General features: G+C 38.3%; 1 protein-coding gene across 1 annotated transcript; it reads left to right on the plus strand.

Moving 5' to 3' along the window:
• The first annotated feature begins 40450 nt into the window (after positions 1–40450).
• Positions 40451–58127, plus strand: LOC105437464. The gene is made up of 5 exons (XM_011664066.2): positions 40451–41449; positions 42439–42697; positions 44748–44963; positions 56057–56218; positions 57602–58127. The coding sequence occupies exons 2-5, from the start codon at positions 42458–42460 to the stop codon at positions 57896–57898; spliced, it is 915 nt and encodes a 304-aa protein (XP_011662368.1). The 5' UTR covers positions 40451–41449; positions 42439–42457; the 3' UTR covers positions 57899–58127.
• Positions 58128–65462: the final 7335 nt, after the last annotated feature.

The following is a 65462-nucleotide window of genomic DNA, read 5'->3' on the forward strand; positions in this document are numbered from 1 at the left end:
CTCTGTGACACTGAACCTCCATTACACTACTGGAGGGCACACGCACACCCCACCCCACTCATGCCCTTGTGTCCTAATCCCTGTCACCACTCTGTGGCACTGAACCTCCATTACACTACTGGAGGGCACACGCACACCCCACCCCACTCATGCCCTTGTGTCCTAACCCCTGTCACCACTCTGTGGCACTGAACCTCCATTACACTACTGGAGGGCACACGCACACCCTAACCCACTCATGCCCTTGTGTCCTAATCCCTGTCACCACTCTGTGGCACTGAACCTCCATTACACTACTGGAGGGCACATGCACACCCCACCCCACTCATGCCCTTGTGTCCTAACCCCTGTCACCACTCTGTGACACTGAACCTCCGTTACCAAGGCATGTCTAGCTGCAGGGAAGCTCTCTTACTCTGAGAGTGAAATTGTATATGTTAATCGTGACGTTAATCCATGATCATCCTTGCTTTAATCTTAGTTCAGATTTCCTTCTCGACATAAACACGAAAGATGTCCCCAAAATAAACACGTACGACTGACATTTATATCGTTGCACTTGCTCGCGTAGAATATTACACCGCATTTTGATCACTGAAACTATTCGTGTTGTAATATGTTGGTCATGTCCGTCTATTTATTCTGTTGGTATAGGACTATATATAGGTGGACACTTTGCTTATTTATGCTGTAGCTTTCACTGCGTAGACTCTTCCGGACCTTCATCGGTCATTGATAGTATAATGCTGGTCCATTTTTACAATGTCCCTGTACAATAAGTACAACTATTGGAATTCGAAAAGAAAACTTATTTCTTTAATTTATTTATTAATTTATTTATATATTTCTACATGGTTCTACAGTTTACATAGTATGATCATGACCATCACGTTGGTAAACACTAGATTATGACCATTATACAATTGTAAATAGTACAGAAGCATACAAAGGTATCATAATATATTAAAGCGTAATGCTATTGAGAGATTGACACACGTTATTATCTAACGATATATTTGTTTAAAGTGGCAGAAGAAGAAGATATAACCTGATACACTAAATCAGAGACAAAGTACATGGAAACAAAAGTTCATCCTTCCACCGTTAGATAATGGCCCTCAAAGTCTATTATCAGATAAAACTATCGCAAGTGCAATCACATAAATATCATTAACAGTACTGTCACACAGCATTCTTAAAGTTATATTATTCCCCCGCTAAATTAGTCGGGGACAGTTTAGGAAAGCTGACATGACTTCAAACGTTGCCGATTCACTTGCCATTGCATGATAGATCAGGCTCTTCAGAGAGATCACTTTATATTTGCAAGATGCCAGGCTACATACTCTGCATGTTAATTGCTGTTATCCCAAGGGCGTAGCAAAAGGGGGTCGTACATGGGTGAGTGTGTGACACCCCCTCCCGACTCTACTCATAATTCTGTCGCCAAACTCAAATTGATGTCGGCCAATGCTCTTTTATTTAAATTTATGTTGAAAAATGAAGTATAAAAACTGTGAATTTGATTAATATTTGTTGGCATGTTTTTCTCCTGCAGTGTTTTTTAAAGGTAAAGACCAGTATTGGAAACGCCCCAGTTTCAAAAAATGAAATGGAAGCTCTCATTACCAATCATGTGAAAGAATATGTTTTGAAAAATACATGATGATACAAAATTTGCCGAGAAACCGCCTACTAATTCATATATTTGGTAAATTTGTTTCTCTCATGGTCTGTGAGAGATATAGGGTAGTCCCATATACATTTTTCTGTGTATAGTGCTTGTAACTTTACGAAGAATGGGCCAAATTTCTTACCATTTTAATGATTCCAGAACCTTGCAGATGCTAGATGCTAGATGATCAACCTTTTCTGATCGATTCCACAACGTTTCTTTCACAATGCAATCGCATGACCATAACTGTTCTTTACCTTTATCATGTTGTCTTTTATGGATTTCTAGCTTTTTATAATGTGGTTCATTTTATCCTCTTTGCTTGTTGGTTTTTTCCGTTGGTAATATATGCTTAAATAATCCACGATACCAATTTTTCACCCCGCCCCTCCCATTCAAAGCCGTCTTGCGACACCCCTTTACTATACCACTTCCAACAACAGCAATTCTTAAAGTCTTTCCAAATCTGTTAGCGAGCCCATTTGACAGCTTACGCCTTTTACTGTCAAACGATTGTTGCCTTAAGGGATCGCATCAAAGAAAATCAATGTTAATATTGCGACAAAGGTAATGTCCCCTGAAGTCAACGATATATGTCGTAGAAACGTGGGAATAATTTACAAAAAGAAACCGCGGGTTATGAGTAATTAAACGTATTGAACTGAACTCTAAGTGCAGATCTTACTCATTTCGTTTCGTTTTTATTTCTAAGATTTTTTCTTTCTTTTTTAAATTCAGATCAGACGTGCCCCGATACCTTTGTAGTCTGCATATAATTGCGGCTCGTGGAGGGACTAGCACTGCCGCATGGACATCAATAACGTGATCATAACTTTTTCAGTTTGATGTTAGAAAGCCATGTTTTTTCTTCTACTACACGTCAAATGCATATAGAATCTTCAAGTGACAATTTACCGCCATCCAAGTTTTTACTTAAAATTTCACTGAAAATCGTCTTTGTTGATCCCGTTAGACATTTAAAGATTACAAGCAACTATTAATATCATTGGAAGTGACATATCTATAATCTATATGAGTAAAAAGAGATGACTTGACATTAAAAAGCATAACATTAAGACCAAGAGCTGCCATCGATCGCTCCTGGGCGTGAAGTTTGAGACCGAATCTGAATCTGCCTACAGTAGCATCGCTGAGAAATGCTAAATTATTAAGAGGAAATTAATATAGCATCTGGTGCTGAATCATGTTATCAAACTGCTCTTTCCCCCTAAAGGCGAATATATATGTCACTTGTTTTCTCAATCAGGAGGCAGATGTTTGGGTTTAATAATTTGGATTTAGGTAATATTACCTGTATCGCCTAAAGGTCACGTGACTATGTAACCATTAATATTAAAGGTACAAGCACTTCATTATGACGACGATGTGATACGGTTCTTTGGCGGATTCACACAATTCTACTGACGATTCGGTTGTTGAAAATAAAATGTCGATACCTTTGATGCTGAATGATAACATTTTGTGTTTAATATTAAATATCACAGAGGTTCTTTCTTCAAAGTGGAAGGGGGAGGGGTCAGAAATATGTTGGAAATTACGTTGAACGCAACAACGTCACATGCATACATACCAGAGATATTTCAAAATACCGCTCTCCTAAAAATTGCGTAGTCTGTATAGATCATCGCGGGGGGGGGGGGGGGGGTAAAAGATCTGAGCAAAAGGCTGATTTCGTAATGCAACCAAATCTAATGCAGGTGTCTTTTTGAAGTGCCTAGATACGAATTGTGTCATTGAACTGTTGCAAATAATACGTTTATTTTGATGTTATCAAAATAAACCCAATTGTAATAGAATGCAATAGTGTAGGCCGGAAATATGCGGCAAGCCGGTGACTACACACGATAGCGCGCCTCTTTTGTAAAATGATTTTGAGGTCAATAACCGAATGTTTCCCAGCAGGTCGGCAAATATCAAACATAGGCGCATCTCTTTGTAACCTACATTGAGGTCACAAAGCCGAATCTTTACCACGCGTGTTTTGTAAATATCAATGATAGGCGCGCTTTTGTAATACATATCGGGGTCGCAAGGCAAGTGTTTCCCACGACGTGTATTTTTACTAATCAATGGGTCATTCTCAGCTAATACTTCGTTTGAGTTGGTCGTGTTTTATTGGACTCAGAATTATACATGCTAATTGTACACAGGTTGTCGCTGTTGAACTGACTGCACTGGTTAGTTTCTATTATCACTGGGTTTCACACCAATACGCTGGATATTCGGAATTGAACAGAGAGACAGCTACACGGGATATAAGGATTAAACGGTAGAAAAGTTACACTGGATATCTGGAATTAAACAGAGGAAGAGTTACACTGGATAATTGGATCTAAAAAGAGAAAATGTTACACTAGATATTTGGAATTGAACAGAGGAGTAATTGTATTGGATAGCTGGAATTAAATATTGGAGGAAGTTACATCGGAGCTCGGATTGCGGCATAGTCGTCTAACTAGCTCGTCTGTATTGTGTGGACGACAAGATGGGGAAGTCTAAGGCGTCTACGGGACGAAAGGGCAAAGGAAAGCGGAGAGAGCCAGCGCTTCAAAACAGTGACCCGATCAGGGGGACAACGCCAGCTCCACATTCTCGAGTGACGAGACGCGGCTCGAGGAGTAACCCAGCCGCTTCGGCAGGGCGGGAGCGCCAAGGAGACCAGACTCCGACGGGGGGGGGGGGGGGGGGGGGGGGCAACATCACAGAATCCCTAGAAACGGCGAATCAACCGTCTATTGTCCATCCTCCACCCGGTGAGTTACCTAGCCACAGGCTAGTCTCATCTTCTAATTCCGCAAACATATCATTCCCTAAGGAGATGGGGGAGATGGCGCAGTGAGACATATAAACTTTATGTCCGTTAATAGGTTGGACAAGGTCGGGTTGATTGTAGGCAAAGGAGATAGGGGCCTACATATAAGGTGTGGATATAATTATGGAGAGTTAGTACGATTGCTTACTGTGTTTTCAATAATTTTAACCAGCTCAGTGGGATGTTATTCATTTTCGTATAACCACGCACTTATTTGGGGTTAGTCGTGTTTCGACAAGTGATGTTGTACAATATTTAGTATGTTAAACAAGTTCGGTACGATACTAGAAATGCAATCGTGTCAGAACGATGTGCGTGCAATGACGCCTTGTTTTTGCATGTCAAACGAAAGAGCATCTCTCGGACTAGTTACGCAGAGTATGAAGTAGCATTTAATGTCATGCTTGACCGATTTAAAAAAAAAAAAAAAAAAAAAGTCCGGCTTCTTGATGCTCTGCACTTGGCCACTTAGAATGTGCCTGTAAAATTTCAAGAAAAATAAAGATCGTTCTGGGGTCCAGAAGCGTGAACCCGATTTGCCCCATAGACAATGCGTGTAATGCATGGGCGGAAAACGTACAGGATCTGTATTATGACCGGACTTTAATTGTTTTTTTTTTTTCTCTCTTTATGTCACTTTATCTGACGTATTTGGTATCATGGGAAAGAGAATTTCATGGTTGTTATTGTAAACAATTTTTTTTTGTTCTATGGTAATCCTATCGAAACACGTGATGTAAAATAGATTTATAGGACAAAATTGCGTCTTCAATGACCCCCTTGACCAATTTTAAAAATCCGGCCAAGAGGTGCCCTGCGTATTGCAACTCGGAATGTCACTGCAAAATTTCAAGAAAAAAAAGGGACGTTTAGGGGGTGAAAAGCAGTCTGAAAAAATGACGCCATAGCCGATACGTGTTATATTATTGGGCGGAAACTCGGCGGAATTCGTATAATGACCCTTGTTCAAATGTGATTTACTCAAAATTTTCTGTGTGAACATATACCATACTTGGTATCATTCGAAAGGGCACTTCATTGCGGTCAGTTTGACACCGTTGTCATCTGCGCGCAGTGTACTGCACGCATTAAAGGCGCTATTACGTAACGCATAGTAAATTCATCATTTTTGGCGATAACTTTGCGCTGACGTATTCGAATTTTACCAAACTTGGCAGGCAGTTGTCACGTATATGGATACATGTGTCTGCCAAGTTTCATTGATGTAGGTATAAAGATCGTTATTTTAGAGTAAGTTGAAGTTATTTCGGAATTTTCTCGAAAATGGCGAATTTGGAAGGCAATTTTTCTCAAATTTGGTCAGTGTTAGGGTATATAATTTTGTATATGGCTGGAAAGGACATATCTTCAAGTATCTAAATCCAAAAAAGGGTACGGGTTTGCCAAGCCATTATGAAGATACGGCCACAGAGAGAAAGCCAATTCCTAAAACTTTAGAGGGCGCTAATTATGTTGTGCAAAGCCATTGGAGCGTGAAATTTGGCACGGCTATGTGCAATTATGAGATAAAGATACTGTGAGATTTAAAAACAAAACGGAATTTATATGAGAAAGTTATGGCAGTTTTAGATTGTTTAGGGGTCCATTTTTCAAGAACTTGAGATTTATTGGAGGAGTCGGTTTTAGATTTGAAATTCGAGTATGAAGATGGCATTGTGAAGGTCAAGTCATCCGTCGCAGATGAAAGGACATCTCTCAGACTATCTAGAGGAATTTGTTAAAAGTTTGTAGGATCTAGGATAGTGGGGATGGGAAGGAAGATATAACGGCCTTAAAATGGACCAGAAACGGACAAAATGGCGCCTGGACGGTCATGCATGGGTGATTTCCAAAATCGAAGAAAGTAGTGACCTTGATGAGATGTTAGAGACTATGCCTATGAAATTTGAAAGGAAAAAGACATGAGGAAAGCACCTAACTAGGAATCACAAACACTACGTGCAAAACGTATGCGATTTCCTGACGATAAGGATAAGGGAAAGGAGAATATTAATGGGGCAGAATGTGAGCGAAAACAAGGCAATGACGAAGGTCGTCATTGCGATAATATGCTATATAGAATTGAATTTGCTTCGCTTATGTAATTATGTTAGAAACCTTTGGTTCTATAAGCCCATAAAAGGTACGCCATACTCGGAAGGAATTTGGTTTTTATCTTTCTCCAAATAGGTGCCCAGGCTCACCGGGTTTGGGTGTGCGGAGACATTCTCGTGAGGCGAGCTGGTGAGCGGGCGTTTACCAGAGGCTGTCGAGACCTGGGAATCGCTGGTTGTGAGGTGGCATGGCACGGGCGAGGAGGGGCGTCGCTATACGCGATTTCCCGCGTCAATTACAGGGCCAAGTGAGGTTCGGTCCTTCTCCATCGGAGCTAATCATCCATGCGGGCTCGAACGACTTGGGGCGTTATTTTGCAAAGGACTGTCGACAAGCGGTGGATGAAGCACTGAATACAGCGCGGTCATTGTTGCCGCAATGCTACATTTCATTTTCAAGCATCTTACTCGCCTGTATTACTATGGTCATGATGTACACGTCACGTCGCAGGTCGTCATCAATGATGTGCGGAAAGGTGTCAACAAGTATGCCAGACGGAGGGTCCGGCGTATGTGTAGTGGATCATTCATAGGCCACAATTTCAATGTCCAAGAACACTGGTATTTTCACAGAGATGGCGTGCATCTGTCTGATGAGGGATGTTATCTTCTCATGGAGAACTTTGCGTCAGCGGTTCGATTTGCTCTTAATCTTTGAAACTTTATTTTGTGCATGCCCTTTGTTTTATTGCGGGCAATCAGGAGTATATTGAAATTTAAAGAGTAGATTACGATTTAAAAATGGTTTATTGACAGGCTGACAAAATGTAGGTCAAGAGGTTGTTTACATTTTTGAGGGAAATTCACGCGCTAGGAAATGTAATACTTTGTATTACATTGGAAGGAAATGTACAAGCGTATGTACGCTTATCAAGCAAGCGCGGAAAATACCGCCAGCAAATTACAAATAGCACGAAGGGGCTTTCATTCTAGTTATGGCTTTCATTTGAATGGACAAGAAGAAAAATGTACGGAGTCTGAAACATTCCCACCACCTCCCCATTATCTCCACCAATAAAAGTATTTTTAGTATATTAGTGGCATAAATTAAATATTGCTTGGTGGTTCGAAGTAGCCAAGGTATACGTATTAGTACGGAAAGGATTTAGGGTTTCAGGTATGAAAGGTACGGATAGGGTTTATGTAATAAATTGGCCAGTGATTTATGAAGTTAATGCAGAGCCGGGGGCATTTGGCCTGGTCGCACATCAAGCGTCGTGCACAAAGACAGTGGGCCGTAGGGGAATTTTCCCATTGGGTTTCGCCCCTACCCGGTTTTGTATGGGTAAATCACTAATCACATGGTACTGATAAGTTTATTGATCAATAATTGTCATCCAATAATTTTCGACCCCACTCAATTTTTACATGCGAGGGGGTTGCCAATGTATATTCAGTCGAATTTGTTCGCATGTCAATTCTTAGTTTTCCGGCCCCCATTCGATTTGAATGCGGGGGGACCTAGTTGTACCTACACATTTTCAAACTCAGGGTGTCACGCTTTAATCTTAGGCATCATCCGATCTTACAGGCGGAGAGGCTGGTATATATATACATCTATTTTCTATAACTTTAGGCATCACTCGATTTTATAGGCGGGGGGCTGATATAATGACTTAATGTATATAAGTTTAGCCTTGGCATCGCTCGATTTCATAGACGGGGGGCCTAGCATTTGTAAGCATTTTTTATGATTCAATATATCTGTGTTATTTTGTTATGACACCCAGAAAATCAAAATGTGCAAAATAAGCGTCCATCTCAAAATGTTAATAGAGCCACAAAAATAACGCAAAGTTGATTGTTTGTTATTTTTGTTAGCCGTGCATAAATTTTGCCACATGCCCAGGTTCTATTTCGCTAGGCAAAAAAAAAAAAAAAAAAAAAAAAAAAAAAAAAAAAAAAAAAAAAAAAAAAAAAATTGGGTTGTTGGGATTTGGAGTTTGTTCTTTTGTTTCGTTCCTGAACTATAATCATTTCCAGTATGCCTCAAGGAGAGGAATGGCCAAGAGCGCCATGAACCGACGGTGGGGACAGGCTGCGATTACCAGATCTTGTGTAGGGAACCAATGGCCCAGGAAACTGGGCCTGCTGGGTAGAGCACCGTCTTCCCAGCTGGTCACGTGACCCGTGACCCTCGGGTTCCCATATTTGTGGAATCGCAGTCTGTCGCCTTCCGCCATTGCAAACAAATAATTATGGAAATGGTTTTATATGATTTCATATCTATGTTATGTAATAATATGTCAAGTTGGAAATATGCTACCGCAAAAACTCGAACGGAAATATGTAAATGGTTTTTGTATGATTTTATATCTATGTTAATAGTATGTCAAGTTGGAAATATGCTACCGCTAAAACTCGAACGGAATTATAGAAATGTTTCTATATGATTTCTTATCTATGTTGATAATATGTCAAGTTGGAAATAAGCCAACTCAAACGGAAGAATTAAAAGTTGAGAAAAAGGCAATAACAGCATTTTCATTGTATTTCTTATTGCAATACGTTTATTTTGATGTTATCAAAATAAACCCAATTGTAATAGAATGCAATAGTGTAGGCCGGAAATATGCGGCAAGCCGGTGACTACACACGATAGCGCGCCTCTTTTGTAAAATGATTTTGAGGTCAATAACCGAATGTTTCCCAGCAGGTCGGCAAATATCAAACATAGGCGCATCTCTTTGTAACCTACATTGAGGTCACAAAGCCGAATCTTTACCACGCGTGTTTTGTAAATATCAATGATAGGCGCGCTTTTGTAATACATATCGGGGTCGCAAGGCAAGTGTTTCCCACGACGTGTATTTTTACTAATCAATGGGTCATTCTCAGCTAATACTTCGTTTGAGTTGGTCGTGTTTTTCCCTCCCTCCCTCCCCTCAATTCCTTGCTGACTTGTGGACGGGCAGGATTAGGCTCATGATTATTGGGTAGGAGGTTGTCAGGGGGAGGGGGCGGTCCTTTATTGAGAAAGTGTATATAGGGAGACCGGAGTGGTACTTGCCCGGACTGGTAGTTCTGCGTATGTCATTGCCTTAGAGTTTGGGCTTGAATAAGTGACACGATGGGGCTGTAGTAGTGGACAAGGTTGATGGTTAATTGGGCTTGTTTTATGATATTGACATCATGTTTGTTTGTTTGTTTTTTTTTTTTTTTTTTTTTTTTTTTTTTTTTTTTTGGTTTTTTTTCCTTCGGTTTCTACATCAGATTTGCTAGGTTGCTTTTTGTTGTTTTGTTTTTCTTTTTTTTTGGGGGGGGGGGGGATTGTCAAATTGATTATGTTTCATTATTGTTCTTTTAATGGTACACAATCTGTTAATCACTGTGTGATTTTGTTCTTTTAAGGCTACAACATTCATGGAAATCAATGCAGATTGTGGAAAGAAAAAAAAAAAAAAGAAAGAAAGAAATTGGGCTTGTTGTATTGACATGGTTGGTTGGTTGGGCTTGATTATTGACATGGATGGTTGGTTGGGCTTGTTATTGACTTGGATGGTTGGTTGGGCTTGCTTATTGACATGGATGGTTGGTTGGGCTTGCTTATTGACATGGATGTTGGTTGGGCTTGCTTATTGACATGGATGGTTGGTTGGGCTTGATGGTTGACATGGTTGGTTGGTTGGGCTTGTTATTGACATGGATGGTTGGTTGGGCTTGCTTATTGACATGGATGGTTGGTTGGGCTTGCTTATTGACATGGATGGTTGGTTGGGCTCGTTTATTGACATGGATGGTTTGTTGGGCTTGATTATTGTGATGGTTGGTTGGACTACATTATTGACAGGGTCGGCCGGTTTTGGCTTATTGGCTGGAGCTTCTGTTCCGGAAGTCTTAGTATTCCGAAATGAGAGGGTTTTGTTCTTTTGTTTCGTTCCTGAACTATAATCATTTCCAGTATGCCTCAAGGAGAGGAATGGCCAAGAGCGCCATGAACCGACGGTGGGGACAGGCTGCGATTACCAGATCTTGTGTAGGGAACCAATGGCCCAGGAAACTGGGCCTGCTGGGTAGAGCACCGTCTTCCCAGCTGGTCACGTGACCCGTGACCCTCGGGTTCCCATATTTGTGGAATCGCAGTCTGTCGCCTTCCGCCATTGCAAACAAATAATTATGGAAATGGTTTTATATGATTTCATATCTATGTTATGTAATAATATGTCAAGTTGGAAATATGCTACCGCAAAAACTCGAACGGAAATATGTAAATGGTTTTTGTATGATTTTATATCTATGTTAATAGTATGTCAAGTTGGAAATATGCTACCGCTAAAACTCGAACGGAATTATAGAAATGTTTCTATATGATTTCTTATCTATGTTGATAATATGTCAAGTTGGAAATAAGCCAACTCAAACGGAAGAATTAAAAGTTGAGAAAAAGGCAATAACAGCATTTTCATTGTATTTCTTATTGCAATAGTTTTTTCGATAGTCAGAATGCCAATTGTATACGTTCCGTGTTGTAAGTGTTGTGGTGTAATGAGAATTATTTTCATTTTGACCATGAAATAACATTATTTGTATTAGGTGAATGAAATATTTTGTAGCATGGCACATTAAATTTGGATTACATTACAAAATGGTATATTGGTGATCAAGATTTTTAGGGTTATGGTTTGCGTGGGTGGTGGATTAGGGCGACGGATGTTCCTTTAAAATCAATCTCCCCAATCTTCGTCAATTATGATCTTAATAATTTCACTCATCGTTTGTATTTAATATGGGATCATTAGCAATAGCTCAATTTTGTGTAGGTATTTGTGAAAGAGATAAGCGGCTGAGCCAAATGAAACATTTGATTGAAAGTTTTCGAACACGTTCATTCTATGTACATCTGTTGTTATGTATCTGCTCCCCCCCCCCCCATCTTTCTGCGTTGCTCTTACTCTCAACCATTCTCGCTCCCTTGTTACGACTGTCATCGTATATTGAGCTCAGTATGATGCATTACCAGTTTATCATAAACGAGGTTAAATTCGTCCCATGAAGATATTACGTCTGCAACCCGAACGACCTGTCAAGCCACCGGCCATGGCTTCCTCTCTAGTTCATCATACATCATAGCTCATCGCTCATTTTGACATATTGGAATCCCAGCATAGCACCTACAACATCCACTAATCTAGTTTCTCATCTATCTTTTTCATGGATCTGACTGTCGGTATATTTCCCGTGTCTTAAGGGGATACGATACCCCTTCCAGTTTTCCTTGAATGCGACAGAGCCTCCTGCGAGGTACCTTGTGCTTCAGTTGTTGTTCATAATCTGTGCAACATGTATTCAATACATCCCCTAAAGATTTGAAAAAAAATGTCAAAATACGTAAGTCAACCACAAAGTTAAAGAGCGTTTAGGCCTGCAGGGTAGCGGTTCTATATACAGAAAACTGAAAAAAAACTTCAAACCCCTGCCACACTTCCCCACCCCTCCCCCCCCCCCTCCAAAAAAGGGGGATACGAGGCACATGTAGGGAATGACTGCAAGAGCCCCGAAGCCCCGTATTCTTCAACCACTCCTTGGTATACGTCGCAGTGGCCTACTTGTACATGATGTATGAATCAGGGCATACTTTTGTTAAACAAAGATAGTAAGTCTTTACGTGTACCTGGAGTAGTTCCCCAGCTTTGGTCCTTTATTGAAATGTTTTTGCACGAATCAATTCTATTATCAGGCCATTCACATTGAAGGATTATATATTATTCATGCAAAGCACGCACTGTAAACGAGAACAAATATGTAGGCTAATAAATGCAAGCTTAACGTTAACGACACTCGGGTACTTGATTCTTGGACATTAGGATGGCGAATACTTGAAACGATAAGCTGACGACTGAGTGGCTTGGGAAAAAATAATAATCGTCATTTTAGAGTTTCTATTGATAATGTGAAGTGTGCATTTACGTAGAAAGGAATAATTGGAAATAACGACACGTGCAAGAGGCAAAAAAGTAAAAATGTATTCTTTTGGAATTGTTTTTCTTACCAAAAAAAAAAAACCCGGAAAAAGCAATGAAGATAAAAGGAAAGAAGAAACAAAAAGCGAAAAAAGGGAAGAGAGAGAAATAGAAAGAAAGATATAAATTTAGAAGCACAATGTCGGTCTGTAATATTTGTGTTTATTGACATTGAAATAGTCTTTCAAGAAATGATTGAAGGAAGAAAGAAAGAGCGGAATGAAGGAACGAAGAAAGAAAGGAAGACAGAAGCAGCCGCACAATGTCAGCATGTAATATTATTGCTTATTGACATTGCAATGGTCTTTCAAGAACTGACTGAAGAGCATTAGCTTGTTTATCAACTGACTTCTTCCAAAGTAAGCCCCAGGACGATGTGCTCTTCATTAACAACCCCGCAGGCCTCGGGTGCTTATGAAGTTATTACTCCCAGATCTAATAAACATGTACATCCAAGATCGTGTGTGAGGGATCCCTGTGACACGACGACTGTTTACTTCACGGTGTCACACCTGGGTGTTTTAAAAGGGGTCCTGCCCCCTCTTCCTCGTACTATTTTTTTCCTGTTTTGACATAAATGGCATGCCTCGCTCTAGATTCTTCTAACAAACGCCAAAGTAGTGGAGCATGTTCTTTGATATTGTTTTTTGTGAAGATAAAAAATTTAACTTTCTCATTCATGTTTTCTCTATGAAAAAGAAAATCATTGTGGCAATGTCATATGAAAAGGACTTCTCCTAAATGCCCGCATATAAAAAATATAATAACAGTTGAAACTTTGGATCAATTAAATGTTACTCCACATGTGTGTTTAGTCCCATGTCTCTAAGATTCAATAATTTTTCTTTTAACTTTGAAGATTCACAAAAATCGCAACAAAAAAAAAGATTCAATCGACAATCAGCAATTCAGAATATGTTGAATTTATGTCTTGATTCCAAAGGCAGTGATTTTTTGCAAAGTTACAATTAAAGTAAGAATAATATGATCTGTTCGTAAATTTACAGACTTTTCTGGTTATCGTCAGCTTGATACTGTTCTGCTTTTGTTTCATAACACATTATTTTTCTGAAGCACAACCAGCATTCGTCAAACGTCAAATCCATTGAAACCATTCATTTGTGGAAAAAAACCCATGGCATCTTCAACTGGATTAGGTGCTTGAAAATCAACCTCGAATACTTAGGAGAAACAAACATTCTCTATCTTTGGGATGAGAGTATTTTCTCATTAACTGAAGAAGATATTTGAAATGACTTTATCCCTTTCTAGTGCAATTAAAAGCTACAAATAGAATACAATTTTATTGAAGTGTGTTAAGTATGTACGCCTTTGCCACGTGCTTACGCACTTTAGGTACTTATTTACGTGTTAACTTACGCACGTTCTTTTTAAAATATTTTTTTTAGACCAATCAGCAAAGATTCCACCTTCTTTGGTATTAAAGGTTGGTTTTAAAAAAATGCGCACGCGCTTTTCATATTGGATATTTTGAATGTAAAAGTAACTGCCTTTAGGTCACGTGATTTACGGAATGAACCAATAACGAGCATCAGGGTAAAGCAAGGCCGACCCCCCCCCCCTCTCTCTCTCTCTCTCTCACACTCTCTCTCCCTCATATTGATAAACTGCTCAAAATACATAGCTGCACAGATGTTTCAAAACATTTTATTTTAAAGACTCATTTCGAAATCTGCCGCACTGCACCTGCTCTTTCCGATTCGATCATATCGATCGCAAACAGGTAAATGCCTTTAGGTAATGTGCTTTATAGCATGAATACACCCCCTTCACGGTTAAGGCCGCCATTTTTAATTTGCGAGTAAACATTGCGTCATCAATGTTTTCAGACGCGGATGTTTTTTTGCGTCACTGACTGCGCTGTGCGGTCACATCATAGCGACACATGCGCTTTATATCCTGCATAAAATAAAAGTTATTCGCAATATTTACTCGCGATTTAAAATGGCGCCCATGTCGTCCCATGCGCACTCTTGTAACCGTAAAATGGTGTGTTATCAATAAGGAGAGTCAGGGCGAGCCCAGAGGCTCCCCATCTCTCTCTCTCTCTCTCTCTCTCCCTCTATTTCTCTCTTCGAAACTATAATTTCCTGACGTCAGTACATGAAGAAAGTTTTTTCACCCGACTATACGCGCTCGAAATATGAAACTATTAATAACGGAGGGCATTTCCTCAAATGGAAGTTCCAACCTAGAAAGAAAAACGAATTATTTTTTTCGCCAGCAGCAGCCACTTGCATTCGGGTATGTGCCCGAAAACCGTAATCGTAAAACTTCCCCATGGCAACGAACATATTTATTACCATGATGTTTTTTTCTTTCATTCTTTTTGGGACCTTGAATTCTACCTTTCATACGAGCCCAAGCACCATCGAAGATAAAATTACATACCATTATTATGCTCGTGGGTATTCCGAGTTCGAAAACACTCTGATGTATCTGGTTGACTTTGCGAAAGAGGAACTCGGGATTGACGCCGCGCTTTCTGCTTGCTGAAGTTAACATGTGGTCCACACAGGGTTGCTTACAGAATAATGATTTTGGTGAGGTGTTGTTGGAAAAGGTTTGAGGAGAGCATTTCAATGAAATAATGATTGAAAAATCTTGGTATTAATATCCACACATTTTACTACCTAGCATTTTCAAGACATCATTCCTTTTATAATTGCCTCCCATATCTGTTCACAAATATTTCATCTATAATATTAAACGATTTCTTCCATCACTGTTTAAAGATAAAGTTGAGTTCTGGTCATGCGTTTGCATTGTGAAAGAAACGGTGTGGAATCGATCAGAAAAGGTTGATCATTTAGCATATAACAATTTGAGTGTATTGCAAGGTTCTGGAATCATCAAAATGATAAGAAATTTGACCAAGTCTTGTTAAAGTTACAAGCACTGTACACAGAAGGATCAAGGATATATATATATATAGGACTACACGAATACGTGACGTAAAAATCCGTCTCGATTTTTACGATGTTACATGTCTTATTTAGAATATGAAGGCATTTAAAGAGCCATGCTTTTCACGGAACATGTTTTATCTGATGTTCTTCCACACTCGCATAATAATAATGAAAACGATCACAAATTATTTTTCACCTCTTCCCAGAACTCAACCTTCTCTTTAATGACTCTCTAACCTCGGTACGTATTTGAGTTTTAATAAATTTCCCAACTTTCCATTCATTGAATCTGATTATTACGACATGCAATCCAAATAACTTTAGACCTTATCTAATATGTTTAATAGAGACATTTGCAACGTAGTGCGGGATGGGTATGAACTCCATTTTTTTGTCCTATTCTTTACTGATTTCATATAATTTAATCGCCGAAATAACACATATCTACAGACTGGAGAAAATGCACGGAATCTTCGAACTAATTAATTGCAAATAATGCGAACATGTCAAGCGGCAGTACAATGAAGATTTAGTCTAGCTATACTTCTGCATCGTTAGTGGTTATGATACATTATTGTTAAGTGATCCAACTTTCACTCTAGGCCTCCGTCGAACATTTCCTAGCTGATGTAACAAAAACCTTGAGTGATCGAAGGAAAACATTCTTCCTCCAATGTGCTACCCTTCTTATTAACAATGTGCCTTGGTGCATTAATTCTTATTACAGCGGGGTGATCGATCCTCCGTCCCTTAATCATCACAAATGCTGTATGCTCACAATTTGAATCATTCTGTTGGGAAATATATTAAAGTCATAAAATGTATCCCATAACTGCAAATGATATCAAATAACAATAATGTTGCCACCTCGCTTTGATTTAAGGCTGATAATGAGGATACACCAGGATAATTTTAATGGGGATTGATCCAACCAAAGGCGGTGTTCCGTGTGAGAGAAATGGACAAGGTGTCGCCATAAAGAAAACTAAGTTCTATATTTGAAACTATTGCAGCCGAATTGGAGTTTTTATTACTCAGAGCATGGAGTCGTATATTATATAAAATGTCTATCTGAGATCAATCAAAATTTACTCCGGCGATATGAGATATTATCATAATTATAGTTGGCCAGATTTCTTCAGCTTAGTTGAACGACCTGGATTCTAAATTTGGCAAGCGAAATGATTGAAACTAGATGCCATAGATTTCGTTTCATGAATTAATCAAATAATCTTAAAATCGGTGGATGTAGCGTGTTTTAAAAACAAAATCTCGGTCCATTACACATGCAGTGTACACAGAGCAGCGAACCTCGGTTATTGCATGGACCTAGAGATTGAAGGTGATGAAAGATCATCAACGCATGTCATGCTGCCCTGTGATTAGTCCAATCTCGGATAGGCAATTTTTTTTGATGGAGCTTGTTCTGGACCAAAGCTTAATGCCCCCCCCCCCCCCACTTCGGGGTCGGAGGTACCGCATGAGTGTTCCCAAAATTTCCGGTAAAAGGGTACTTTTCACGCACCAAAGTCCGGTTCGTAGTACACAAAAATCCGGCCCGTATTGACTTTACACACCGGACTTGGGGGGGGGGGGGGTGTGCTTTCAAAAGGAGGGAACATGCATACGCGTACCCTAAATAACACTGAGTGGGTGGGGGGGGGGGGGCTTACTGGTCTGCAGCATGATTTTGAACCTTTTTGTTATTATTTAGAGTTGCCAGTGCTATTGCTATCTGAACATCTCTCAAAGGCGCGCTCTCTCTCTCACTCTCTCTCTTTCTTTCTCTCCTTACTTTGTTCTCGTTCCTTCGCGCTCATGATTATTTTCCTCTTATCTGTCTCTCACTCTTTTTAGCTTCCTCCCACGTTTCACTTTCCCTCTATTTCTCTCTCCATATATCGTCCTTGCTGTCTCTCTGTTTCTCTCTCTCTCTTGCTCGCTCTCTCTATCTCTCTCTCTCTCTCTTCCTGTCTGTCTATCTATCTATCCATCTTTCCCTTTTTATTTCGCTGCCCGATATACTCATGTTCTTTCAGTTTTAATTACTTTTGATACTTTCATGAGTTCCACATTAGTCTAGTCCCAAACCAGATAAACATGCCCGATATCACCTTTAAATTATGAGAGAAACCTGAGCCTACTGGCTTGTTTACAGTTTCAGGTATTCTTTGAGGGAAGCGTGACTGTCGTAGATTCATGACAAAGTCTCCAACATTAAGAGTGCATTCTTTTCTAATGAGATATCGACGCCGCCTTGTCAATCCTTACAAATTTGCCTTTTCTTAATTGAAGTCGGAGAGGATTATAACGGCACCTGTGTAAGGCGAATGATCTTGCACGTTTCACCAGTATCACATTTGATTATTACAACGTCATCCTCAGGCTTCGCACGAATATCTGTAATGTTAGCTTGTTTCAAAATGGATGCCCCCTACCCCCTCGACCTCTCTATGTAATCAAAGTGGCCAATCACAAAACTGACAGGAAGAAGCCGGTATATTGCAGCCCACACATCACCTATCCTCCGCCCCTCCCATCTTAGCACTGCCCCTCCCCTACCCCCCCCCCCCCCTGTTTGACAGTTTTCAGGCACACATAATAATATTTAAAAATGTTTAAGGAATTCGTTGAAAAGTTATAATAGGTCACAAGTGAGGAAAGAAAGATGAAGAAATAAGACAAATACATCAAGCCCAAGTGCATACAAAACGTGCCATTTGAATAGCGCTTGGTGTTCATTTCGCTGAACCTCAACATTTTCTCTCGAAACATTATCATCACTGGCAATACAGGTTAATTTGTCTGCCACGCCCCGCCACGCCCTATCCGGACACTTAATTGTAATGCCTCCGCCACACTGACGAAAACCGACATCAGACCGTATAACAAATTTAAGAATTGTCGGTGTCGGTTTGGAGGTGTGTCCGACTCTGAGGTATCACCCACGAAAGTGGCCGAAGACCTTGCTGATAATAACGTTACTTCTCATACCACTAGTCACATCAACAAGACCGACACGAGATCGACAATAGTCGGAACAGAACATTACATTATTCCGAATAGCGATATTCGTTATAGGGTGGGAATCGGAATAGAGCCAGTTTGGCGGTGTGACTAACGTGCCACCGATGAGACTGAGGCAAGACCGTCAATAGACCGAACAGAACATTATGCATAATATACACATTAATCCGGAAAGGCCCGAATGACCGAACCCGTTAGGTAGTCAATCGGTTTGGATTGCCCAACCTTGGCTATCGCTCGGTTTGCAGTCGGTTACTCGGTGTGACCGAAGTGTTAGACCGTATATTGGAAGGATATCCTCCAACACAGTTTGGTATCAAATCTGACATCGAAGTGTCGATATAAATGAGGGTGGCTTCATTAGTGTTGCTATTAGACTATCAGTTTGATGTGAAGGACACAGAACTATACAATGGTGGGTGTCGGAAAATGCACTTGCATATCGAGAGTGAAAATAGAGTAAATCTAGATCCTCATATATATTTCAGGGAGCTTCAGGAGCTTCATATAGCTTCAGGGAGCATGTACCCCTCTCATCCCAGTTTTTGATGCTTAAATTTGATAATGCAAAGTGTCAATTTTTCAGTATCAAAATATCAAACATTATGAAGTAAATGTAGATTTCTCAAGTATATTTATGTGATTCGGTTTGAAGTGACAGCAGGGGAAATTTATATTCTTTATGTTGTTTTTTGCTTGCTGTTATTCCTTTTTTCTCTTCTTTTTTTGTTACTGTTTCATGTTACGTGTAAGGTGGCAAAGTTATCTCATGATTATTGGATTTCATTTTTCTGTTCAAGTTGATATTTTTTCGGCGGTCGTAAAAAATGCGATGCAATTATGTACTATCCCTTTATTAACCAGTTTCAATTTTAAAAAGATGGCCAGAGGCAATTGTTTGACTTTCCACCTACACCCCCCCCCCCTCTCTCTCTCTCTTTCCTCTCTCTCTCTCTCTCTCTCTTTCTCCCTCTTCCTCTCTCTCTCTCTCTCTCTCTCTCCCTCTTTCTCTCCCATTCATTCATTCATTCGTTTATTGACACACAGTAGCGTAATAAGCAACAGTCTTTGGGGCGTCAGAAGAAAATCCACATCGCCACCAAGTAGCATAATACAGGGGCGGCGATGCGTCTTCCAAAATAGGGGGGATGCACCGACAAAAAGGGAACTTTCTGTGAAGAAAATAAAGGGTCCCTACAAAGGGAAACATACACAAAAAAACATTGGTATATTACACTACCAGGGATGACATCAACAATTGTTTCTTTCTTTACATGGTACAAGATAAGCAACATACTTTGCAGTTGGGTGTGATGGTCTGAATATGAATTTTCGAGGGAGCGAAGCGAGCGATGACATTTTTGTTTAAGATTTGTGAGGTCCCAGTGCGAAAAATCACATTTTATAAAGAAGACAAAAAATAAACCTTGATGAATATTAAGCACAATCTAAAGAAGAAAGACTGATTTTTTTTTTCATAAGTAACGTATTTATAACATCTAGAGCGAGCGTAAGCGAATTCAGAAAGAAAAGGTGCTCGTGTCAGAGTAAGAAGGACAATTATCAGAGGTTAAAATGGCACTTCTTGCACCTGAAAAGGGACACTCAACAGGGATGAAGAAGGCACTTTTGGGAATGAATGAAAATGAGGAATCTGTTGAAAGAATAGGGGCACCTATTAGATTTAAATAGGGACATTTATCAGTTGTTAAAGGAGCATTAAGAAAAAAGCGGGAGAGGCTCATTTAAAAGAGGTAAAAGGCATTTATCGGAAGGAAATATGGTACTTATTAGAAAGGAAAAGGGGCATGTGTCAAAACAAAAGGGGCACTTATCAGAGGGGAAAAGTGGCATTAAAGAGAAGAGTATCTTGTTACAAACAAAAAGTGCACTAATATTAAAAAGAAAAAGGGGCATGAGTCAAAGTAAAGAAAAAAGGGCTAAACTATCAGAGGTGAAAAGGGGGAATTTCTCGGAAATAGGAGTGCCGCCTCTGGCATAATGGGTAAAAGTGAGAATAGAAAAACCCGGAAAATCATGTCATTTCAGCAACATTATTTTGTTAATCATTGGTATCGAATTAGAAATAAACCCCGTTTTAACTTTATTTGGGGGTCAACTGCCCCCCCCCCACCCCCATCAGTACGCCAGTGTTGACCCTCACACCCAGCGGCCCAGAAGGGAAAATAATAATGGCGTCAGGATGAAGTGTTTACTCTATTTTCTAAACTCTATCTTGCCACACAATACACGCCAGCACGCCTAAGGCTGTTCAAGCATGTCCAAAGTACATGTTGTAATGAACAAAAATGTCCGGTGGCGCTTAAAAACCGCTGGAATTAATTTATCGTCCTGGTACCCGGTCCCACCAGACTGGAAAGTCATATATGCACTTTATATAGACAGTCGCTGGTCCGGGGGCGAGGCCCTATTTGGCATACCTTTAGTACATACAGGAACTTAAATCCCGAAAAGAAATAATAACTGTCTGTTTCCTCTCCTTGTTCTTCTTCTTCCCCTTTCCTTTCACCTCGTTTTCTCACCAAGAGCATCTTTGCTCCACCACCGATACAAATCAATGCTTTCTTACATAGCATGTTCTTTCACTTTTTCCAATTTAATTAGAATTTTATTACGTTTCTTTACATACAAGATCCATCTATTCAGACATTGTATTAAATATTTAAACAGCCTGTGGAAGTGGAAATTGTACAAACTACATACATTTAACTTAAGACAAGTACATGTACATATAAACCCATAGAGAAGAAAATAAGGATACTCCTTCGACTTTGACTAAAAGAAGACAATCGCGATTACATTTCATATTCTGCATGAGTTCAGTTTTTGGGATTTGTAATATATCAGTAAATTAATTTTGCTGAACATGATATGCGATTGGGAATTCGTCTCTAGAGCAGGGCAATTATAACGTTAAAGGATCCGAAAATTGAGATTTCCTGCTACCAAATTACTTTATTATTAGTGTCTTCCTTAAGACATATAAATCCAGCCTAATTGCTGCGTCTTCAAATCGGCCTTTGCTTGGTATTGGGGTGGCCTTATTTGTATTGGGGGGGGGGGGTGGTGTGCATGTTTTGTAAGTCGTGATAACATAAATTTAGGTCAAAGCAATATCATATTTGCAACCATTCTCGTTATTTTATTCTGGGACCTTGGTCCTGAGGCAATCATCCCATTAGGCCAAAATGATTTGACCACCCCCCCTCCCCCACCTCAAGTTCATAAGACCATCATTTCTCAGCCTATAATGGTATAGTTGTGTTCTGATTAATAGTAAATAGTAAAATATTAAATTGTGCAGCTTTATTTTTTACCCAAAGAGAATCTTAATCAAAGATGCAAAGATTAATGCGAACAATATCTAAGATTTCAAATCAACATGACATCAAAAGCAAAATATTTATTAAAATTCCCTAAAGAGGTAATTGAAAAAAAGAGGTTTATTATTGGTCACCGAATGAACGCATACCTATATCTTCCCATAATCATACGTATAAAAAAGGCAACAGACGGAGTGTCTCTTTCGTCATGGAGTAATATTATGATGATGATGATAATAATAATTATAATGATGAATATAAAGATAATAATGATAATAAAAGTAATAATAATAGTAATAATGATATGAAAATGATAATGTAATAAAAGTAATAGAAATTTAAAATTGGCAGTAGAAAAAGGTGAAGTTGGTGTCTATATGGCTCTTAAGATCTACAATGTCTCTAAGCGCTTCATAGGTTTATCATTATCCTGGTCATTGGATTTCAACTTGCCTACACACGCATTCTCCACTCCTCGATGATCGTTCCAGTCAGGCGCCACTTACAGACACTCTCAGCGCTATAAAGCAAACTACAATGATACAAATACATGATTCAGATATGGATATATCCTATGAAAAATAAAAAAAACACAAGTTTATTACTCTGTTTTGAAAGACAAACCGGAAATGTCTCATGTCGTCGCAGTTACTTCACATCTACATCCGAAAGCAGAAGCAGCATTGTGAAAAGGGCAATCTGTTCTTTGCGAGAGCGGCAAGAAACTATTTTCTTAGTCTATGTAAATGGACTACTTATTCCATGACGCCTGGATAATGAAACTGTTATTGTCTTTTTATTCATGGAAATTATCGGGTGCCATGGCAATATTGAATCGATGTAACATTTCTGAGTGCATGAAACCTCGTTTTCCCATTTTCCGAGAAGTTAACTGGAATTTCCTTTTCACTTATAGAAGTATAACGACTGTCGGTACATTAGTAGTATCAATTACGAGCATCCACTTTTTGATACAAAAAATGTTAGCACTCTTAGTACTGACGCACTTGACGAATATGACGTACATGAATTTCATTCCGAGTACATTAACAAGGATAAATGTGTAGTTAAGTTTTAGATTAAATTATTTGCTATGAAATTATAATTACCAAAGGCAAAGGGAAGTATTTCGCCAGTGGGGAGGGGCTGTCAACTTTTCGGTTTTTCAAAGTGTCATCACGGTTGGTCTACTGGTTGGTCCATTATACTACATTTGACATACAGATGAGAAAGGAAAAAATATGAAGTCACCACATTCTTGACCGAACATGGCGTATGGTTTGATTATTTGAAGAAAAAAAATCGGGGGACTCTCATATTGTAAATTTTACTTCTAATTATTTTGTGTAATACGTTGATCATATCCGAACATGATGGTTAATATTTCTAATTAAATAGATTAATAATATTATAGTATATGACTTTTTGAATAATAAGAACATTGATCACATGATTGTATAACGCACGAAATTATGCTGCCCATTATACGGTGAAAACCGCATTTCTCTAGGTATGTTAACACACAACGTTTTCAAAGAGAGTTGTAATTTAAATAATTCTTTCAATTTGGTCTAATGCCACTTCGCATAGTATTAACTCGTCTAAATCCATTTTTCCTATGCCCAGTTTGTCTACTTATCACCAGGCTAATATTATTCTGTCGTTACCAATTATGAGTGGTTCCTAAAGTTTTTTTTGTCTAATTACCAATATGTCCGATTTCCATCTAATACTTGACACTATTTATTTCGAATGTTCACGTCCAGTTGCGGCCCTTCTTCATCTTAGAACAATGTCTCTTATTTTTCATTTGTGTTTGGGTTTTTTTTATATATGAAATAGACTTCATTGAAAATAAACACTCTGAGTTAATCGAAATACGACTGGACGAAGTGCGGATTAGACCAAATGACAACTCACCGTGTAAACACGGCCCAGTTGTGTGGTATTCAGATTTGCCTATAGCCTTTAATTGATTGTGCATGTCATTTGGTAAAAGCATTTGGTCGGATTAAAGATGATACAAACAAGTTCGGTAGAGTTGCGATGCACCTGTTTTGTAATGAGTTACAGCTTGGCATGTTTACTTACTGGCAGCTAACATTTAGTGTGAAAGGTAGAATATACAGTGTCGTTAAAAATCAAAGTCAAAACCTTCAAATACTATTATTTTGCTATATAAAGTACAACCACTAACAAAATGTGCACTCCGCTATAATTTTTTGAGAAATCAATTATAAATCTCACTCGTTTCTAGGATTACAGGTCATCAATTACGACTGATTTAACAAATTATTAAATATTTCAAAGGTAAAATCTATTAATCTGAACTCTCATCTCACACATGAAGTCGCGATATTGAGATGTCATCACTTGAGGTTTCAATTCATAGCACGGCACTTTGCTAAGTCATTGTGTTATATTTGCCCCTTTCTATAATTATGCACTCAAGTGTGAATTGGAACTTCATAGTTATTCAAAAGCACTCCACATTTCCCCCTTGGCTTTTCCGGGGTAATTAAAATAATAACAATCGAAGGTCGGGGCGTCTCATGGACATGAGTGCCATACATAACAAAAAGAACTATTGCTATTATTGATATTTTCACAATCAAAAATTTATTTCACAGGAATTGTATTCTTTCCACGTACGTCGCTTTCAAAGCCTTCAAATGAAAGTTGATTGACGTTCTGCCTCCTTAACTCATTTTGATGCGTCAAAAGAAAAACAGACATACAAAAGATCTATGAACTTGACGTTACCGTGTATTGTCATAAACAATCGAAATATATCACCCTTTCAATCATGTATTTTATTTTCAAACAATAAAAAGTTGTATCCTCCTCAACACTGGTCGATAAAAGATAATATTTAAAATCGTACACCATTTCATTTTTAAATCATACGATGGAGGAATGAAGACAAAAATTGTTTACCTCCAAAAAATGATTAAACATTGACAACAACTTTAATGTCAGTAACTCACGAAAAAGGATTAGGCCAACAATGAAATTAATCAGACGATTGAAACGAAAACCCCAAAAAAGAATACAAATAGGTAATTTAACTTACCAGAAAAATGGCTCAGACGGCCATCAGGTTCTGATGTCAATGTTTGTTTCCGTCCGGTCTGGTGTTACAAAATTACGTTCTCTGTTCCGTCCGAATCAGTTCTGTCATCTAGAAGTGTGCTCGATTTCTCCGAGAATGACAGCAAAAGAACCTCCGAAACAAAGAAGCATAGACCTAGCTATGAACCGTCGTTATATACCCGATGGGATTTCAAGCTTGTAAATGTGATAGCTAAAGAGAGAGAGGGAGTAGAAAAAACCGGGAAAATTAGCGAAATGTCAGGAGACCGAAACAACAGTCGCGTTTCTCGCTTAATTTCTCTTCTGACGCCAACAAAAGCTGATTGGTAATCTAATCACAGAAATAAAATCTAAACAATGTAACGAAGCGATGTCGTGGAATTTCAAGTAACGCCCAGATTTACACTTACTATATTTTTGTTTCGCGTCAGAAAAAAACCCTCCGGAATTCTGTGCTGTGTCAGAATCGAGATGGATACTGGCTCTGAAGTGTTCGATGGTGGAGTGGGGAATCGAGTTTTGAGGTGATGAACGTGAGCAGAACATCCCGTTTTTAGCGATGCGAGCATGCGCGTGTCTACATAAACTCGACGTTTTGACTTCGACTCACAATTGGAATATATTCCGGAGGCCCCCTTTTCATACTTACTACCAATTTTACATGAAGGTCTCGTTCTCCGATTTCAATCACGTCTGAGGTTATATAGACAATAATTCGAAGGTGTTGTGCTGTGTTATTTAGAGCGAAAAATTTAAAGTAGATTTAGGAATGTCATCAAGATTTTGGATAAGATGAACACATCGCTAAAATCCTTCTTTTTTACACTTAAGACAACACCATGGCCATATCAAGTTTTGCAGAATAAACCGTTAACATATCTTTAAGAATTGAGTAGCTCTTTATACATGTCCCATCCATTGTTCAACATCCACTTCTGATCACGTGATTATAGTTTAGGGAATACGCCTGCGGAGCTACGACGCCTGAAATGATCGTTGTACATTCATCGCCAGCATGTTAATTCTTCATTTTAAGCATTATCATGATTATCTTTAACCAAAAAAATGTATCGTGGTTCGCATTATTAACTAAGTTATAAATACAACATCGCTGAATTGTTTCCGTCCAGTCATAATACACTTATAAGTGTCAAATCATATTGATAATTAAAATATATTTATATATATATATATATATATATATATATATATATATATATATATATGTATATATATAAATTGTAATAGATTTAGAAAAATCCGTGTGGTCAAATGGCGTGAATGGGAAACTTGTCCGGTCGGACAAATAATTGTGACCTTGTTGGGCTTACATTTACTTGGTGACACTGTTGCTTTTTTGTGTTGCTTTCTTTTTTTTCTTTTTGTGTTACTTACTTCCTGAAGACAATGTTTCTATTCTGCCTTAGACCACCTGGGTACGTGTATACCTTGGTATACCAAATAAAATCACACTTGCATTGGAATCCATATCCTTGACCGGCCTGGTATATTACCTGCATTGGAGGCCAAATCTTCAAAGCAAATTTCATGACGCAAATGAATGATACCGACGTTAACATTTAGGTTCACACGACAGTCCATTAACTTTAACTTTAAGTTTAGATCGTTGTTTTAATTGTCAAAGTTATCTTGTTATTATGGGCCGTGGGAAAACACTCACCGGGTTCGAATCTCGGAGGAAAAGAGGTCTTCACTTTCGGGCGATAACTACAAGCAGCGAGGGTAAGAGGGGGGGGGGGGGGGGGGCTCCTCATACGAAGTTTAAAGGCATCTTTTAACAATGTTAAATCTGAGATGCATGGCCCTGCGTGTTATCAGTGTCTGTGATAAGGTGTAATTTTGAAGCGCTTAACAAAATTGGGCTTCCAAATGATTAAGAAGTGCCTTAAAAAAGTAAAAGTCTTGAGTGACCGGTTTTACCATACTCGTTTTCCCCAATAGACTGTAGTGTTATGAAAACCGTTAGGAAAACCCAAAATTTGATTTCGATTTCCAATCATAAATATCTTGATAATCAGACAGGCGTCGGCTTGTAAAAGTCATGGAGTTCCTGACTGACCTAAAGGTGTATAATTATCATTGCAGCATGAGCTAAATCCAGAATTTTGTTTCAGAATCTGAAACAAAGTTACCGAATCCCTTTAATATATGCCAGGCGGACGCAATCAAAATCGAGGTTACGCCAGCTTGTATTTTACAAGTTTAAATTAAATACTCATTGTTTCGGTTACGTGTGAACTCTCGTCGTTGTTAGTGGATCGAGATTTTCCAAAATTCAACTTTAAAACTCAGTGTGAACAGATATCTTGCAGTTGAATTTGTAAACTTAGCCGACGTGATCAGATTTCGTTGTTGTTGGTGTTTTTTTTCATTTTAATCCAATATGGTTTCCATGGTCACCTTCGAACGGCTACTTAGAAGTGAAGAATAATAAACTAGCTTGACAAGTTTAAACTTTAAACTCGTAAATCTCCGTTGCGAAACAGATGCAGATACATTCAGAGGCCCATTCGTGAAAAGAGAGTCGACAGTTTTATCCTGCAGGTACTTTACGTCATGAAAGGCTATTTTAAGTTTGATCTTTCCTCATGTAATTTGGACAAGAATATTTTGCCGTCTGCATTTTTCAAACAGTCCTTTACGTTCATGAGTTTAGTTCCTGAAAAACTATTGCATATGTCTATGGTTACTTAGTAGCGTAGATAACCGGGGCCTAATAGACCGCCCCCCCCCCAACATGGAATCCTCGTATCATACGCTCTATCTGACTTGTGTGCATAGAACAATATGCATTTTCGCATGAAAAGGTGAAGATTTTTATTAGAAATAGTATGTTTCTTTCCAGCATGGGGTGCCCGAGAGCCACTTGGGTAACCTTTCAAAAAGAATAATAATATAAAAAAAGATTTGGCACTTCTCTGTACATTTGTAGGAAAAAACATAGTAATCTAGCACAATGTCGTCTATATTTACGTTGGAGAAGAGCAAAATAGCAACTTTCAGTTGCACTTCGACCGCTCTCGCAAGCCCTCGATTTAAGTGAAAATTTGCCATCAAATGTGTGGCGCTCATAACACTTTAGAGGAGCTTTAACTCTGTTTTCAAATTCGAGATACCTAAACAAACGCAGGGTATTGAGAGGATAATATTTATGGCGACTTTTTAAATGAACCTCTTATGCAGTTGAGTTTTGTAACTTCTTGTTTAAGGCGCATTGGAGTCACCCTCTAGATTTTGTACAATGGCTAGTTTTCCACAGCACTCGAAAAGACCCCCGTGCGATAGTATTCTGAAGGAACTACAGACTATGAAAGGCTTGGGGAGAGGAGGGGGGGGGGGGTTCTGAAGAAGATATGAGATGGCGTTCCAAAAACTTGGCCGATAAACATTTGATGCTATTAAATGACGGATATACATTACCATATAATTCTTCATGTAGTTCAGTAACACTTTTTTTAACTCATAGCCTGCCATAAGACTGCATGCACGCTATTGTTAAGGTGCCATGTACACGCTAGCAAGCTATTGCTCCTCTGCTTCTTGCATGATTGCACGCAAATGTAATAGCAGTTATTGTTCATGCCCATTGGACTATGCCTAGTGTTTTGCACGCGCTATTCAAAGAACCATCGCGTTAATCAGATTATCTCCAAAACAATCTGGCACTGGGGGATTTGGGACCGTGGCACAATAGGGATTAGCCCTGTGGAAGGATAAGTGTTAAGTAATGTATTTATATATATATATATATATATATATTATATATATATATATATTTAAGTTCAGTTACACGAAAACTGTAAATTAACTCAAAATTCGATGAAATTGTTATACTGTTATTGATATTATCATCATTTTTATCATTATAATTATCATTATTATAACTATTTCAATTATCGTTTTGTATTATTATTACTATTACCAATACAAATACTCTGCTAAAACGCAGCCATCTACAGGAACTTTTACAGTATATGATATGAAATAAAACTAGGAATCAATTAAGGAGGTTTGATAAAGTCGTTGAAATTTAATATTCATTCATACAGAGATGATTTATGTGGATGATTTGACCAAGAGGTTAATATGAAGCGTCTATTCGCAAGAATAGCCTGAGGGACGATGGCGCAGGCAGTTTGTCTCATCTTGGAGTTCGGCGGAGACCGGTCAGTCGCCATCATTTACCAAAACTTCCCCAGTGAAAAGATTTCCAGGGGGAAAATTAGCATTGACGTAAAACCGTAGAACCACAAAGACATTAATCACTAGTTAATGAATGCTGTTGATGGTGATGTTGTTTTTACTCCTTCTTCTACTCATCTATACACAATTGTTTAAATGGTAAATTATAATATGATGATGATGATACAAGTAATGATAATGATAATGATAATAATAATAAACATATTAATAATAATAATAATAATAATCGTAATAGTAATAATGATGATAATAATACTACTACTAATAATAATAAAAAATATAAAGAAATAATAATATAATAATAATAATAATAATAATAACATAAATAATCACGATGATAATAATAATTTTACTACTACTAATAATGATATCAAAAAATGATAATAATAATAATAATTATTATTATTATATTTTTATCAATAATAACAATAGTAATATAATAAATGTCAAGGATAACAATATCAAGAAGAAGAAGAAGAGGGAGAAGAGGAAGATCATCCTCTTTTATCACTTAAAGATAAAGATAAACTCACCTTTATCTTTAATTTCCTACTCCCTGGATGCATTCCATTATGTTGAATAAATTATACGTAATGTACAGAAGAACAATATGATGAACACAGCAGAATGACGTCAAACCTTACCGGGTACGTACCCAGGCCCTTTACACCCAGGTAGAGAAAATCAATATTTATACAAATGTCTTGCCTATTGAGGGTCATAAGTGTTGTTCCAGGGATCGATCCCACAACCTATACATCTCCAGTCAAGAATTCAAACCCGCCCAAATGCGAAACCTCTAATTCGGCGCCGTTATTTTAATGAATGTAAATAATTGCCGATCACGTACATAGATGCATGCAAACTTACTCATCGAGAAAAAAAACACGAGTAAAAAGATCCCGTGTTCATGCTTGTGATTAGTAAGTTAGTCTGGAGGAAAGGATGACGTATTTCTTTTTTTGATGAAATGGTGTGTTATGTTAATATCTCCTGTTATGGTCGTCTCTGATTATTAGTTTATTATTTCAAGATTTATTACCTGTTCCACTTTCCTGATGTAAACAAGATCTTTACAAGATGTTACTACGATGTCAACACGATGTAAAACACGACATCGTTGCTATAGCATTTGAGTTGGTTTCCCGTGCTCTTCATTACAATATTGTACTTCGATGCTCTTTAATAATTTTTGTAGTGAACAGAGTGGATCCCCGGAAATTTTACTCTTTCCGAGCATTTGTACACCTATTCCAGATGCGGTATAGGCCTAATTCGTGAAAAGGTATTCCGCGTCGGATACCCGCTAGGGCTTTATAGCGCGTGTCTTATATCGTCAAACGTGTGTTAACATCGGACAAACGGGCGAGTAGTCACGGTGGTTATTTAATTTGGTTTCATTTAAAGAAGTGAGTAAAGTTGTTAAACCTTATACTTAATGCGGTTCAACGTCACAAAAGTGGGTGAGTGGTCAGGATGGTATTACAATTTAGTATTACAAAGGAGAATTTTGAAAATTAGAATGCAGTTTTAGCGTTTAGGATGATCGTGAGTGCACTATTATCCATCCCCTTCGTTTTTCTTTTGTTTTTTTTTTTGTGCTGACGTTTAAGTTGAAATGTCATATTAAATACATGTATGTCATGTGAATTTCGGTGAAAGAATATCGATTATAGCACGTGGCGTGCGTCAATAATTCAGAGAGATTTCCAATCCACGGCCATTTTTCTTCTTTTAATGAGCACCTGTAAAAAAAAGTTCATGAATGTTCTATCGTCCCAAGTTCCTTGAATTAAATATTATTCAACGAAATGTGTCGGTTATGAGGAATCATACATATATCATACGCCGTGATCGCGATCTGTAGACCGTCTGCGCGCTATCGCTAATTTATAAGACAGACGACAACGGCGAGAAAAGCTGTCACGCGATCGCCGATTGATTTCATAATCGCCTGGCTTTTAGATCTATGAAGACGTGTCGAGATGTAAGATTAACAGTAGGTGCTTTCAGCAGGGATGGATTTTGCTGACTAGAATATTTAATCAGGGATGCGATCAGGAATTCAGATGGCCTATTGTAGTTGTTGTAATCATAGTCATGATAGATGTCTATATATTAACCATGTTTAAATACAGTCACTGAGCGGAATTCGTAAATGTATCATGATTTTATCATAATGAAATTTCGATATCGTAGAGTATTCTTTGCACCGCTATATTTTGCAAAACCTAGAGTTCAGAAAGTAATAACTATGCGTAATGATATAATATATATAGAAGGAGTGCAAAGAGCAGGTGTGTTATTTCGTTTTGTTACCTGTCAATGTGTACATGCTGAGGGAATGGATTGCAGTTTAACGTAAATTTTTTTTTTTAAATGACGTGGAAACATTCTGGGTTCTCAAATACTCCTACTGGAAAATGTCAACAGATCTGGGGGAAAGTGACAATTCTTGTATTCCCTTCGATGTTGTTTTATTCTAGTTGCATCCCTTTTGTCAACACGCCGAGAGCTATGCTCAATCGAACTGTATGCAAAATTAGTGTCATGATTACTCATTTTTGCGCCGCCATAAGCTTTGCCTGATATTGCTTTCTTTTCATTTTCGAATATATGATACTTTTAAACGTGGTAGAATTATGCTTCCTATACAGGGGTGGATTCAGGTTGAGGGAGGGGGGGGGGGGGGGGGTATGGGATCATGATTTTTTAAAAATCCATTTCAGTCCTCTAAGACTCGCTCAAACGGGGGGAGTGGTGGTAAGATGAAAATCTCGACACATGTAGTTTCTCTTTTCATATTTATTTGTAGTTTTCCTTTTTGCTCCGGGTTTGTTTGTTTGTCTTCTATGTGGGACACAGCCATTGAATAGCCTTTCTTAGTTCCCTCATTCTAAATTTGTTGATTTTCTGTTACCGTTTGTTTGGCCCTGATATCCTATTTTTCTTCATATAATATGATGATGAAAATAACTGCAGTTCAATTAATTAGTAGACCCCAGATTTAATCCCGAGGTCATTTTTGTGTGTTGCCGAATTGGTCACACACAAAAAGAATGAAATTGTAGACCTCTTAACATGCTAAAAATATAAACTTAAGGTATCCTGTTCCATATAGAATCGAAATAAATGTAATTAAAGGCCTTAAGTATGATCTTCAGAAATAGTGTAATCCCGACGTTGAAATATGATATGAATGCAATCATATGAATTGATGCTATCTCTTCCACTGGCTCTGTAAATAAGCCAAGAGCAAGCCCCTAACAAATTACGAGAGCTAAATAACACGAGAGCTACAAGTGTGTCACATATATCATGGTTAACGTAAGAGTTTAAAAAGAAGGTTGCGATTGTAGTTGTTGTTGCTGTGTTTTTGTTTGCTCTTGTTCATATTGTTATTAGTCGTCATAATTATCGTTGTTTAATACTACAAATAACAATAATGTATTTATATAGCGCATTTTCCATATATACACTATTATCGTCATCATCAATATTATTACCAATATCATCGTTATTTCTATTATTAGTAGTGTTATCATTATTATCCTCAGTATTATTATTATTTTTATTACAAGTACTTCTACTAATATTACTACAACTACTGCTACAACTACTATTACTACTATTACTACTACTACTATTTCTGCTACTACTGCTACTTCTACTCCTGCTCTTCCTGCTCTTCCTCCTCCTACTACTACTACTACTACTACTACTACTACCTCTACTACTACTACTACTACTACTACTACTACTTTTGTTATTATTGTCATCATAATTATCGTCATCATAATTATCATGACCATTACTATTACTATCAGCATACTTAGTAGTCTATGGTACAAACTGTCCAAATTATTCTCAGACAAAAATTGTATTGTATTGATAACATTTATTTATGTGTTCATTTATTTATTTCTGATATTTATACAGGGTGACACAGACACCAATTTGGTACATTAAACGGATTTACCAAGTAAAACAAAAAGCTATGGAACAGTTGTTTTTCACCTAATATAAATGAACTAAAAGGGAAATCTTTTTCAGTCTCACAATATTTTTCGCGATATATGTTAGTAGCTGGCGCCTTATGAGCGAGATTTGCATTCCTTAACAAGGTTTTATATCATACAATCGATACGCTTTACCATTGGCGCCTTTTCTTGTCTGTTTACAATTTTTTTTTCTCTTTCTCTCTCTTCCTTTTCTTGAAACTAGAGCTTAGGGGCGAGCCTTGAACATTTTCCTTTCTTTCTGAAATTTTAGAAAATTCTCCGCCATTCTGAAAGTACATTACCCGCACTTTGCTGCCTTCCGTCTCCATTTAAGATGAAAATAACGCTTACTGGATAACATTCCATGCTAATGTTTATTTATTCAGTTTGATACTTCTTATCCTTGGTAAACTTGAAACAGTGTGATGTGGCGCCTAGGTTTACAAAAAAAGCGTTTGAAATAAGCCTCTTTTAAAAAGAATCATATTATCGATTTGATAATGCGTAGGATGTGAGGACCTCTTCAAGGATTCATCGATGGATATGTTGAGTGCATTTGATTTTTTTAAAGGAAGGCTGTGATTTTTTGTTCTAAGCTGAATGACTGATATTCGAAAGAGACTGCTCTATAGCAAAATTGAAAATGGAAGACAGAGTTATATAATTATGCATTCACTTGTGAAGATAATCATCTGAGCCTGTGTATTATTGGCGACATAAAAAGGTAAACGACAAATACCTCGATACAGCATTACAATTAGAGGATGAGTTTTAAAACTGAGTACAATAATGCCATACTTTTTTCTGACGTAAGGCCCGGTCACACAGGGAGGACGCATGGGGAACGCACGGCCAGCGCATGGGAAATTTGCAATTTTGGCCAGTGCGTTGTCGTGCGCCCAACTTTTGTCAAAGCTACAGCGAGCTGACACCAAATGCATAGCGTGTTGCTAGCGCTCTGAGCGCATACAGGGCGCATACAGTGCGCACACAGACCGTACACAGAACGCACATGATAACAACTTCCACGAATGCACAGCGTGTTGCTAGCGCGCTAGACGAATGGTCCACGCATGCACCGCGTTCTACGACGCACGGCCCGCTCATTGTAAATCGGAAAAGGCCGTGTGCCTAACTTTTGTCATGATTTTGGAAAAGCTAGCGAGCTGACAAAAAATGCACAGCGTGTAGCTAGCGCGCTGTGCGTATATAGGGCGTGTGCTCCGCGTATGTCTGGCGCTTGTCTAGCGCGCTCCACGCATGTCTGGCGTGCCTTTGGCGTGTACATTTATGCGTCGAGCTCCGCGCACACTTTTGAGCATGCTAAAAAAAAACCCCGACGCACACAGCGAATGACGACGAATGCATAGCGCTGGTCCAGCGTTGGTCCAGCGCGCTCGACGAACGAGTAGCGAATGATGACGCACGCCTAGCGAACGACAACGCACTGGCCCAAATTGCATATTTCCCATGCGCTGGCCTTGCGTTCCTCATGCGTCCTCCCTGTGTGACCGGGCCTTATCAAAACGGCTACTTTCCTTTGCGCTCAGTGAGATATCAAAAATTGCTAAGGTTTTTTCTCCTTATCATTCATCAACCGTGATTCATTAAATGTGTTAAGTATTGGAGCTTTGTTATTACTCTGTCGCCAAACCAAATAGAAAGCTTTTTGTCTATAGTGTGGTCCGTCATGAATAAATTATAACGTCTTCACGCGTTTATAGAGCATTGTGCTGTTTTGGCATTCACGACGGAAAACGTTGTGTCCCTTCTAACCTGTTTACCGAATGTCGACCAAATGCGAAAGCCAAGCTGTGCACACTCAGGAGACCAGGCGAATTGAGACCTCAGCACCATTCCCTTAAATTAAATGTCAACCAATCAAGGTTGTTGGTTTGCATCGAGTGGGGCTTTGAGAATAGTCATAAAGCCAATTTTCCCATTGACTAATCTGAACTAAAATGCACTTTCTTTTATCACGGTAGAGCAGCACGGCCGAAAGTCGAGAACTTGGCAAACAACAGGGAAATAAGTCGAGTATGAAGTTGGCCGAATTGCGTGGGTGATATTGAATGACAATAATCATCCGAACATCGTTGGAAGTTGGGCTTTGCATGCCGTCCAACTCCCTTTCGGCTTTATAATCCTTAATGTTGATGATGCTTAATGTTGATGGGGAAATTTCGTGGTGGCATCAAATTACACACAACTAAGCCATGAGTCTATTTAGAGGCCTAGTGAACGCGACGTAATACAAATGTTAGACTTCGACGACGCGAAAGATTTAGTCTAGACTATCAGAATATCCTTTAAATCAAACAAATTTGTACCTTCAAAAGTACATTCAGATCACATCGGTTTATCAGAGGAAATGTAATACAGTTTAGTGCATTTTTAACTGTTTCACAGGCGTCGATTGTAATTTGATAATACTATTAGGGGAGATTTACATGTGCGTCATATGGAGACCAAGTACGCCAAGACTTTGTTGTCGCCATGTTGTTTTGCGCCAGAATGAGCTACGGCATTTTGAGTTTAGGCTGCCTGGGTTTCTTTTGCAGTCTCGATGTCTCTTTCATTAACTTTTGTTTTTGCTACCAATTATCATGTCGACCTGCTCTTATTTAAAATATGACTTGTACCTAAAACTAAGTTAGGCTCAGATAAACCCCTTAGTATTTTCGGGTGCCTCATTAGTTAGGTTTAATAGAGAGAGAGAGAGAGAGAGAGAGAATGAGAGAAAGAAAGAGAGAGATAGGGGAAGAGAGGGGGAACAGAGAATGTCGGTAATATGAAGCTCTCACTTCACACAAAGCTAAATTTTCATTTTCTGAAGCTAAATATTTTTTCTAGAGATTTTCAAAAGCTTTGATTTTGATGACAACAAATATGTATTGTCAAGGCAGAATATTACGGTGCCACTGTAGACGAAGAAAACACATTTCATGTTGTTTACCAATATAATGTTGGTGATGTATAGGGATTGGGTGCGAAAGAACATGGGTCAGGATAGGGCATTAACGTTAGTTTGGTGCCTTGAGGGTGCGTTGAGGGTGGGGGTATGTTAGTGACAACTTTCTAACACACTGCATTGGTCTACATTTTAACTAAAATGTTATATTAATATCATTATTATTATTTATTTGGCCATAAAAATCAGAAATTCATATTATATACAAAGTTAACATAGAACATGTAAATACCAATTCCTGGGTTTACCACAGGCTAGTCACGACAACGATACTGACACAAGGAATTGTTTCACAAATCCGTCATTAGTACAAGTTCGTGTATTAAATGTTAAGCATTTCAACAGGATGTCGGTGAACTTGTACTAACGACAGTCTCCTAAAACATTGCCCAGATCGACAGAGATCACATTAGCCTACCCTAAACGGCCAATAATCGATCGGACTTCAATTCGGTTGGCAGTCGGTTCGGTGGTGTGATCGATGGTCTTACCTTAGCGTCCTCATGGTTCTAATTTGGGATTTAAATCATGTAAATGGGTGGTGTTTGACTTGCATCTTGTCTGGGGCAGGATTATAGATAGACCACATCACGTCATTGAACACACTATGTGACTTGAAGGATGAAAACAAGCAAGAGCAAAGTGCTTTCCTATCCGTCTTACCTACCGCCACTTGATTTGGATGGGCTTCGAGGAATTTATAGTAGTGCTGACCTTTTCAAATCTTCTATATTCCCGTTCTTCACAATTTGTTGAGACAGTTGGTCTCTCTAGACAGGTATTCTTGGCGGTTATCTAACCCTTTGAGATGCTTCTTAAAAAACTTTAGTTCACGAGTGAGGTGGTGAATTGCCTCAAAGACCCCGACATGGCAAAATAGAAATGTCATAAAATGGGATATATAACATAGAATTACAAAGAAGACGTTTACGTGTCAATGGATGGGAAGTGGGGTTGAAATAACGATGCGTCATTTTCTGACGTACGGCTACTATCGTGACTGGAAGACACTGTAGGTAATGGCGTAGCTACGATTTGTTGAATTTCATGTTACGCACATGAAAATATAGAAAGAGAACATTTTCTGGGAGTCATACTAAGAGGCACGATGGCTCAGCGGTAGAGCAGCGGTCTCGAAGCCGTAAGATTCTGGGTTCGAAACCAAGTCGATGCGCTAGTGTCTTTTGGTAGTTAATCCTCATTACATACTCTCTCTGAGGCTGTTCACACCGGCAGAGATAGCGCGGTCTAGCGCGCGCTATATTTGCGGTGTGGAAGGTACAACGTCGTTTCGGTCCGCCCAACAGCGAGCCACGGCGAGCCAAAACGGCGTGCCAGTACTGGAGCACCTCTTGGGGGTGGTCCACGAGAGATAGCGCGGTCTAGCCCGCGATAGAGCGCGCGCTAGACCGCGCTATCTCTGCCGGTGTGAACAGCCTCTCTGAGACGATTTAAAGATATACTTCCCCGGTTGCTTAGTGAAATGCACGCAAATGATTTCTTAGCAGTCACTAGGCGAACACATGCAAACAGACCACCAACCATCATATTAATAGCGGTTAAGGTCTGATGGCTCTCTCTCCGGCCGCGTCGATCCACCCTCTCAAACTAAAAACGCTTCAATTTCAATCACGAGGAGCCTCCGTCACATCCGCTGCTCATCCAGCATCGAGGGGCATGGCAAAGAAATACTTTTTTTAACAATCAGCAAGAAAAGCTTTAACAATTTTTACAAAGGGGCACGTGCCCCTCCCCCCCCCCCCCGACAGATCAGTCGCAATTGTTTTATTTTTCATTACCATTTCATATATGCTTTAGGGTTTGAGTATCTATCATTTTCTTTCTATATATCAATCTATCTTCTTTTCTCTATTTATCCATTTACCTCCTCTCCTATATCTCTTCTTCTTCCTCTCCCTCCCCTATCTTTCTCTCTCTCTCGATTTCTCTCTCTATCTCTGCCCAACCTTTTCCCCTCCCATCCTTTTGTGTTTGACGCCTCAATAAGCGTTCTAAATAACTTTAAAACATAATCCCTTTCCTCTTCCTCCTTCTCCTCCCATTTTTTCCTTCCTCTCTTTTTCCCTTTCTTCTTGTTTCCTCTTTTTTCCCCTCCTTCTTCTTCCTTTTTCTTCTTCTTCTACTTCTTCTTCTTCTTCTTCTTCTTTTTCTTCTTCTTCTTCAAGTCTCCTTATTCTTCCTCTAGCTTGCTCTCTCCTTCTACCCTCTATCTCTTCTCTCTCTCTCTCTCCCCCCTCTCTCTCTCTCCCTCCCTCCCTCCCTCTCTCGTTCTCTCTCCCTCTCATTCATTCCCCTCTCTCTTCTCTATCTCTCTCTCTCCCTCCTCTCTCTCTCTCTCTCCCCCTCTCTCTCTATCCCTCTACCTCCCTCTCTCTCTCCTCTCTCTCTCTCTCTCTCTCTCTCCCTCTCTCTTTCTCTCTCCCCTCTCTCTCTCTCTCTCTCTTTCTCTCTCTCTCTCTCCTTCTCTAACCCAATGGATGTAAAACAAATCAAGGGGATCGATGAACATGTTCAAATCGATGCCACTAACTTCATGAAACGAGAAACAGTACACCACTGACGCACATGCAGAAAGATAGCTGATTGTAATGATAAAACAGTAAAATAAGAAATGTCCCTCTCCACTTGGGCCATGTATATAGCCTGTGAAAACAACGTTTCTAATCACAGTTGATTCACGAAATTAAATACATGTAGCTTACATGATGTTACAAGCAGGAATTTTAAGTCGATTCCCGTCGCAAGTGATATGTGTGACGGTTCTACATTCTTCTGCCTCATTTCTCGACACACCCTAAAATCCAATTATTTTATCAATTATTCTTGAATTAACCAGATTTGTTTTACCATAAAGATCTATGTTTCAGTTGCTTTAAGGGCTTGATGTATCTTGCTCGCTATTGTTTAAGTCTGTTATCCTTTAATCCTTCCATTTCGAACTGGCATTGTGCGTTTGCTCTATAACACCTTTAAACAAAAATCATATCTCTCTTATTGATTTTATCCGGCTTTACCTCAAACGTTCGCTCATCTGCTTCTCTCATTTCGCTTGTGTTAGCTACTCCTCAATACCACCTTAACGTTGGACTCTCCCTTCAAAAGTAGTAGCGATACACATTGTATGTTCGTCCTTTATGCCAGAGTAGAACAATTTCATAGAGAAGAAAGGAAATGGCTGCCTTTGGTTAGGACCAAACCTTTATGCCACACGTATGTGTAGTCCCATATAAACGTTTACGTGTGCAGCGCGTGTCACTTCAGCAGGTTGACGATCCCATTCCCTCGCAGGTTACTCCAATATCTATGTGTAACATCAACCTAGTTTCGAGTATCTTTCACCGTAATGTATTTACATGACCATAGATTAACTGTATCTGTAAGACGAAAGGAAAGACTTGCACGGGCCTCAATGACACAAGGCCTCCTTTTCTTTCCACTCCCTTGCGCACGACCTGGATAAAGTGCGTCTATACGGGACTTTCTTAATCTGATTTACTCGGTATGTGCTAATTTAACCAGGAAATGGTACGTTTATATATAAGTCTAATTCAGAATTGAAAAGGCTTGCCCGTATAGCCATATGGACAGCGAAAATGGAGGGGATGTGTGATATCTCCATCCTCCAAATAAAGTTCCGTTTGCGAATTCAGAAAGTTATCGAATTACGAAAATTATGAGTTTACTTAATTTTCAAAATAAATCACTGAAGATGGCATCTGATTGGTGATGCAACTTAAAAATGAGTTCTATGTTTTTCTTCAAAATATTTAGCGACCCTGCATCGAAGTTAAAACTATTTGTGTTTGACCCCCCCCCCCCCTTTTTTTGTGTAAAGAGCAAAAAAGTTCCAATTAACACCACAGCCATGCAACAGACACTGGGCCATTTGAAGTTCGTGATCCGATCACACAACATGAAACTTTGAGACTTATCTTTGGATATGATGTTCTTGTAAGTTTCTTTGTTGCTTTCTTTGTGTTTTCCTTTTATTGCTTTGCTTTGCTTTGCTTTGCTTCGTTGGAATTTGGATTGTTGGTATTGTTATTTGTTGTTGTTGTGCTGTCTGCTTGCATGGACAGTATAAACAATAACATCGCTTTGTGCAAGACATGCATTTCACGAATTTTCAGCGTTCATGATCAACCATTAACGACTAATCGAATCAGGAATAGAAGCCGGTATGGACGCCTCCTGAAAGAGTCATGAACCCGAACTTGGCTCGTTTTCAAGCGGGCTGTCCTATCATTGTCCAAAATCATACAAACTCGGTTAAAGTTACATGCAGATTATCATCGGTGGGTCGTTATGATGCAGAGATAGTATTACCGCTCATGCACCGGCTTCATTACGTTTCCAAGCTTTAACAAGTTCATTTCCAAGGCTTGTTCACTCGACAAATGTTAGATTAGCAAACTCAAGTTGTCTTTGCAGACTTATTAGTCCTCTCGTATATTGGCAAGGAGTTGGAACAATGGATGTTGTTTAATAGTGTATAGTGTTCAAGCGATGTGATTGTTCGTTATTTCTTCAAGGATCTTTTGGCCTCACATCGGCGTCGTTTGAAACAGAAACACGCGGTGAAGTCTCATCTTATTGGAAACATGAACATGTCGTGTTCAATCCAGAATACAATCGAAAGGCGAAACGCTCTCTTTTTAAGGAACAAGATTTAAGAAGAACTTTAACTTGATTTAAAGAGACAGTTTGATTGTTGTCTTAAAGAACAGACACATATTTGTTATCTCTCATGTCTTTAACTACTGCATGAAGTTGGATGTTAAAGAACATATTCTACGGGTGCGCCTAATATATTATTCCTCTGTCACACTTGCAAACAGCTTCCAAACCGATCGACCATCTACAAAGCCTTGTCCATTCGGTGAAATGTAATTTGTGTTCGGTCAGTTGTTGATGTAGGTGTCGGTCTCATCAGCGTGACTGAGGTAGGGCAGCAGCCGATTCAGTGATTGCATTTCAAGAGGAAAGACTCATCCAGTGAATTGAATTTACCAGGAAGGCTCCGTTATCTCTTCTTCTGTTTCAAACAACGACCTTATATCTGTATATTAGATCAGAAAAAATGGAACCGCCCCCGTTGTAAACCTGAAAGGAAAATACCAAGACCTTATTGTGCCTTCACGCTACTACTAATGAAATCAGTCATCATATTTCCGTATCATCGGCGCGCATCGGGATTGCTACTGGATACTTTGCGTTGGAGGTGATTAAACCAAACTTCCACGGACATACTTAAAGGTAACATTGAGTAGCGGCCAGCAAATAATTCTAATCATGCAATTCTCATTGTGAATAAAAGCTTTAAGCTATTGGGAATGATATGTAAGGTATATATCTTTTTGAAATCATCAGAAAATTAACAATTGACTCAATCATGCTCAAATAAATCACAGGCAATGGTAGAGAATGAAAATCACTGACACAGATGTGAGTACATTGGACTGCACAAACATGTGACCTCGAAATTGGTGTGAAGACCTAATATATTTGTAGTTGTTGTTTAGTTTATCAGAGTATTTCAAGGGCAATCATTTCCATGGGATATTTCTGTTATGATATTATGTCGCATACACATGCAAATTATGAGAAAGCCCATAAACTTTTACCAATAACCTGAACTTTAGAACAAGCTAATTTAATTAATATTAAGTGAGTTTAGATGGCCTCATCGCATATAAACGACATTTTTCTATTAAGCTAAATGTCTAAACGTAATGATCGGTACACTTTGTATTACATGCACACACAAATATGAGAATTCAGACGACACTCACTGATTGTGAGTATATTCAAGTGGCAATATTTATTAAATATGAGCATCGGGAAAGGTATGGTGAAGACATTTAGGGGTTCAAAGCAGGGGACCCCTGGGGCTGTTGGTTAGTTGATGATTTGGTTAGTGTTTTGTTTGAATCTGACTTCTAAGATATAAGTTAGCAGCCAGCAAATTTGTTTAATGCGTGAACATGACAAAAACGTATCCAATAATCCGCACATGATTTTAAAGGCATGTACATGTACAATAGGGTATCTAAATTTCCCTTGATTTTATTTCTTCAAAGTCTTTGCAAACATGATAAATGGAGATCAACTCGAAAAGGGTAAACAAAAGAACTTAAGTTTCCCCTGGAAGATGTTCTTCACAACTATTTCGAAGTTGTTTTGTGTGTTTTTTTCCCCTACTAATTCCTTCCTTTTTTTATTTAATTGAAATATCTTGATAGTAGGGTGGATATTCCCTTTAAAATGACAAAACGCGGCGGACCAATCTCCGAGCTGATCTGGGATCCGTACTCGGTCAGAGGGCCCGAGGTCAAGTCGATCACGGGTGCGATGACCAAGGTCCAGTGCAGCAGCGTGATCTTCGTTCTCTTCACCGTCATCGCCATCTTAGGTTTGTTTCTCATTCTTATCATGATGTCGAACTCCGGATGGACAACGGCGGACTTCCAGCTGCAGAGCTCATACGAGCAACGTATGCTAAAGGTAAATGAACTCGCTATGGTAGCATAGGAGGCTGGGTACCAGGGGTATACAGCTCCACTCCCCCGTTAACAATTGTTTACATACCAATATTCAACCATCGTCTCGTAATTGATCAGAGAGGTGCCCTCATTTGAAATTCGTGTATTCAAGTATATTTTGTCTAAATATCTTTTTAAACCACAATTAGGAGCCTTTTATTTAGAAAAAGAAAAGGTGAAATTAGAACAACAGGCGGCAAGACCCCCCCCCCCTAGTTAAGTCCAACTGCTGTCGTCGGTTGCACCTCTTTGGAACTTTTCAAGCAGAAGGTGCAACACATCAAGCTCAGTTGAGCTTCAGACTGTTTTTTAGCTGCACATAGAATTCTTGTAGAGCCTTTTTACTTGCACTGTACACTCGGCACTCACTTGACAAGCACAAGGTACGATAATACGCCAACGGCGGACTGTACTATACTGGAAGAAGAAGAAGAAGAACTTAAAGTCAATCTTAGTTTTTGTAAAACACTCCCCTGTAAGTAGACTCGTTTTATTCAGTATATTTATTTAAATATATTAGTTTATTTTTTCTCGTTTTCGAACGAGGGACAAATATGGTCAGTGGTCAGTAAATCACATTTACGCAGAATATTTCAAAAGACTCAAATAAAGTTTACACCATGGTCCTTAGTAACCTCATCGCTGTTTGCGAGTATCCACCAAAGTCACATCCTATCAATGTATTACTCATGTTGTGAGTGCACGTATGACCGGTCAGGAAATTGGGGGTTTGAGTCAACTTCAGACATCAACAAGAAGACAAATGCATTCATGAGTCATCTGTTATAGAGAACCCCCTACTGAGTGTCAAGATATGTGACACAACATAAAATCACTTCGAAATCCATCGTCGCATTTAAAGATAAAGGTGAGTTCTGATCATCCGATTGCATTGAGGAAGAAATAGTGTGGAATGGATCAGAAAAATTTGATCATGTAGCATGTAAGTATTAGTGTGTAATGCAAAGTTCTGGAGTCATCAAAATCATGATAAATTTGGACCAGTCTTGGTAAAGTAACAAGCACTGTACACAGAAAGATGTATATGGTACTACACAAATGGTGTCGGGGCTACTACTAACGTTGATTTCCTAATCTTTCTATGCTCATTACTCAGCCAGTATACACTTTCTACCAAAATTGTTTGGCAAATGACATTTTATTTGTAATCTTGAACATTCAGTGTAAGTTTCGTTTGATTCTGTGAGATTTCATTTTCTTTCTTTTTTAACCATAACTCATGATTATCTTTAACTCTATAACACCACAGCCCTGTCTTATAAAGCGTTGCGATTGATCCGAATCAATCGCAAATTTGCCGGCTAACACTAATGTACATAGTTGCGATTGATATCAATCGCAATAAAATAGCGATTATTCATAACTTTTTATCAGACGGGGTCCAGATCGATAAATAGATATTACGAAAGATTGCATTGTCCTTACTACCCTAAATGGCCCAGTTAAGGGTCCGGTTACAGTTGGTTTGGCATTTTGCGCATCACTATTAACTTTTAAAATAATTTTATTGATCGACCATATGAAAAATACAACATGACATACATTCAAAACCGTTTTCATACCGATTTTCATGAATATAACAAAGCAAAGGCATAGGCATGATTCATACATTTTACATACAATAGAACAGGCGAAAGCAATGCGGTGTACGGAGAACTAATCAATTGTAATCAACGACAGGATCCAATTACTTGAATACTGACTTACGCTAAAGTGGATTATTAGGTAAATGATCATTACGAAGATGGTGATGACGTTGTTGATGATGATGATGATGATGTTGATAATGATAACAATAATAATGAAAACCACGAACAAATTCGTATTGCTCTATACGGCTATTTCATATTTGTTGTTATTAAATTTCTTTTAAGATTTCTTTGATATATACTGTATATTATCATAATCGTTGTGGTTTCCACCCCATAATATAAATTATGTTCTGTCTTCTGTTTCTGTATAACATTTGTCATTACACCATTGATTTACAGTTCGAAAATGTACGTCTATCGCTTGAGGCGAGTGAGAATAAACTGAAGAAAGTGGAGGATGAGAAGAAGAATGTCTTGAACAAGCTGGAGCTGGTCTCCAAGAAGTTCTTGGACACGAGGATAGAGTTTGAAAAGGCCAGCAAGACTGCCAAACGCACCAAGACAGAGATGGACGACCGTCTGCACCATGCCCTGACCGAGGGATCGAAAGTACTGGTAAATATATGATGAATACTGACTTACGCTAATGATAAGTATGGATTAGTAGGCTAATGATCGTTCATATGATGGTGATGACGACGACGACGACGATGATGATGATGATGATGATGATGATGATGATGGTGATGATACTAACAATAACAATACTGACTTACGCTAATGAGAAGTATGGATTATTAGGCTAATGATAATTAAGAAGATTGTGATAACGATGATGATGATGATGATTATCATAACAGTAATAAAAATGATGATGGTGGTGATAATGATGATGATACTAATATTAATAGCATCAACATTAATAATAACAATAACAATAACGATAATATTGATAATAATAATAATCGTTATCATCTTCATCACCATCGTCACCATAATCATCATGACATTCATGACATGATGATAATGGTATAAATTATGAGAAGAAAAAAAGTGATGATGATGAAGATGTGGTCATTTGGAGAAAAAAATGTGTGAATACATTTGTCCTTTATTATAATATACTGATTGTGTAGGAATGCTGTTTATATCTCTCTTTATTCAAAGTAAAGAAAATTTAGTTCGTTCCATTAGATAACAACGTATGATTTAATTCAAATTATGATAAGTGGAATGTGGGATGTGGCGGGATACTTTTCTCATGCGTGATTGAGTGGGTGGGGGTAGTAACTCTTTATAAAGGTTTTATTTCACGTGCATGTTTTGTGGTCAATTGGAAAGTGTAAGCGTAAGCATCCTAATCTAGGTGTGGCACAAGGTGTTTTCTGTCAATATACTTTAGTTTCCCCCATCTAAATTACTTACGCACGTACGTAGAGGACTCGGAGTGGATTCTTTTGTGTAATTATATAGATACAAATTTGATATATGTTTGCCCTTATTTATTATGGGATGTCTTTAAAACTGAAACTGGTTGTGTTTAAATAATCTAGTAATGTTCTAGCGTTAAAAAATCTTGAAAGTTTAATTACTGCGTATATTAGTTTTAACATTAACCTCTAAAAAAGGGCCTGGAAGTTTCATGGCTTTTGTATGTATACAATGTGTACACATTTTAGCTGCAAATAAACGTATGCCATTCGTATAAACCTCACCCTCAAATTGATTAAGAATTGAAGCATAAAAGAGCAGTCTTCGTGTTGTCTGTTTCTATAACAACCCATGGAAGGAAGGTGGGCGTGGTGTCCATTGCCAATCCCTGCGCGTGTACGCTCAATTTAGCACCATGATTGAGTGGTTATCTATACGGTGAAAGATGTCCGCATGAAGATGCCCTTTAGATAACTCTTAATGGTATAGCTAACTTTAGCATTGGCGTAGCTTCGGGATGGTCACCTGATTTACAACCCCCCCCCCTCCCCTCCCTCTCATTGCGAAAAATGGAGAGAAAGAAATTGAAGAGGAGAAGAAGGACGCTAGGACGCCATTCCATACATCTCTTCAAACTATACTTGCTGAAGATGTACAATCTCCAGAAGACAAAGTGACAGAAGAAGGGTTTTCACACCCCACATAACCATACCCGGCTTTCTATTGCCACATCATAGTGAAGAAAGAAAAAAAGTTACTTCGTTTTGCTGTGGTCATGAATGTGTGTCTCTCTTCCCGCTCTTTTCTATCTACCGGCTGCATCCATTTCATGTTCGTCTTCATGATGATGTACATCCTTCCTCCCTTTGTTCTTATCTCTTTCATTTCTCATCCATTCTGCTCTTATCTCTAAAATTCTCTGATCTGTCCTTTCCTGCCCATCTAGAGAGCGCTTAGGGGCATCATCGCGTTTAGAGAGGGTGGCGTTGTGACGGAGGTGTTTTACAAACCCTTCCTGCCCCCTCCTCATTTTAACATTAACAACTTTGTTTAATAATCTCGATTCCTTGTCATTACCCTAGTCGGAAGATTTGAACATCTTGAGGTTTCTTTGTTTTAAAGATGGCTTGTTCAGGAATTTAAAGCAATTTTTTGTAATGATTTTCTGTCCGACATCCAAAATAAATTCGAGAAAAATCTAAAGCCGCCCCTAAAGCGAGTATAGCAAATTTGTCTCTCGTCTAGTAGCCGTATATCCCCCGGAAATCCAAGAGGTTCCATATAATGAACCCTTGAGGATAATTTCCTTTTCCCTTCTGATTTCCCGCTTCCCCCTCGGTATTAATGTATGTGCCATTTAAATCAAGAGGTTCGAGCTTTGCAATGTGACTGATAGTTGAGCATCTGTTTTACAGCTTCGCGTCAACCGATCTCCGAATGTCATGGATCAACTCTTCAAATGCTTATATGAAGTTACCGACATTGATACTTAGGAAATTGTAGGAACACTTACACCGAAACAAAATCATTAGTACGCGCGAAAGGAAAGACGTTTTTATCTTTTAATCTCTTAGCTATTTCAGAAAACATTATCTCAATTTCTGATGGCAGATAAGAAAAGAAACCTTAAGTTTTCGTTTTGTTACTTACTACGTCAATGTTCGTATTTATTATTGTAAAAGGGACATAAATATTTTCAGAAAGGGCAGATATATTTATGAGAAAGAAAGGGGAAGAGGGCTAAAAACCAAAGTCGTTTTAATCTGCGAATCTGCCGGCGATAACAGAAAACGCATCTTGCACATAAATGACAGAAACCCTTATCAGAACGTGTATTGCCCTAAGCGTGAACAGAATATCCTCAACAAATACCAAAGATATCTAGAATAATCCTCCACGAATGCTCATTTTAGATTCATATCTCTATTTTGTTTTTATCTCCGGAGTTAGTTCTCGGCTCCCAGTAATCATGGTACTCTAATAATCCCTGACTACGGAATGATTTTTCCTCTTTTTGGGGGTCTTCCTTATCTGCTGTCCTTTCGTTCAGGAAAGATGAAATATTGCCAACTACTTGAATGTTTACGACAGGTTTTTTTTACGTTGTACGTTGTGCCAGGAACTTTGTCAGATTTCCCTTTGGAAACATTGGATCCTTAAGCTTGTATTTCCAATGGACATGAAGATGCTAAATAGTAGATATACGTCAAGATGTAAACAAAAAAGTAGCATATCTATACATCAAATCGCCTTAGGTACGACGGTATGTGTACACATAGGCGTACGCAGGATTTTTTCAAGGGGGGGGGGGGGGGTTAACATTTTCAAATATCGCGCCGAAAATTTCGCAACGCCTCAGCCAGCCGCTGAATAAGCGGGGGGGGGGGGGGGTAAGAGCACATTTTTGGGGGGAGGGGGGCCTGGAAATTTCAAAATTTGGCCTACCGATATTTCTTTCAGTGAGGGGGGGGGGGTCACTATTTTTTTGGTCACCCTTTTGCACACAAAAATATATAGATATATATATTTGTTTTAATTGAGGGGGGGGGGGTTAATCAAAAATCACACACATTAAACAAAATTGAGGTGGGTTCAACCCCTAACCCCCCCCCCCCTCCATCCCCGCTGCGTATGCGCTTGTGTGTTCATCATGGACACATCCGTATTTCATCTCATCTCTGCAAGATATTTCCTGATTCTGAAATACATCCATAGCATGCAAACTGCGCCTTTCCTTCCATTCGATTGAAATGGTTTACTTTTAGAAGCTGCCAACCGACGATATATGCATATGTTTGTTACGTTTATATGTTGCCTATCGGCTCAAGACCAACAGCAATTTTCTAATAGTTTTTTTTTAATTTGTTTGTTTGTTTGCTTGATTGTTTGTTTGTGTGGTTGTTTGTTTGTTTCTGTTATATTATTTTCAGTGTTTATATTTGCTCTTGTTTTGTTGATATTTTTGTTTACTGCTTTTTTGCGACTTGTTTTCATTTTGTTTTATTGCCTTATATTTTTATTGTTTTATCTTCTGTTGTTGTTTTGATTTGCCTGATAAAGTTAATATAACTAGAGATTCCAGGCCTTCCAATAAACACTTATATTATCTTCGCAAACAAACAAATGGAATTTGTAAAATACCGGTATTCAACCAAAACTAAATTAAATTTGAGAGGATTGTAGCTGATGTACATTCCAGTCATGAATTAGTTTTGCTGCCAGCTGGCCAAGAACGTTATGATTCATCGAGCCAAACAATAGCAAAGAACGTTTTCTTTCAGTGATTATGAGAACAATAACAATCCCTGTTCCTATTCAATAAATGTCTTCTCTTTTTAAATTCATTAGTGGAATTAGGGGCACGGGGTCCCGATGTGCCCCTCCCCCGCAAACCCCAGTTGGAATACAAAGTACAAAATTATGTAAAAGTTTCAGAACACCGAAACAAGAAATTGGCGATGCTTCAAATATTTTTTATCAGATCACCCCCCACTCACACACACACACACACACACACACATACACACACACACACACACACACAAACACACACACATATACCTCCTGGTAAGAGGATACTTGATCCGCCCCTGGAGCTCCATCCGGGACCTTGTTCAAGGTTTTGACGGGGATATTCTTTCATATGACTCATGAATTATTGTCTGCGTTCACAAACTGATTTGGAAATTTACCACAGTTAGCTTATCAAAGATGAAGCAAATAAATACAGGGTCTAAGAGATAATGGGTACTCAATTGCCAAGAAATAATTAAATGCTCAATAGCACAGCTGTTTCTCAAGAGTTGTCAACACGCTGAAGTTGGATAGACGGTCATTGTTTCGCGTAACGCAGTCTTTGAAATAAATAAAACGAATGTAAGTTTGACTGTTTTTTAACGTATTTGATGCATTGTCTAAACTTAAAACCTGGATGCCATGGGTACTATGTGAAATACGTCAATATGATATTACTGCAGATCACAGATCTGATGACATCATATTAACATAAATCAATCAAATTGCAAAAATATCATTAGTGTCGATAAAAATAACTAACTTTCTATTTTTTCGCTAGATTATTTTTAATGCGATTAATATATATAAAGAAATAACTCAGGGTCTGTTAATGCTTTATAAATAACACAAATCAAAGTTTCATTGTACATCCGACGTTTTAGACACTATATATGCTTAGATTAATATTCTATAAATGGTTTTATGTTACGTGTGTTTTTGGCGTGGAACAGTCGGATTTGAAATAGTGGTAATGGAGAAGAGCCCACATGTGGCGCGTGAATCTAGCTGTCAATAAAGGATAATTAGATGTATTTGCCATGTAGAATAATTTGACAATCGTGTAAATGCACACAAAGTAAAAGTTAAAAAAAGACAAACAGTAAGATTTGTAAATTTCAATATCTATTGTTAAAAGAAAAAAAGGCCCACTCCAAATCTAGTCAGGGGGCGAATCCTGAAAGCAACAATGTCGACAATATTATGAAACAGATTAAAATTGTGTAAGAGCACCATGAATCTCAAAACGCAGAGATGTCAACATCGACAGCTACCATCAATGTTGATAGCTGTTGCTTCAAGCCACCTGATTTCGTTTCCAATAATATTCCGATCGCACCCGCTTTTATTTCCAAAAGTCTCTATTGGCCTTGAAATGGAGATCAGATGCCCAAAGTCGGAGCGTTAGGAGAAAATTGATGGAGTCTTCTTCTCAGGACGTCCCGCCCCCGGTCGTAATCCGACTATGACATTGCATGAAAATTTGAGGATACGAATCTGGGGCGGAGCGGGGATTTTGTAAAACAAAAAACAAAGGGCACAATTCCAATAAAATATGACAACCCCAAAATTATATTGAGTAAACGTGTATAATAGAAATAGATCTTACCATGGAAATTATAGTTGTCACTTTTCTCTATATCTGTTATTGTTTTACAAGCCAAATACCCCCCCCCCCCCCCCAGTTTCCATTTAAATATTTATTTCCCAATATTACCGATTGCGCCCGCTGGTGTCTATCAAAGGCTCGGATGGCCTTAAAAATTGAAATCCAAAGTCCATAGTCAAAATGATAAGAGAAATTACGTGACATCTGCGCGGAGATTCCCGCCCGAAGGTGCTATATGACTACGGCATTAAAACAGAACGTGGACAACCCGAGTTTTTTTGTTTTTTTTTAGGGGGAGGGGGAGGGGGAGATGACCCAGGATTTTGATAAAGAAGGGAGAGGCACAATTCCATAAAGAAAAAAAATATGGCCAACGAAAGAGAAAATATTTCTAGAAACCTTTTCGCTCTCACTCTAGAAAAGAACACAACAACATAAGTCGGGGAACATTCATTTATGCACTAATACAGTATGCACGGTTGGGTTTTAAAATCGTGTCAAAGGGGACGAACGTGCCGGACCACCCCCCCCCCTCCCTCCTTGAATCTAACGTGTATTGTCATGAGCACATGTCAACCGACGTAATATAGACAAGTTATAATGTGTGCTGACAACAAGGGATGCTTGGTTTAGCATTCTAGATTTGTGAGAGAGATAAATGGATTTATTGGCCATATCCCATGTCGTTTTCAGCCGATCATATTCGGAGTGGAGGAGAGGTTTGGGGAAGGAAAAGTGATAGGGTACTTCCGCTTGCCTGAAGTATTCCAAACTCGTATGATTCGTGTTCAGGATTATATTATATCCGCGTGGATTAATGATATAGTTCACTCCGAGGTGTTTAATTACCAAATTGTCTTAGTCATTCTTATTTGACTCATTCTAAATGGGCTATTATGGTACGTGGTACATGTACATCTATAGGCCCCCGTATTTGGAACGGAATCCCATAAGAGGATTGAGGTCTATTGTGACGCAACTTTCTCAACCCCCCCCCCCACCCCTACACACACACACACACACACACACACACTTTCTCTCTCTCTCTCTCTCTCTCTCTCTCTCTCTCTCTCTCTCACGCAAACAATGGAAAGCACTAAACACATTCATGAGACGTGTGACGTCAGAAGTTGGTTGTAAAGTTAAAATATAAATGTTCTACTCTTATTATCAGCACAAATTCAAGTACAGCCTTTAATGGGACAATGGTCCATTGATGTGGGTATTGATAATAAAAACGCTCACAAAATAGGCCTATTTTTCACCTTTACCAGAGCTGAACTTTCTCTTTGAAAAAAGATAATTCCTGCTCTGTCATTCAGGATATTCCAAATCATGTAATGACAGATTTATTGCTTAAAAGCTTAACCTGTCAAGCCTGTATATACAATGGATCCATAGCGACTTAAACTTCAAGTCGAGTACCGTGGTCATGTGATTGCATTATATAAAAAATAAACTGTTGGAAGTTCTTTTGGTTCTTTTGCACGACGGTAAGAATAGTAATTGTTGTGCATTGTGAAGTTCCGGAATCATCAACATTATATATCAGTTGCCTCAATCAGGTTGAAAATCACACTGCAAAGCACTGCATACAGATATGGATACATGTAGATTGAATTTACCCAAAAGTCAAATAAAGATCTGATCTAAAGATTTAGTCTATTATTACTTATTTTGGGCACGTGCGGGCATTTCAAGAGCGATGCTCATCCTGCTATTATCGTATTATCTACATGGGATATTATAACTCATATTTTATCACAATTACCAAAACTCGACTTTCTCTTTAATGTAACGAGAGAAGAAAGTTGCTCGCAGCATATTTGGAATATGACTTTGCATTGACCTCTTTAACAGTGAGCGATGAGCATTCTTACTAATTAGATTTGAAACTATGAAGTCAAGTGAGTCAATACACCATTTTGATGGGGTGGCGGTCTACCTGCCGACAGGTTATCTGTCAGTTTTCTATCAAGCCTTCCCCCTCTAAAACAAAAGGGAGTTCTAGAATTCCAAATTGCCCATTACTTTATAGTAAATAGGGTAAAGATTGATTTTGTCCGTTTTGAGAAGAGGTTCTAAAAGGAGAATTTGAAGGAAATAATGGGGTTCAACTTCGCTGATAGAATTTTGAACGGGGTTCCCCACCCCACAGCATTTCGGGCCAAGTACTTAGACAACGGAAACAACAATAGCAGCAGCAGCATCAACTAAAACAAAACAAAAAACTAAACTTAAATCCCTCAAAAAAGGGGAACAATTCTTCCTACACCCTACCTGAACTGATTCAAGAACATTTTAATATTAGATAATCACATTTTCTTTCCAGTCCGAAAATTAAATGTCATGGTAATCCTTGACATGAAATTAGTAGAAAATAATTGGATTTAAATAATGTAATGGCTAATAATAGCAGACGTTAGTTGATTCATCTTTTCTCGGTTGATTCGTTAAATGAATTCATTCTGTGGAGGATTGTAGTTATTCCCTTGACCAATAATGTGCCACCTGACCTGATTGGTTTTCGGTCTCGTTGATGTCCATTCGTAATGCAATTCCAATCTAATTCATTGACGTGCTAGTGGCATAGCCAGAGTCGAGTCAGGGGACGGAGGAAGAGGTTGGTGGCATGTTTTTGGTGGATGGATTGCATCCGAGGAGGAGGGTGGGGCGGGAGATCTGTGGAGTACATGGAACACGAAGCATGGAAGTGATTTTATTTTATCCGTCATGTTCTGATTTTCGCTCTACCTTATAAACCCCCCCCCTCTATTTCTCTCTCTCTCTCTCTCTCTCTCTCTCCCACTCACTCACTCCCTGCCTCCTCAGACCTCCCCATATCTAATCCATGTCACCTCCCTCTCCTCCCCGCATATCCTATTCTCCCTCTCCCTCTCCTCACTTCTTTTGTCTTCCTTTTCCACTTTTGCCTTTTGATTTTGGGGCACGTATTCCCACGAGCCGCCCCCCTCTGTTACCCCAACACTTATGCAAAAAAGGAAGGAAAAAAAGGAGGCCAACGCCTGTAGCAGTCCACCTCAAGTCGATATAATGAGTCGCTTGAATTGAATTACATGACGTGAATGTGATTATGAGAAAATGGATCCAACTCGGCGACACAAACATCAGTATAATTCAGTGATCCAGCCCATGTTTTCAACACTTTCACCCTCTCATCGGGGAGAAATCCAGGGAGAAATCCGGGGAGAAATCCGAGAGACGTCGGTGATCTGGGGGATTTCTGACACGAGTTCGTAATTCAACACAACATTGTCAAGTGCCCCTGGACGGCTTTCAACGAGAAATTGATGGGTTAAAGCAGCCGTTTGCCTGGCCCATAATAACTCACCACGGCCCTTCAAGACGTCGTATTGAACTACAGAAATAGGTTAAACGGTATAATGTTGCTCCCTTTTGACGCACATGCTGTTCAAATAAAGCTTGCGTCCGGATAACATCTAGAATTTATGTAAACAAACATGTACTGAAACCAAAAGTTTACCGTTGTCTTCTCCAAATTTCCCCGGAGCGGCACTTGTTACTAGGGGTGCAATATTGAACCTGGTAGGGTGATGTTCACATCGTTGTCCCCTTAAAGATCTGTTATTGAGCCATTCATTTTATATGCTCTTGCAAGTTCTTAAAAGAAGCAAAGTTAAGGTTTAATAGTGGAAGTTTAAGAGTGACAAATAAATGGGAGAAGTGCTCCCAACTTGGATCAATAATGGATCAAAAAAAGCACTGCTACTAGATCTGTCATGGAAGGGATCGAATTAGAACTGAACATCTGATTGTTTATTGTTTATTTTTTTGTCATGTTGTTGATAATGATGATGATGATGATGATACTGATCATGATGATGGTGATGATGGTGATAGCTCTTGTATAGCGCCGGTGTCAGCATCTGCTTGGAGCTCATTACTCTACAATTCCTCACAAATCAAACGTTGTTGATCAGCGTTTGACTAAGGTCAATGCATTGATCTATATTTGCCACTCCATACCCAGGAGAGAAGCAGGGACTGACAAAATCCTTTGTATTTGTAATTGCCATGTGCCCTCACGGTTAACATATGATAGGAATACTCCCCAAGGAGTGGAGCTGGTGCACACTGTGTGTGAATGAATACAATGACCTGGGTAATGATATATGTAAGCACCTAGATGTGGCATTTCGTATTAAGCGCTATATGAATCCAGATTCTTATTATTATTACATGTATTATCATTACCCCACACTTCGTACGTGATTGCATACACGCCTTGATCATCAATCTTATAACGGACTAACTCCTGCGTCGAGTTAGTCCTTGATCACAGAAGGCCAAGTCATGTCACCCTGGTATCAATTTCCTATTTTCATTCCAGGACTTTTTGTGTTGGTTCTTTTTGTTACACATTTACATTAAATAGAACAGATTGGACCGGTATGAAATGTATCCTTCATGAAAGAGTGGACTTTAATTAGTTATGCCCAGGTGTTAGCCTTCGGTATAGCGCTAAATGTAGCAAGCTTATACGTAGCCCTCTGGCCCGACAATGCTTGATTTTGGTATAGTTTTAGCACGTCAGTCGTCGTCGCTTTCTTCCTCTTGATATTATCATTATTATTGGTAGTAGTAGTAGTAGTAGTAGAAGTAGAAGAAGTAGTAGGAGTAGTAGTAGAAGTAGTAGTAGTAGTAGTAGTAGTAGTAGTAGTATTTGTAGTAGTATTGTTATCATTGTTTTTATTATTTGTATTATTATTATTATTAGAAGTAGTAGTATCATAACTTGTTATTTTTATTTATTACTATTTTCATCATTATTAGTTATTCTATTTTCATTATCATTATCAATGTTATCATTTTTGTTATTACTATCATTAATGATATTATTATAACCATAAGCATTACTATTTATATCACCATCGTCTCAATTATTATTATTATTATTATTATTATCATCATCATTGTTATTATCAATACTTTGTTTTGTTATTGTAATTATTATTTCATTTTTCAGGACAATAATTTCAGAATGGTTTGCATAATGTTATACATCTTAAAATGCAACGTTTCGGCGGGCTATGACGAAAGAAATTAGGGGCAATGGTCTCAACATAGAGCCGGACGATTTAAAAATAAAAAAAATTATTCACGATTTTTTAGACAGAGTAGCCTGATCAGTATTAAAAAAACATACAAACATACAAATGAAATATAAAGTGCAAATTAACAAAGGCTAAAACATAAACATTTCATAAATTGTGACAAGATACAACAAATACAACTTGTTTGTATTTATGTATACAACAAATACAACTTGATACTACATACCCTGTCACTTAATTACTTAATTTGTCCTTGTTTATAATTTGCTTTTTTTAAGGCAAGCTACCATAATACAAAATCACGCGCAGATGAGTTGGAGGAGACGCTTCGAGAGGTGAGAGGTGAGAGAAGACTGGTCCAGACGGAGAACGAAGCCCTGGCCGTCAAGCTGGGGAGGGCTATAGAGAAGGGCGAAGCAGCAGAAGATGAGATTAATAAGGTAAAACACATGGAGAGATTGGGCCACCCCTCCCCTGTTGCGACAAGGAGGGCCCTATATTCAGAATTGTCTGAAAAGCCGGCAGAGATTGTAGGTGCCTTCATTTTGATAACAAATTTGTTGTTGTTGTTGTTATCTTTAGGGAAAGAGACAAACAGACAGACATAGTTTTTTATCTGACTGTCTGCACCCCTCCCCCCCCCCCCCTCTTAGTCGGATCCGGTCCTGATAATTCCTGTGTTGATTATTAAGTGATGTATGGTCATAGAAATAACTGAAGTGTGTCTGTCAGTCTGTCTGTAAACTTCTTTGTCTGTCTGTCAACATTACTATATTACTCTCAATTTGTCTTTTCTAATAACTTTTTATCTATTTTTTTCTCTCTTTTCCCTTCGATTTCATATTTCATTTTCTATTTGCCAACCCTCTTCTACCCCCCACCCCCTCTCCCCCTCTCTCCTTTACCAGCATTTATTTTCCTTTGGGTTTATCTTCATGTCTGGCATTCGCTCTCTTTTTAGCTTCTCCCATATCCCCAGGCTAATCCATGTTCGATTTAGTCGGACTACCTTTTACCGTAACTGGGTCACACACCTACAGCTATACTCTCTCTCGTCTTTCCTGCAAAATATGATACGGTAGCATGCCATCAAATAGTATGACTCTCTTTTAAGGTGAAATAGAGAATTTGAAAGAAAGGATAGGGTTTTTACACCTTGGGTACTGATAGCTTGCAGTCTATGAAATAAAAAAAGTATGCTTGCTTCCCGTCTCATATGACCTAAATTACTTGACTTTTCTCAGGGGGTCAAAAAGATTTATTATACTCAGGTACTCAGATTTATGCTTTGCCCTCGTACCCGGAAACGGCTTTCCACTTAATCCTCAAATTGCAAAAGCGCTCTCTGAAATATCATTCTAATCCTATTAGATGCCGGTATGGGACATCAAAGATTTGCTAGTTATTTTCCTCTTTTCTCTTCATGTATCAGCTGGATGTAGAGTAGCATTAATTAGCATAAATACAATGTAGAGCTCTTATAAATATTGTTATCGACACTTTAGAATTAAATGCGACTTTCTCAATTACGATTTTTTTTTCCAGCACAAAACAAGACATTTGGTTTGTTTTTCGCCCACGTGAAGGACCTGAACAATACATTCCGAAATCGCAAATCGTCTGTTAGGGGCCAGGAGGTTCCCTCTCATACTTATACACAGACTTTAATAGCGCCTTCTCTCATTATCAGTAGAACAGAAAAAAACATACAGACTCTATCTTTGCCTATCATCTGTCTATTGGCATATCCTTATTTAAACTCCTTAGTCTTTTAATTTTCATTCACTTGTGGATTAAAGTATATCTCTCTTTTTTTTTGACAGCTCAAGGCGTACTACGGTATACAATCCGACACACCTAGAGGAATTTTAGTACCTCAAGCTCATACTGCTCCAGTTCCAAAGAGAAAGGTTATCAAGGCAGAGGTAGATCCTATTCAAATCATTCCTGAAGAGGAGTTGAGGACAGTACGCGAAGAAATGCACCGAGGACATGGCCATCGAAAGTTACCCTCGAACGTTTTACCGAGGACAAGGGAAAAGAGTGTCTTTGAAACTGTTCTTGTGTCACCACCTACTCACCAGGAGCATGTCCAAGCTACGAACCGTGATGAAGTCTGATCATTGCCTAATGAATTAAAGGTTAATGATTTTCCCTGGACACCCTATGAGTGAACAAGGAGTCTCACCCTGGTATATAACGTAGACTTTCGACAATGTTGTCTTTGAAATTGCTCTTGTATCACCCCTTCATAAGGCATATGTTCAGGCTGCAATTCATGATGAAGGCTCACCATTATCCTGTGGTTCTTTGAATCACTGAGGACGTACATACCAAAGACTAATTTAAGTAAAATCTAAGATACAGGACGATGATATCTTCGAAACTGTTTCACCTTTTTGTGTCACCTCTTACACTGGATAACACGAAAAAGCGACGTACCGCGATTTCTGAGCATTCTCATGTGGAGCAAAGACTTACTTTCGGAAATACTTTTAAAAAACCTTTGTAGACCAAAGAAAGGTTTGTCCACGCTAACAACAACGTCATCATAGTCGAATGGAAATAGTGACTTTGGAATAGTGACTTCGCCGATTCCAGCGGAATATTCTCACATTGTTGCCGTAGTTCTAGTTATTGTTATATAATATATATATATATATATATATATATATATATATATTTTTTTTTTTTTTTGGGGGGGGCAGATTTTAGAATATTACTGCGATATGTTATTAGTTAGACTAAAGACAGCGGTGTTTTGGTGTTTTGGCGTTTTGTAACGCTCTGTAGTGTATTCACGAGGTAACGTTAATAGGGGAGTCCAGGAAAAGTAATCCAATTTGAAAGTTGGTCCTAGGACAGGTTCATTTAATGAGCTACATACTTCAAATGCATGTTCTTCAGAATCCCTATAAGCCAATCAAGATGAGGAAAATATCCCCAACGAGTACAGTTTCTACGCTAATAACTCTAAATAAAAGGACATTTACATCGTGGGGTCAAATTATTGGTTCATAATACGTATTTTTTCAGAGATGCGTTGCTCAAATCTCACCTTCTAATCCAAGTCAAATAGATGGCGCTAGTCCATTTAGAAATAGGGAGAGGTTTGAATATTACAAGCTGCAATAAACCATTACGATGTTCTCCTGTTGATTTGTGTGTGCAATTCATAACGTATTGATTATTTGTATTGACCATAATTACAGTCATTTTGATACCGATTGTGAATGTAAAGGAATTTCCAATAAGGTGTGCAAATCATGAAAAAGAAGTTTATAGCAAATATTTTTGCAAGCTTATTTAGTTAAGTAACATTATTGATTGTATAAACAAAATTGATATTTTTACTTTATTTCCGACGTTTTTATTTTGTATCATCATTCCAATAAACCGTAATGTCTTTCAGAATAGTTTATCCTTACATGACTCCTTCTTTATGGGCCGTGTCACAGTAGTTTCACCAGTATAGTAAAGCGAATCTGGCGTAACCCTGCCTACAGAACCCAAACCTCCCCCCCCCCCCCCAAACAAAAAGAATATAGAAAAAATAATAAATAAATAAATAAATAAACAAAAAATATATAAATACAATTTTAAAAACATTAAAAAAATTAATATGTCAAATATTGTGATTTTTTTTGTGAAGCTAACTTCCTATCCATCCCCACCCGTTCCTTAAAACGATGGCATGACTATGGCACCCCGGGAGATCGTTAATTTTATCTACCCCCAGGGGAACATTTTGCAACACTATCTACATCACAGAAAATTAAAAATCTCGCACGTGTATTTTCACTCGCATGTATGTTGCACCCTTACCCCCCCCCCCCCCACTCCCCTCCAGTCTGTCAAAAGCCCGCATGTAATTGTACCGCACCGTTACATGTTTATGAATGATGACTTTAAGAGTTCAATGTGAGTTTATAAGCTTGATAAGAGTGCGCCATCTTGTTTTGTGTGTGTTGTGGAAAAGCATTGTGAAATCAGTAAACGGGATCAGAAGGGCAGTTGAGTGAATAGTATTTTTTTTTTAAAGCATTATGAATTAGTGGCCTATGGAAAGGGAGAGAGAAGAAGAAAGACATGGATAGAAGATAATGAGAAGATGAGAAAAGTAAAGTAAAAAAAGAGAAAGCACAAACAAATAAGGTGATGATTATGATAATTATGACGAAGACGATGACGACGACGACAATGATGATGATGTCAATTTATTTAGAAAGATGGGCGAGAGATGGTATTTGAAGGGAGAACAGGAGAGTCAGAGACAGAGAAGTAGAAAAAGGAAGAGAAGAGGCGATAGTGGAAGAGAGGTAGGCGGAGGCATCTCAAACCAATTTAATAATGCAGTGATCGGTGTCAATTTTAACTGTGAAAGACCTTCTAAATTCGTTGGTAGGCTTTAATACTAGGCGCTTAATAAAATCCAGATCATTGGCTTAAGTAATTCAATCAAAGATTTGAAGGAGAAATAAGTGACTCGTGCAATTAAGGTGTGAAGTTTGACCATGAATTATGTCAAACCATGACTGCACATTACACATACACACGTGACATAGCAGGCTGAGACTATTTGGTTTAATGGACATACCTAAATATAAATTCGAGTCCTCTTTATACGATAACATTGTGTACGGGTGAAATAAAAGGTATGGAAACAAATGGCAGAAGTTGATTATATTGTACATAATGATTGATGTATACTGTGAAGTTTTGGAATGATCAGCATGAAAGAAAATGGACTGAATCATGCAGAAGATATAAATTCACTGCACACGACATTTATGTACTATATAAACATGACTATATTATACAAATGTTTGGTCAAAACTTTGTAAGCTATGTATTGTATTTCGAATATGATACCGTTTCAAGAGCAACCCTTTTCTGGAAACATTTCAAATATTCGATTTTTCCAAACTGATATGGAAAAAAAGTAAGAAATACCTCCTCTCAGCATATCTCTGTATAGGGATGTGACTCTGTCCTATTTTGGTAATCAATATTAATAGCGAAAACTTATATATGTTTCCCCCTCTCTATGTATCTCTTTATATCCCCTTTTATCTCGCTCTATTCTCTTTTAACCATGTTTAATAAATACGCATTCCCTTACTTTCCCATACTTCATCTTTGATTTCCATAAATGGGCACAAACGACTTTTGAATTAAAAGAGAAACACGATACATAAAGGCACCACTATGTTTTATAATGCAGCTGTACGTGCTGTGAGGGAATGGTGGACACTTTCACCTCTGACAAGGCGAGAGATTTTGATGACCCAGATAACTACAAATTCCAATTATTATAAATGCTCCTAAAGGGGACATACCCATGAATCTGCAAATATAATGGCACGATTGACTGAGAAAACATCCCCCCCCCAACCCGTCATGATGATGGCAATTTTTAAAGGGATGTTACATTTTCTGACGAGTGCCTTGGTTTTCTAGTGAAATGTGCTCCCTCACTTCAATCTACTTCTTCCTTGGCATTGTTAACATCCAGGGGGTGTTTCAAAAAGATCCTAAGTCGAACTTAACTCTAACTTGGATTTAAAGAATATAGAGAGCCATATGCAGCCTTAAAATCAAATATCTTCAAAAGCGAAAATTCAAGTATTTTTGATTTTTTTATTTTATTATAAATTCCACATCAAGAACATGACATCCCTGTTGGTAATAGAAATATTAATGATTTGAATCAACATTTTATGCCTTTTAAAATAATTTTTACAAAATACTCTCATAGATGCCAATGGCTTTCCATAATTGTTAAGTCCAACTTAGAGATAATTCAACTTAGGATCTTTGTGAAACACCCCCCTGAGCAATTAAGGAATAAGAGTGGGTCATAAAATGATAGAAAGGAAGGGATATGCAAGGCCGTACGTAAATGCGACGTGCTTAACTATCCTGACTATCGTACAGCTCCAACCAATTTAAAAAATAAAAAAAACAGGAAAAATTCCTCTATGTGGCCATGCCGTGAACCATAATGCACGGCCCTACCGAATATTATTTTCTGTTGGGGGGCGGGGGAAATGCAATGAATTTTTTGACAATTTATTGCATTTTCTTCATTTTGGGGGATTTGTGGAAGGGGCCGCGTACCCTAGCAAACACTGCGTACAGTCATGATTCAGGGGCTAAGCAATGGCCTCGTTACTGTGAGGCCCCAGGATAAAAATCGTGTCGATCAGCTATATATTAGTGCCCTTTTGTGAGGCACTAATCCTCATTACTGTCAATTATGACTTAAGGACGTAGGTCCCTTATCGGATTAGCATAGTAGCACACATATGATTTAGCAGTCACGCAAAACAAACACTCGCAAATCAATATTCAATAAAATCTGAGAATGTATGCCATTATCTAGATCTATTAGAAATATTTTTTTTTCTCAAATCCTTCCCTAAACTGGGGTAAAAATAAATATTCCACCATTATGACCAACAGTGTATATATATGTATATATATTCCTCAAAAGTCAAATCAAATTAGTTACATGTACATCATTTTCTGAAGATTTGTTACGCTTCTTCAATTAGCTGACGATGATGAATAAGTTGTTTTTAAGCACTATTGTCATTATTATTATTATTATCATTATTATTTTTTTATTTTTTTAGTGGGGATGAGTTTGATCCTCCATTACAGAATGTTAGGATTGAATTCCACGCCTATACTGCACATGTGTATAGTTCTTAGTAACATTTCAAAATCAATCCCCGATGAGATAATACACTGTATTAACATTCATACGTACTCACAATACATTGCAAATAATACAAATATCTTACTTCTTAGTCGTTTTTTTTCTTCACCTGTAACATATTGTTACGGACCAATCGGTCTGTCCTTTTTTATTTTAAGAAAACGAATAATGATATTATTAATTCTCTAACGTTATACAATTTTTAAGATAGATACATGGCTTATGCCACGTTCTCGAGTGTTTCTGATAATCATTGCCTTTTATATTGATGACAATTTTTCATTTCAGAATTTCTAAATAAGTTCCTTAAATAAGAAGATCACAAATATGTCAACTAATGTATCACTAGAAACTGGTAAGCTAACAGATGGCCATCGTACAAGTTTTAGGTCAACTACATATCGGGTAATTTATAAAAATACAAATACAACCACCTCCATAGCAGCTGGGATATACGAGAGATTCGCCGGGAAAATAACGATGTTTTTAATGACGTCACTATATGGACCATCACTGCCCAAGCAGACGACATCCCATAGAGAATGAACATAATTGCAAAGCTATTATTTCTCAAATCATAATGAGTTTAGTGTATATAAATGTAATAGCATGTCAAACCATTTAAAAGGGGATATGACCAGATTCTGATAACTAAAATCTTTTGCTTGTAAATACACAGGATAGGGGTTAATTAACAATCAAAGAAATTAGACTTTCAAATTGAAGACCCCCCCCCCCCCCCCCGGAATGATATTAAGGACGGCATTTTTTCCCTCTTGAAACGCCGAACATACCCCGGTGTGTGCAGCTGAATATACAATGGCGTCTGATTTTGTTTACAAGCGAAATATTCCTTTATTTTTGTATCGCTGCATTTGTCATCAAAATAAAACCATGCGCGGGGTTTAGAGTGAGGCAATAGATTATACATTTAGCCTGACGGTAGTGAAGTAAGAGAAAGAACTCAAGAGAAGATGAAAACACAGGCACTGAAAATGTGTGAGATGTCATGGGATATCGTCTGCTTGTGCAAATCGTGTCCATAATGTGATCTCACACATCTCAGCAGCGTTCGGAGAGCTCTTCAGGTGCTATGCCGGGGCTGTATTTAAGCGTTTTGTAATTTATAATAATCATTACTTCGAATGTTTCCAAGCATTGAATTTTGATAACCTTGTCGAATCAAAGTTTCAACTTTGCAATAATGAAAATAAAGTTAGTTTTTAAAATCAATGAATATCTACTTTAAAGGGATAGTTGAGTCCTTGTTTCAGACCGCAAATGCCTTCAAAGTGCAAGTTTATTGCTCTTATTCTTATTTATGATATTCTATTGCTCTTTTACGACCTAAAATTGCTATAAAGGTAATGTTAGACCTCAAAATGTGTGAAATTGAGTCCATACAATAGTACCAATTCAGCTCTACTTTCCCCAAAATACGGTGAGCGTTAATTGATTAATGAATTAATAATAACAATACATGGGCCAGCTGGTTGTGCGTATTAGAACCAACACGGAACAGCCAACAAAAAGCTAACATCGGCATCGGCTGGAATAAAACATATTTAGGCGCTGTCTCGTCTTTTCAACGGCTGGTTCAAATTATCAGATAATTGGGGTGTTACACAAATATTATAAATGGTTATATTTATGGATATTTCAGCCGTCTATGAACCGATTTTGATAAAACGAAGATAATTTTTTATTTAAATTGTTCTTTCAAATATTACACTCAGTTTTTCATGATCTCAAAACAAAATTATTTTGTGTAGCGCCCTCTGCAACAAAACTCAACTATACCTTTAAATGATAAAATGTATGAATGTCTCATTTAAAAGCTCACTCACTCAAATTGGAATATGTTGGTGCTATTATACGGTCCGCAGTGCGAGTAAAGGATATCCAGTTAATAGAAACTGAGTCATATGACCGAAGTACCCTTTTGAGGAAGACAAAAAACCGAGCAATGCGGTACAGAACTTCAATTATGTTGAATTGAAAAGAGCTTTTATGAAAATGAATGACAAATTCCTAAATTGGCCAGGTACCTGTATCAATTCGAAGGCTTGCATCTGACATAAAGAATGGATTCAGCGGATTTCATTCGTATGAATGTGCGTAGTAGTATCCATGACATGACGATGTACTTTTAAAAAAATGGACATTCTAAACATACTGCCATGTACTTTCATCTTGTTCTTTTATAATATTCTGCGCACTAGTTACAATCGAATTCGGTTTTTTAAAGTAATCCCTGTTAAATGTAACCCTCCCGGAGTTTAAAAGATACAATATAATTTATTTGGCCTTTTGAATTTTAAAAGAAATCGAGAAGAATAATGACCCATACCGTTGTCAAACAACAAGAAGAAACAAATTTTCGATGCAGTTATTACAAAATTATCTCGTCACCACAGGCGGAGGATTAATGAGGGGGCTTTAATATTGTAGACCTCTTTATGTGTATGATTCACATTTAATTGGCGGTTTATCTTTGTAAAAGATAACTTAATAAGAAGGAGAGGTACGTAAGACAGATTTTTATGAGACAAGAAGTCAACTGCGAATTTGATCCCGCTAGGTATGCATGAACTTTCTCATAACTGGGAGAAGGAGACAGAAGACCAAAAATAACCCCAGTGACAATAAAGAATCAGACAGGAAATCGAGAGGAAAATGTGATTCTGAACAAGCTGAATGACGTTTGATAAAGCGAATAGGCCTAACATACACTGGTGTAGATAGGCTTTTTGTCTTTTCCAAAGCAGGCCTTGTTGAATTTTTAGATATATTCTGAAATTACTTACATAGCCCTTTAACATGTTCAAGGAGACGTTGGCTCAAATTATCGTCGTGAAAAAGTCAGACTCGCTTGAGAATATTTTAATTTTGTTCTCCCTTTGTAAGCGCTGTAGGTCACATAAGGCTGAGTGACGCCACATTTTTAAGGATTACTGAGA

Source organism: Strongylocentrotus purpuratus, unplaced genomic scaffold (genome assembly GCF_000002235.5).
Source record: "Strongylocentrotus purpuratus isolate Spur 01 unplaced genomic scaffold, Spur_5.0 spur5_scaffold_9, whole genome shotgun sequence".
Classification (NCBI taxonomy): Eukaryota; Metazoa; Echinodermata; class Echinoidea; order Camarodonta; family Strongylocentrotidae; genus Strongylocentrotus; species Strongylocentrotus purpuratus.

What these genes read in the sequence shown, in the direction of transcription:
- LOC105437464 (XM_011664066.2), top strand. Translation starts at nt 42,458, where the DNA reads ATGACAAAACGCGGCGGACCAATCTCCGAGCTGATCTGGGATCCGTAC. An exon ending in ACGAGCAACGTATGCTAAAG is followed by an intron (nt 42,698 to 44,747) that starts GTAAATGAACTC and finishes ATTGATTTACAG; the next exon opens with TTCGAAAATGTACGTCTATC. An exon ending in CCGAGGGATCGAAAGTACTG is followed by an intron (nt 44,964 to 56,056) that starts GTAAATATATGA and finishes GCTTTTTTTAAG; the next exon opens with GCAAGCTACCATAATACAAA.